The 72,089-nt window shown below is 37.4% G+C and overlaps 5 protein-coding genes across 7 annotated transcripts in view; 3 read left to right on the top strand and 2 right to left on the bottom strand.

Annotated features, from left to right (window-relative positions):
* LOC103039109 (TANK-binding kinase 1-binding protein 1) overlaps positions 1-13,388 on the top strand; it is a 24,517-nt gene extending 11,129 nt beyond the window's left edge. Inside the window, exons 2-10 of the mRNA XM_007230780.4 lie at positions 3,131-3,395; positions 3,837-3,965; positions 4,569-4,673; positions 6,210-6,405; positions 6,923-7,122; positions 7,614-7,675; positions 8,627-8,748; positions 9,256-9,854; positions 11,137-13,388. Of these exons, the coding sequence (XP_007230842.3) occupies positions 3,141-3,395; positions 3,837-3,965; positions 4,569-4,673; positions 6,210-6,405; positions 6,923-7,122; positions 7,614-7,675; positions 8,627-8,748; positions 9,256-9,854; positions 11,137-11,265 (1,797 nt within the window). The 5' untranslated portion in view covers positions 3,131-3,140 and the 3' untranslated portion in view covers positions 11,266-13,388. The remainder of the gene's footprint in view (positions 1-3,130; positions 3,396-3,836; positions 3,966-4,568; positions 4,674-6,209; positions 6,406-6,922; positions 7,123-7,613; positions 7,676-8,626; positions 8,749-9,255; positions 9,855-11,136) is intronic.
* Positions 13,389-16,949: 3,561 nt separating this feature from the next.
* Positions 16,950-25,683, bottom strand: ankle1 (ankyrin repeat and LEM domain containing 1). The gene is made up of 9 exons (XM_007230779.4): positions 25,310-25,683; positions 23,860-24,012; positions 23,606-23,711; positions 23,337-23,460; positions 20,112-22,637; positions 19,545-19,707; positions 19,235-19,397; positions 18,737-18,869; positions 16,950-17,661 (listed from the first exon to the last, which is right to left on the bottom strand). Exons 1-9 carry the CDS (start codon positions 25,519-25,521, stop codon positions 17,489-17,491), a joined length of 3,753 nt encoding a protein of 1,250 aa, XP_007230841.3. The 5' UTR covers positions 25,522-25,683; the 3' UTR covers positions 16,950-17,488.
* An 819-nt stretch (positions 25,684-26,502) lies between these two features.
* Positions 26,503-37,418, top strand: psmd3 (proteasome 26S subunit, non-ATPase 3). Its single transcript, XM_007230776.4, has 12 exons — positions 26,503-26,800; positions 27,813-28,003; positions 28,386-28,523; positions 29,093-29,229; positions 29,530-29,720; positions 32,535-32,638; positions 32,747-32,861; positions 33,467-33,586; positions 33,974-34,077; positions 34,529-34,684; positions 34,790-34,840; positions 36,482-37,418. Exons 1-12 carry the CDS (start codon positions 26,659-26,661, stop codon positions 36,557-36,559), a joined length of 1,527 nt encoding a protein of 508 aa, XP_007230838.3. The 5' UTR covers positions 26,503-26,658; the 3' UTR covers positions 36,560-37,418.
* A 3,739-nt stretch (positions 37,419-41,157) lies between these two features.
* Positions 41,158-48,656, top strand: LOC103038265 (uncharacterized). Of its 2 annotated transcripts, XM_007230778.4 has the most exons (6): positions 41,158-41,425; positions 45,548-45,659; positions 45,856-46,016; positions 46,576-46,686; positions 46,832-46,972; positions 47,347-48,656. In XM_007230778.4, exons 2-6 carry the CDS (start codon positions 45,644-45,646, stop codon positions 47,533-47,535), a joined length of 618 nt encoding a protein of 205 aa, XP_007230840.2. In that variant the 5' UTR covers positions 41,158-41,425; positions 45,548-45,643; the 3' UTR covers positions 47,536-48,656. The 2 variants fall into 2 exon arrangements, with proteins under 2 accessions (XP_007230840.2, XP_007230839.2); XM_007230777.4 differs by lacking the exon at positions 41,158-41,425 and having other exon boundaries at positions 44,982-45,659.
* On the bottom strand, positions 48,578-69,589 carry LOC103037302 (sterile alpha motif domain-containing protein 14). 2 transcript variants are annotated; one of them, XM_007230774.3, is made up of 10 exons: positions 68,867-69,589; positions 60,760-60,816; positions 60,337-60,491; positions 59,349-59,646; positions 58,149-58,248; positions 57,953-58,021; positions 57,227-57,356; positions 56,742-56,855; positions 55,774-55,929; positions 48,578-54,234 (listed from the first exon to the last, which is right to left on the bottom strand). In XM_007230774.3, the coding sequence occupies exons 2-10, from the start codon at positions 60,788-60,790 to the stop codon at positions 54,079-54,081; spliced, it is 1,209 nt and encodes a 402-aa protein (XP_007230836.1). In that variant the 5' UTR covers positions 60,791-60,816; positions 68,867-69,589; the 3' UTR covers positions 48,578-54,078. The 2 variants fall into 2 exon arrangements, with proteins under 2 accessions (XP_007230836.1, XP_007230837.1); XM_007230775.4 differs by lacking the exon at positions 68,867-69,589 and adding an exon at positions 68,600-68,811.
* Between the last annotated feature and the right edge of the window lie 2,500 nt (positions 69,590-72,089).

Raw genomic sequence — 72,089 nt, 5'->3', positions numbered from 1 at the left:
ACACTTGACAGATGGGTCAGACACTTAATTATAAAAATAATTAAAGTCATGGGGTGAGTAGATAAACAGAAATAACAGGACCAAAAACAGAAAATTGTAAGCAGACTTGTAAACACAAACCGAGCAGACAGTCTAAAACCAGTAGATCCCAAAAATAGACAGGTGAACAAATCCAAAAGGACCAGAAGCAGACGAGAAAACCAGGACAAACTGGGATCGATAACCAGACAAGACAGAAACAAACGGGAGAAATGCTTGGTATATCTTAACAAGTTATGTTATACCTCACAAAGTGCATGACATACTGACAGGCTTATATACACATAGAAACAGGTGAGATAACTACTCATGATTCCATGCTGAATCATATTAAGCATATGAGCTTTGGACGGTTTCTGGTTGGTAATGTGTCCTGGTTGGTAGAGTGGACATATTTGAGAGTTTTTCAATGCAGAATTGTGGCAATTGTAGTGAAACAGGACAAAGGAGGTGAAAGAAGAGCATACAAGCGTGACAAATACACTCTTCTTGTAATGAAACAATCAGTTGGTTACCATCATACCTCTATGACATGTGTTCATGCTAGTATTCATTGTGCAGGTACGAGTGTAGCAGTGTTGCCAGTGGTTTTACAATATTTTTTAACGCCAGAAAAGATATCTCCTGTTGATGTCTTCTGTGGTCAGAAACTAAACGTTGGTGAAAAACTAGAGGATAATCAATGCAAGCTGTGCATCAACAGATGGGCTACAGTCTCTAACTGCACACTAGCCAGGTGGAGCTACGAGGGAGGGGTTTCTGATAAAGTGGCTGGGCAATGGGTCTGTGTGGGTGTGGAGTTGTGATGGTGCTTTGACTGTTCTGGTTGCTGAGCCGTTTTGTTTGAAAAGCTCTGCTGTCCAGAATGTTGGACTGCTGGAATTTAGAAGATCTGTGAATGATTCCGTTTCATTTGAGATGGATTTTACTGTTTTGTAAGATACATGTTATCTGACACTAAAGCTGAAAAGTGACATGGATTTATCAGAAACTATGGTACATAACAAATATCAGTTATCCAATTTCATTACTCTGATTAAAAAAAAAACATCAATATGCACTTATTGATTAAAATGCCATTCAAGGACACCACACACTTGGCCAACATATGAGCGACCCAATGTGTGTTATATGATGCTAGTAAACAGAGGTGCTTAGAACCCCTATGTACCACCTAGCGTGGCAAAAGTTGACAGAACCCAAAAACACTTTTCCCACTGATTACAGTCATAGCAAAAATCTGAAATGCAGTCGCATCCAGCATAGCAACCACCTGAAATATCTTAGAGACTGGCCTGGTGACCATCTGGAAAATCATAACACCTACCTGTGAATGCCTTAGCAACACTACAGAACCTTATTACCTAAATCCTAGCAAACATCTGGGAGCCCTTATAAGTACTCTAGCATCTGAATGCATTCACAAACTCAAAACAGTATTCACAACTCATCCACAGAAGTGATTGTCCACGTCTGTTTTATACAGTGCTGGAAACTGCTCAGAGCCCCTCAGTTCTGCCTAACATTGTATCGTCATCGTCATCGTCATTTACGCCTTTTTGAGCATTCTTGTTTTCTTGAACCTGGAAACGATTACGGAATTATTTAATATATTTGCACTATTGAAGTAAAAGGCATTTAATTCCTAACATTACATTTAGTATTATATGTTTAGTAGTTTTTTTTTTTTTAATCCTTTAACACTTTTTCTTGAGTAAAAAGCTTGAGTTGATACTTCAACTTCTACAGAAATATTTTAAATCCTAGTATCTATACTTCTCCCTAAGTAATAATTGTGAATACTTTTGTTACTTTTGATTATTCGGGGGCAGGAAAATCCTGTGTTTACTACTATAGCATCAAATTCTGAGATCATTTAAAACTAAAAATAATCAAATACAACAAATAGTCGTTAACGGGCTAACCGCTAACAAGCTAGCTGCTAACAACTTAGCCACTTACAAGCTAGCCGCTAAAAGGCTAACCGTTAAACCACCATTTCTGCAACCATAGTCCGGCTTTAATCACAGACTGCTGGAACACAAAGCTCCATCCTGTGGCCATCTCAAAAAATCCAGTGTGAAATGGACATGCTGTGTAGTGAAACATGATAACGAGTACAGACTTCTGTCAAATAGCCCACCTCCATTCACTCCCAGCATTCTGAAATACAGATATTTTTGGCGAAGCTAACAACAAGCTTACAATACTAGCAATAGGGGCATAGCATTGTCCATGCAAAGAAATCACTATTTTTACACCGCTAACCAGCTCAAAGTCACCAGATATTTTCAGCAACAGATGGAATTCATGCATTTCCACAGAATTAATTGTACAATCTGTTACCCTATCCTACTTGTTCGTTTGTGCCTGTCAGTTAAATTATCGTGACTTAATTTCAAGATGGCGCCGCCCGGAGAACTACATCATTAAGGCAAGGCAAGATTATTTTTACAGGCAATTTAACAAGGTAATTTTATACAGAAATATTTACGCATCAAAGCATAAGTTTAGAAGAAAGTTTTTATTAGAATTAAAAGATTGATTAAAAGAACTGCAAAAAATGTATACAAAATATGACATTTAAAACTGAATTAAAATGAATAACACTGAAATGTAAGAAATACATAAGACATAATACAGAAAAAAGTTTAAAAGAAAGTTACAAGACATTATAATTAAAATAATAAAAAGTAATAAAAACTAAGAAAAAAAAACAAGAAATAAAGTTCTAAGTAAGTCAAACTGTGGAAAGCACAAGTAAGTTCTCAGCTTGTTCTTATAAGAGGTTACAGCCTGAACACATTTCAGCTTCTGGAAGTTTATTTCAACTGATTGTAGAATAATAAACTACCTGCGCACTCAGTGCCTTGTTTTAAAAATATTTCTGTGTATGGGCAATGCTATGCCCCTATCGCTAGCATTTTAAACCTGTTGGGATCTCTGCCAAGAATCGCTGTATTTCGGAATGCTGGGAGTGAATAGAGGTGGGCTATTCGGCAAAAGTTTGTACTCATTAACATGTTTCCCTACACTCCTTCTTTACTGATGTTTTGACCGGAGCTGTTTGTGTGTATGTGTGTGTCTGTAGCTTTCTCCTGATGATGGAGTCGATTCTGAGGGGTGAGCTGGATTTCACAGCAGGTTTCAGAGAGGAGCTGAGGGCAGAGCTGAGGGCAGACCTGCAAGAAGACAACTGTGGGATTAGATGGCCGTCCTGCCCTCTTTCTGTGGACATGCATCCAGCATCACATTTCGCCCTGGCTGCCGCATACCACGACATCAAGATGCGTCTAGCCAGTCTGGAGCATGAGAACAGCAGCATCAAGAGGAAACTGAAGAACTATGAGATTAAAGTGAGAAGGAGAAAAACTTTAACATCTCTATACAAACCACCGAACACCTAACAGACACCTTGGAACATTCTAGCAATTTCTTTAAATTACAAAGCAAACACACCATTCAACACCAAAAAAAACAGAGCTACCACATAGCAGCATCTTAGCAATCCAAAACACCATAGAAACTACCTAGGGAAACCTTTGCAACACTGTAGCTAAACCCATACAATCAGAAGAACAGCATATTTAACTTAGAAACACTACTCCAACAACCATGGCAACTGCTCACTTGGAACTGCATAGAAGCTGTAGCAACCACCATGGAGTAGATTATTCTGTGGTTGTAATACTGCTAGAGGGTCAGGGTAAATTTTTCTCTATTTAGACTTTTATCAATCCCAGATTTTAACAATCATAAATATTCAGTGTTGTGTTTTTTGTGTGCGTTTACCTCAGTTTCCGATGATCAGTGAGTTTGCAGAGGAGCGAAGTCTGTGCTGCTCATGTGAACCCAAAGAGACCAAAGTGATCCACACAGAGGCCAGCAGCAGCCTGCAGCAACGCATCAGTACACTCACACAAGAGGTACGACAGGAACTAGTGTGAGTCTATGTGTGAATATGTACAGTACAGTTCGGTACAACAGATACAGACATTTGCGTTTCCGCACTTAGCACCTCTGGGTAAAGGTCGGGAAAAGTTGTGGGTTACTTTCCATATGAGAAAGGGCCTTGTGTGTGTGTAATAAATAAAAAATAGGGTGTATTCACCCCTTGTGAAAAGGAAGTATACTTAAGAGCATTAAAAGTATGTTCAAATTGAGTAAAGAATACTAAATGCACATTTTCAATTTAATGTACTTTATAAAAATACACATTAAATACACTTTCATAAAATGTATTCTGATTCTGACCAGAGAAACAAACTACAGGTATGGAAACACCCCTAAAAGGTTGCATTGTAGGGTTAGTTCAGTATTATGTTTGATTTCTGTATATGAAGAAATGGATACCAATTTCAAAGAAGTGGAATCTTTGAATACTTTTTTGTTCATCTCAAATAATCCAAGCAAAATGCATGTAAAAGCTATTATCTGGTATTAACAGTAACCAAATGCATAGCCTGTTTTCTCCTGTTCAGCGTGATGGTTATTGAATATGAAATGCGTGAAATGATGATCTCTCCCAGTTGCAGAAGAGTAAAGCCCATGAGGAGCATCTGGAGGAGGTGATTAAAGCGTATGAGAAGATCCATCTGGAGAAAAGTAATGTGCAAAAGGAGCTGGACAACATGGTGAGAAGCAGCAGTGGACAGATCAGCCACTTTAGTCATTTATTAATAATCCTCTGAAATCATGCGTCATTCTGTAGTTGGTGTCTTGCCCATATCAGAAGCTCTTGGTCTGAGCTGGATTTCTCTCTGACAGAAATGAAAGGGGTTTTTAAAATCTTACTCTCTACCTTGTGGGAAACGCATGTTTCAAACTTTTTATGCTTGTTTCTGTGCTTTGAAATAAGAACTAATTGATGAGGTGGGAGACATTTTTTTCTTTAGCAAAAGTCAGGTTTACACTCCACAATGTATGTAAGTTCTGACACATTTAAAAATGTTGATGTGGGAAAACACTAAAGTTATTTTTCTCTAAAAACATTTTCACAGATAAGAACCATGTTGAGTTCTGTTGGTTTGACTACAATTTATCATGTAACACAGATAAATTTGCTTCAGCCAAGGCTGTCAATCATCTCCATAACTGGCTACTTACTGTCCTGCCTACTTCTCACTAAGCCACGCCTTTTTAATCTGCATTTTTTATGTGTTGAGAAAACAGGATCCTAGCAGATGCTGTGGGTGTATAAGCTGTTTAATGTCAAGTCTGTTCAAAGAATTTCTTGCCTTTCTGTCAGAGAAAGACAAAGGCATGGCTTCATGCATAATATGAGTGGCAACATGACAGCAGGCTACAAATTCTCAGAAAAAAAAATCCCAAACCATCAGTTCAAATTCGGATCACAGGCATCAGCAGCGGGAGTCTGAGAGAGCACAATTGGCATTGCTCTCTAAGAGGTGGGCTGAGGGCACTCTCTCTTCTCTCCCCATGAATCCCTAGTGTGATGCTGGCCGGCACAGTCGTCTGTTAGCTGATGTATCACAGCTGGTGTGCTGTGCTTTTCTTAGGGCATACTGACTACAAAGTGATGCTGTTCCCAGTTGGGGAAAAAAAACGGTGGCTAAGATCATATCGGAGTAGGCATATGACAGGAGGAGTTGTAATAAATGGGTGGGGTAAGTGGCCTTCCAAATTGGAGAAACACTGGATAAAATTAGAAATAATTTATATAAACAAAAATCTCATATCAATCGTTGCATGCCATTATGCTGTGGTATCTACCACCAAATCCTGTATGTTGCAACGTGGATCAGATTTGGTCTGCATTCCACACAGATGCTTTGATCAATTTGGAGGTCAAATCAAAATCTTTTTTTTTTTTTTGTTAATTTCATTCCTGCACAGTTTTTGCAGTGTGTCAGAGAGCATTATCCTGCTGAAAGAGGCCACAGCTGTTAGCGGCATGCTGTTGCAATAAAGTAATGTACTTGGTCTGCAACAGGGTTAGGTAGGCTTTATGTGTCAGAGCATACATGCATCAATGCCAGGACCCAAGGTTTCCCAGGAGAACAATGCCGAAGAAAATAATATAGTGGAGAAAGCAACCTGCAGGATTCAGAACTGTTGCAATAGACTGACCACAACTAAAGTAGAACAAGATTAGAGAATCATCTTGGGGGATCTGATTTTAGTCTGTATGTGTGTGTGTGTGTGTGTAGACGACCCTGGCAGAGCAGCATGTGAAGAGAATCCATGGTTTAGAGTCGGCTCTGAGACAGAGAGAAACGCTCCTGCAGAGGAAAAGCTCCAGACTGGGCAGCGGGAGAGAAAAAACACACCCACACTCACATCCACATCCACGCAGCAAAGACACACACCTCCTCCATCTCCACAACAGCCTGGACGTTCCTTGTGGTAAAACTGCACCTGCGTAATAATCACTATTAAAATACATAACTTATGTAGTGCTTTTTATGCATAAAGCTTAAAGAAAGTGAGTAACACATGTTGACAAGTAAAGACATCCATACACACCATAATTTTTCTGGTCTCAGATGGAATTTAACCCATCTGTGCAGTGAACACACACATACACACTAGTAAAAATACTTAGAAGATACAAACAGTGATTTTGTAAGAGCACATGTAAGAGACAGCCATCACCGTGGTGCCCACTCAAGGGCCCAACATTGGTGGCCCAACAAACCCAGGTATCAAACCCACAACCTTGTCATTGATGGTCTGGTGTTCTAACCACTGAGCCACCACTGTAATTCTCATGAATTTAGGAAAGCAAAGTGTATTTCAATTTTCATTTCTTTTTTACATTTAAATGTTTGTTTTATTTTGTTACTAATTATGGTTGCTTCTAATTTCAGATCCATGTATGATTTTGATTTTGATTCTAAAGCCTTTTTCTCCCGTGTTTCAGCATTGGACTGTCCTGGTCCGACCCTGCAGAGTTCCCGCAGCCTGGATACACTTACTGACCTGAAGGTGCAGCGCCTCGAGGCAGAGCTGGAGGGGGCATGGCATGAGGCACAGGGGGCGTGGCAGAGAGAGGCAGAGCTAAAGACAAAGCTTCAGCGGCTACAGGACGAAATCAGTCACTTGCAGGAGAACCAAAGACAGGTACTCATACTTATTCATGTATACATATTTGTGACAGTATTTGTGACAGTGCCTGTTTTGGGATATAGCCAAAAAGGACACACTTTTTCTCTACCTGTTGTGATGTCAGCGCTCATAATTATTCTAATTAGTGATAATTTCACCTTTAAGCCTTAGGAGTTCGGTGTCTTTGATAGTAGTTTGGACAAAACTTTTTTAGTATGAAGGTGAATGTGAAAGATTTATCTCAAAGTAATTGGTATTGCTACAGAAGTTTTTATGTAACCCACTAAATCCTGACTGAATAATGTAGGTTGTCCCACTGGTGGCTATATTTCAGTAAAACTCAAGAAATTAGAGCTTTTTATTCCGCTGCCTTATCCTATTTAGGAACCAAAAACACCTGAGCACTGCAGGTGCCTGAATAATGGACTCAAGTAGAATTTGGAATAACTGTCCTACAGTAAATTATTTTACACTCTATTGATTAAGAATCTTTTTCTATATTGCAGGAATTGGACACCCCCTGTGATCACTGTAATATGGAATGGATCCAGAAAGCAGGAGATGAACAGTGAGTGAAAGATCGGAAATTAAAATATAATTCTCCTTTAATTGAGCCTAATTCAGCACGCTTGCACAACCGATTCAGCTTATCTGTTAATTGCTAGGAAAACATTTTACCGTATTTTTTGCACTATAAGACACACTATCAATAAACGTATATTTTCTGGCCTATTGTCTTACATAAGGCACATCAGATTATAAATCGCATTTTGTGAGACACTAGTAACTAGTAGTAGGAAAAGGGGTGTTACCATGTTTTTCTTCTAAATTCAGCAGTTCTCACCGCTGGGTGGCAAGACCTGTAAAGCTAAGCTAGGTTAAGTAAACAAAACTGTAATACTTAAAAAAAAAAAAACTTTCACATGAGTCAGATAAGTCAAACGAGTGCTGGATGTTAATATACACAGATTTCTCCTATGAAAACTGTTTATTTGAATGAGTAAAGTGCTTCGGTTTATCTACACTAAGCTTATAATTATAGTTTTTCAACAGCACTACAATGAGGAAGCCATGGTGCTATCGGTGCTAGCGGTTTGTCCCACATAGCTTGTTTTAACACGGTAAACGTGCAGACTACAGGCCGATAATAATCATATCTGAATGGCCAAAGAGCTAGTGCTCAGCGTGGTTAGCTGATAATGCTGCTCCAGCAGTGCTAGCAGGGGTTATCAGCAGGCTTCAGGCCGATAATATTCAATACAATGCTAATTCTGTTGGAGAACTAATCTGAAACACCTGTATAATGCTGCACGTTAGCGGAGTGGCTTTACTGTTTTTTTACAACCTGACTTGTAGAAATCATACATAAGGCACACGGGATTATAAGGCGCACTGACGATTTTGGGGGAAATTAAAGGATTTTAAGTGAGCTTTACAGCGTGAAAAATATGGTAATTTGTAAGGGTTGTGTTACATGCTTGTCTTTCGTCTGGTATAAGAGCTGTGTTTTCTCTCTCAGGGTTAATCTGGCTTTAGCCTATACAGAGCTGATGGAGGAACTGAGCAGAATTCGTAGCTTGACTGCTGAACAGAGTGAGATCCTGAGACAGAAACGAAAACATCCTGAGCAGAAAAGCCCCGGTAATCCTGTTCTGTTTAACTTTCTTACCTTAAACCATTTAACCACCTGAACAAGCAAAAATAATTAAATATTTTAATATATTTTTAAGTTTGGGGCAATAATATATACAACTTATAGAATTCCATCTATCACAGCGTATAAAACTATAATATACAAAAAAATTAATGCATACCTATCACAATTCCACCAAAAACAATTCAGATGTGTGGAGTAATTTACTGATGAGAACTGAAAAGGCATATTACTGAAAGATTCAGTGACCTCTAGTGGATATTTTTGGCCTAACATACCTTTTTCCTTAAAACTGAATTTGATGTGGGTCAGCAGAAGCAGATATAAGACACTCTGCTCCAACGATAAACTATATGTCTGAAGGTTTGTGGACACCCCTTAATTTTAGTTATTTTTAGCCACTTTCAGGTGCATTCACTGTTATCAATAGTGATCAAATGCACACACAGTCAGCTTGTACAAACACTGACGAATAGTTTTTGTTTTGTCCACAGTACTAAGGCATTCTGCAACACCCCAGCACCACTCTCCCTCCTCCCCCCTCTCCGCTTCATCCGGTCCAGCCTCTTTCTCAGCCCGCACATCCACCAACCATCTCCGGGCGTGCTTCCAGGGCCGCAGGAGCTTCTCTGAAATCACTGACCCCTCCACGCCCCACCAGGGCTCTCTCCGTACCCTGTGTTACCCAGCATCCACTCTGCCCAAGCACCGGCCAGCAGGCGACGGCTACCTGAGGCAGCAGAAAGGGGCACTGTCCATTGGGCCCCGCCCAGCATCTGCCCACAGCGCAACGCGAAGCATCCCCTGTGCCTCACCTGTGCGGAATGTGCATCACCTGTGCGTTCAGGAGCAGCTGCCTGACCCCGCCCCACTGGTCACACCCCCGCAGTCTTCAGAGGACGAGGAAGAGGAGTGGCCGAGTACAAGCTCCGCCCACAGTCCCGTCCACAGCCCCACCCACAGCCCGCCCAGGACGCTGGGGGTGATGCCCCCTCACCCACCTTTTCCTGCCCCTGATACTCCGAGCACACTGTCCTGCCCCTTACAGGGCTACCTGAGCGCAGAGCACGCTCAATCCTGGCCGTCAATCAAAGTAAGAAATTATATATGTTAGATGTTTTGTGCGTGTGGTAAATGTTGTAAAGTTCAAAAAGGTAAATTACTTCTCAACTCAAATAAAGCCAGTCATTTAAGAATGTTTGGTTCCTTAGTATTAAAACTGAAGCCATTAGTAACAGAAAGTAAGTGTAAGTAATAGAAGCTCATACAAGCTTCCCTAACACACAGGCTCAAGTGTTTAAACACACCTGAAACAATTGCACACACTCAGGTTCGTTTCTAGGTCATGTTTGATTGTAGCGAAAAAAGTGTTCCTTATTTTTTTAATGGGGATTTAGTCTCCATCAATCAGTAGATTGGTATCAGAACTGAATGATATGCTGGAGTGATAGGCTTCATTTCATGCTAAAATGTCAGGGTTTCTTTTTTTGATATGTGCATGTACTCTATGTGTGTATACATATGTGTAATTCAGCTTATTGTATGTGGTGATGTTTGTTTATATAATTTTTTTTTCTCAATAAAAAATGAAGCATAGAAGCTCATACCCTACTAATTAGCATGGTGTTAACTGTATGCCTAAAATCATTATACAATGACTTAAGAGTGTGATGTAGTGTGTAATTAAGGCTATGTTCACACAGCAGGTAAAAATCCAATTCTTTTACGTTATATGTGACACTAGTTTCATTTGTGTGACTGTACTAATCGTAAAAATGCATTGAATCTGACATTTTTAATAGTTATTTGAGCTAGTTCAGTATGTGGTATTAAAATCTGATACATATCTGACTTGTGACAATGTGACTCTCTCTGAATGGAATTCCTGCAACTTTTGCGTCAAAGAGAAAAAAAAACACGAGTAGATAAGAAAGCGGACAGCAGCAGTGAATTTGGGACTTCAGTGGCAGAAAAACAAGATAACAGAACTTATTTAGACAGATCTCTTCGTTCCAATAATATTAGAAGGCTTGTATCAAAGAGGTAGAGATCGTGTGAACAGCCTAAAGTAAACACCAGATTTGGTCAGAAAATTGTATTTAAGCCACTTTTACTTGCTGTGTGAAGGAAGCCTTAGATGCAAAAACAGTCTACTTTGACCTGATCATGGTTGTGATGTCACCTGTCTGCTATGATACAACAGGAAAAACACTATACATCTACAAAACTATGAGCAGTTGTCTTTCAGAAAGATTTTAAACAATTCACAAAATAATATTTATTATTCATATTTGTTCATTACTTTGCATCTGAAGTTTTTTTGCATCTGCATCTGAAAAAAGTGTTATTAATCTTATACCTTTTTCTTGTTTCAGCTGTGGATGGAATCAGAGGAGAATGATTCTCGAAGCTGCCCACTCTGCCAGCTGACATTTCCCACTGGCTATCCTGAAGATGCTCTAATCAAACACATTGACTCTCACCTAGAAAACAGCAAAATCTGAACAACTAGCCACTTAAAGCAAAGCCGCACAATAAAACCGTTCCTACAGGTGACAGACAGCAATCTGAACAGTACAAGCTGAACCACAGTGGTCAAATCTGACCAGACGTAATACTGCCACTGTGCAGATTGTGTGATCTACAAAACTCTCACATGCACTACAGTTCAAATCTCTGGAACCAGTATTGTCAATTATATGAAACCCATTTAGTTTGTCAAAATATTCTAATCTGCTTGTCCTGATCAACATCTTAATATCTATCAGATCATCTGTAGAACCAGAGGAATTTTTTAGAAGAGCCAGGTGTAGAAAATCATGACCGTAGATGATTTTAACATGACAAGGAAACTGCTGAACATCTAAAATTAAGTTCTGATGACATTAATATTCAGAATGATGTTGGAGTATATGGTTTTATAGAAAATAGTGTTGGAATCCCAACTAATTACTAATACTTTTTTTTAAATATGATGTATGTAGTATAGATATCAAATACTCCGATATCCACAATACATACTCTGAACCAGAGGTTTTTTTTTTTTATGTGGTTACCATATACTATTCCTACAATGGGCTCATATGGAGACACGGCCTGTACCATCTAGTGGTCACATGGCATTAAACTCAGTCGATTAAAAATGGTATGGGTAATTATTTAGCAAAAACAACTTCCTGTTAAAAGACAAATTTTAGTCTTTATACTTATGTCCTACTAATCCTAAAGAACTAAGAAAATGTATACATGCACAACAAGCTAAAGCCTGGGTCTTGGGAGGTCCTCTTCTGAAGCCAGTTTCTAACATTAGCGTTATACTTATAGTTGAATTAGCTACATAAGTAGCAGTGCATTGTTTGCTACATAATTAAGAAAAAAATCCTAATGAACAAGATATGCCAGATAATTACATGCCTAACAGTTTCGTCTCTAGTAGAAAGCCACTTCAGTTTTTAATGTGGTTTATCCAGACCTTTTGTTTATATATTTTTCCTTCTTTCTATTCTTTCATTCTTTAGAAATAGAGCAATACCTACCGTTAATCTTAAACACAGCTCACTATCTTTCAGCTGTGTGTGTGTGTCAGCCTGATTGTAATGATGGAACAGGGTTATTACAGTCCGGTGCTGTGACAGTCAAAATGCTGTCAAAATGTCTACATGTAAGTATTTCAGGCAATCTAGATTTTTTTTCACCTACTTCAATTTTACAAATGAACAAATGTCCCTCTAGAACAATATGTGCTTAAAATGTGCCACAAACAATACTGTAAAATTTGTACATATTTTATTTTACATATACTGTATATGTTAATTTACTAATATGACAAGTGGCACCAAACATTTAAACTGTAGTTCCAATAATATTAATTTGAAGATCATAGAATCTGCAGAAACTGTGAAATCCATGTTCATTATACACAAAGCATAAAAACTGTAGAAAATCCATCTTAGTCTTAATTCTAATAATTATTTACCATAAAAGACTCAGACTTCTAAGAAATGAAATAGATGACAGTTTACAGTAACTTCATCAGTCCAGTGCAGTGAAAATGACCACTCGATTCTTCCAGCTCTACTACCACACAAATCTTCGAGTCCTGCCACCATTCAGACATTTTTAACAAGCCGTTTTTGTTCATTATGAAGCTCCTCTCTGCAGACCCACAATAACGGTGAGGATTACTCCAGACTTGTGTGAATAGCTATTGTTCTGTGCTGTATATTGCTTTAGTTGTTAGGCAGGACCCTTTAGTAAGAGCAACAGTAGCTTAGGTAAACTTTCCATAGATCTCCATAGTCTTCCGAACCTGTTTGGATTTGTTTAATGTTTGTACAGTTTGTCCTTTTATGTCTTAAAGGGCATTCAGACATTCTGGATGAGTTTTCTGTGCATGTAGAACTTTAGAATTTATTCTGTTCCTCACTATTTTGGAAAATATAAATTGTAGAGAATGTTTGCTTTTAAAGAAAAAAAAAGCAAAAGCTTAGAAAGGTTTTTTGCTAGATGAACGAAGCCATACTTTTAGCACTGTAATATGAAAATGTGAGGGCTGGTGTCAGTCCAAACTCTTCATGCTCTGCACTTTGCTTTTGTCCCTGCTGTTATTTATTAAAAATCCAAACTTAAATAAGTAGTTTGGCAAATATATATATATATATATATATATATATATATATATATATATATATAAATATATATATATATATATATATATGGTTGACAATTGTCACTCATTATGTGTGATGTCTGATGCGTGTGTTTGTAGTTTATAAGAGAAGGTGCTAGGCTTATATAGCAAACAATTACTGGACTAAAACCCTATCCGGGATTTTACACTTCTACTCAATGATAAAACTCTTGTATCTGGACTGCATTTAAAAAACAGGAGGATCAGTGAATCTTTAGGCTTTCTTGGTCACATGAAATCGCGTTCAGTAGCTCCTCCATTTCCACTCGCTGTTGTGTTTACGTGGATCTTTGTGGAAATGCACGCCCAAAGTATAATTACAGTATGTGGCAGTGGACAAATAGCTATTTTATTAAACACAATACGAAATCCAGGGATGTGCGTCCAAACGGCACTAAAATTACAGAAGGACCACGGAGTTCAGCGAAAAAGAGTAGGTAATTCTGCCTGTAATTTTCTCAGTGGACCCCCATAAAAGAGAAAATTAGCCCAGGCCCCCCTGACTCACTAATCCTGTCTGGATAGGGCTTTATTCAGTGTTCTGTTTGCCAATTTCTTCACTTCTACAGTTCAGATTTCTCATTAAATCAGTCATAAACACAGTAATGTACGACTTGTATCTGTGGACATGTTTCCTTGCTGCATAATGAGTTATCAACTGCTATCATTAGTTATGCTAACCTGAACATTGCTAACATTGAGAGCTTTATCTGAATGTTTAACTGGATTCAGTCAGCTGGGGTGTGACAATATCAGGAAAATAGATTGCAGGATTAGACTGACCTCATCTCTAGAAACACACACCAAACTCTCTATACATCTCTCTCAAACTACCTATAAACACAAATATGAACTTCTCCACAGAGCTGAACCAAATCTTTTCCTCAGCTCTTACCCAGTTTGAAAGATTACACAGCTTTTTGACAAGATGTTTGAAGCAACTAAATGAGATCATGGTAGTGCATTGATGGAGATGAGTTTGGTGACAGCCTAAGACCAGTGTTTGTTAGAAACATTAGCCTAGTGTATTTTATTGTACACTAAAGAAGCACACATCAGATACCCAACATGTTTCGGCTGATTGACTGCATCCAGGGTCTGTAAATTTTTTTTTAATCAGGTAGGTTTTTTAGCTCTATGAAAATGCAATGAATCCTCAGGGTAAACTGATCTAAAGAGGGGATTTAATTGCATTTTTGGAACGTTAGAATTGAGTATATTATTAGTTCATAACAATAATAAAATTAAATACATTTTCAAACTCTATATTGAGATATTGTGATTTTTTTTTTATACTTACCTAAAGACAGAGAAAGTCATGGGGATTTTAACGAAGGTATTAAATGTGTCCCCTTTAAATTGTTTCATTGGAATTAGAAACAAATAATTTAAAACTTAAACATAAATACATATATTGTAATATAAATGGGCTTAATCTGAATTGCCTAATACTACATTAATTAGTATACAATACTAAAATATTAAATGTTAAGCTTAAGTATATCATTTTCTTTCTTTATAAATATTTTTATTCTATTTCAAAAAAATAATATTGCCCATTACGGTCAACATCCTGCTAAAAAAAACCCAGCTCAAGACCAGCTGGTTTATCCAGAAAAAAAATACCCTGTGCAGGTCTAGAGCTAGCTAACAAGCTAGCAAACCAACATGGGGTATGTGTTTGCAGGGCAGTTTTTTTAGGGTCCTTGTTTCATATGAACTTCTGATGAATTCTGATGAGTCTTGAGGAGTTAACCTTGTTATGTCTGTCTGCAGCACTTGTTAGCACAGGAAATTCTAATTTAGTGGGCTAGAAACGTTCATTACTTGCTTGTTAGCTCTTTTAGCTTTGTAGCTTTAGTCCAAAACTAAAAAAGTTCAGACACCACATGTACCCTCCTTCAGCAAACTCATCACACAGCAACAACTACTTTATTTTATGCATTCTGGCATCAAACATACTGTTTAGTGATCTTACAGCCAGGCCCACTGCAACAGGACAGCCAAACAAAGCAATTGCCTGGGGCCCTAAACTGGCCTATGGCCCGAGACAACGACTGGTTATGAATTAAATGCAACGACAAAATGCATAAAAGTATAACCACATTATCAGAATCCCCATCAAGGGGGCCACTCCCAATAGCTACTGACAGTAGCACACAACCAGACTGGAACATGTTCAGCAGTATTCATGTACACCAGCTGTTTACTGTATTTAACACTGGACTAAATGGCATTAGTCTCACTTTTAAATCAAGGGTGATGGTATGTGGTGGGGTCCATTTTGCTTGGGGCCCCCACATGCCTTGAAACATAAGATCAGCACAGTGATCAATTTCCTGAATGTTGGATGCTTGTGTTCCTTCACAGATCCAGTCTGATGCTCAGCAAACAGAGATCCATTTGTGGAGCTATTTATAGCTAAGGAGTTGTAATGTTATGAACTAGAGACATTCCCAATAGTAAGATTCTGATTTATAAGACTATTTTTAACCATATATAATTATCTCTTTAACTCAGATAACAGCAGATAATACAGTCATGGCTAATTGAATACTAATTGGCTACTATATATATACCAGAGCACTTAATTGCATACTGTTTATTAGGGGTAGGACAATATATTGATGTATCGATAATTGGCGTCAAATATTAATATATTTTTTTATTGAAACAAAGGGGCTCTAAACTCAACAACATTTTTTTAATGGTCTTGACCCCACAGGATCAACACTGTGCAGGTATTGTTAGGGTGGTGGGTTATTCTCAGCGCAGCAGTGGGGTGACACAGACACAGCAGTGCTGCTGGAGTTTTTAAACACACTGTTCTCTCAAAGTCATGAAAGAATGAATGCATGTTTGTCAATGGTTTTAAAATGAGAGATTTATCCTCTTTAATTTAGCCACGGCAAAATAACACCACACAGACAATCACTTTATCTCCCAATGTTTATGAATATAATCAATGAAAAAACAGGCTATTTTCACATGAATAGATTATGTAAAGCGCTAAAATCCTGAACATAAAAGCAGAAAAAAGGTGCTGTGATGCATATTTTATTTGACATTCATAAAAAAATAGTTACTGTTTAACTAACAGGGCTCAGATAAGACTTCTACTGATTTCTAACGTCTGATTATTGTAGGAAAGTGAAATTCTGCATAATAACAATACAACAGCAGGACTATCTGTGAATTACTGAACTAACTGCATTGTGAGTTGAAAATACAGGACTGCAGCAGCAGGACAGAGAAATACTGACATAAAACATCAGATACCTCAAAGAAATTCATAAAAAACAAGGCATTTTTTTCCAGTTACCATTCCTTTTTTAGGAAAGCTAAGACTTCATTTTAATATTTTACTTTTTTTTTCCATACACAATATTTTCCATAATAACAGTAGCACAAGTACAAATAAATCACAAAATGTGACTCACCGATTATTTTAAAGATAACTGATGCTGACAGCAGTGCACTGTTTAACATTTTAAAACATTATCTGCTATCTAAAGTAAAAATTGTATGTGGATTTAGAAATGGGTATACAAGTCATTTTCTATTCAAAATTGGCTCCTGTAAAATTTTGCTAAAACAAGCAATTTAAGGGGAGTTCCCTGGACAGGATTAGGCCTAGTCGTAGTCTATGTTTTCCTTTCAATGGAAATCCTGCAGTCATAATACCGTGTAGTCCAAGACTAAGCTTGATCCCTGTGCAGAAATCTACCCAATAATGTATTATATGTACCACAGAAACAAATGTAAATGATAATGCTATTGCTAATGCTACCCCATATTTACCTACACTGTATAAGCATGTAAGGAATGGACTCGTAAACCCTATTTGGACTGGATCAGTTTAGGGGGTCCTGGGAATTTTCTCTTTTATGGATGATTTTACTCCCATCCGGAACGACCATGTTCATGTTTTTCTCAATTTCCAGAGAAATACAGCTTAGACCTGAAGTTCCTTATTTAGGGCCAGACACAGACCCACATCCTCAGAGATCTATGCCTCAATTTAAACCCAGAGATCATCACTGTCCTAGTCTGATGTCTGCTGGCCTCAGCTGCCTCTCCCCCTCAGCTAGAAATATCTGCATAGCTCGGTAGAGCAGATGGACCCCCAGCTCACGCTTCCTCTTTGCAGTCCAGGTGGACACCACCCCATAATAGTCACCTCGTTTTTTATTGGTCAACATCTTCAGGCCTGTACAGAGAGAAGAATAATTACCATAATTAATGAGAAGTACATATTATATTTTATATTTGCATCTCAATATATTTTGGGAAAAATATATTGGCAATTCTGTTGTTATAGTTGACATGCACAGAAATATAAGGTGGTTTATTAAATGTAATTAAAAATGTTATGCTTACTGATTTAACAACTGAACTGTATAAAATTTTATATTATTTAGATTAGCTGTTCTACATTAAAAGTTTTCTTTATAGTTTTGTGTAAATCCTCTTCTTCAATACACCAATTATCAGCTCTAAAGCTTGATCACTGTTATAATTTATCAGAAATAGCAATCATTGTCAATATCAATATTTTTCCAACTTTAAAGCTAATTTCTAACTTTCAAAGCACTTATCAAATGTCTGATTGTTCAAAAGTTTGTCAAATCATTAGTATAAAGGGCAAATCATTTTAGCTAACACTACAGCCAAGTTCATCATGCAGAAATAAAACAATTGTCTTTTTTTATAACATGGCTCACAAAAAGTAAATGATGATGATGATAAACCCTTAAAACCATAATACAGATCTGGGAAAAAAATAAGAGCCCACTTAAAAATGATGAGTTTCTTTGATTTTACCAAATTGAAAACCTCTGGAATATAATCAAGAGGAAGATGGATGATCACAAGCCAGCAAACCAAACTGAATTGCTTAAATGTTTGCACTATGAGTGGCATAAAGTTCCAAAAGCAGTGTGTAAGACTGGTGGAGGAGAACATGCCAATGCATGAAAACTGTGATTAAAAACCAGGGTTATTCCACCAAATATTGATTTCTGAACTCCTTAAACTTTATGAATATTGTATGAATATGAACTTGTTTTCTTTGCATTATTTGAGGTCTGACAGCTCGGCATCATTTTGTATTTGGGAGAAATGTTTTCTGTAGTTTATAAAATAAAACAAGAGTGTTCATTTTACTTAAACATATACCTAGAAATAGCAAACTCAGAGGAACTGAAGTAGTCTCTTATTTTTTCCAGAGCTGTATGCGGCCAAATTACAGGCTGATTCCATTAAAACAATTTGATTTTCCATACCGATAGCATCCACCATGCAGGCCTCACGTGTGTATGCCTCTACCGGGATGACATTCTGGAAGCAGTGCAGAGAAATCACACCTTGGCCAGAATTCCACACCTGCAGGATGTGCTGCACCTTCGAGCAAAGTTTCTGAAGGAGAACAAAAGATATTTAGGTTAGAAGTCCACTGTACTCTGTCTTTAATAACATAAAAAAATAATAATGTCCTAGGCATTAGTTTTGGCACCTGGAACCTGAGTCTAGAAAAGTGTTTAGATTATCCAGTCCTTCTTAATTTATTGTAGCAAAATGTGGATTTATAAAGTGATCCATATCCATAAGATCTGCACAGTCATTCCCAATAAAAAAAGGCAATTGGTAACATAAACGTACACATAAACATAAAAACTTATTTGGAGTAGCATTTACATATATCAGATTGTATTAAAACGTAAAAAACAACAACAACAACAACAAACAAAAAATACAAAATGAAAAATCTAATTTTCTCAAACCTTGGAGGTTTTATCTCCTCTGAAATATTCCAGTGCTTCATAAAGGTGGCTGTATGGTCTAGAACGTTTCCCTTTTCCAACGTAGAAGATCGCACTGACAAAAGTCTGAAAACGTTCCTGAGGGGTCATGGAGTGACTCCGGTATGGAAGGTTCTTCGTCACTCTGGATAAGTAACCAGATTACATATGATTATTCCTATCCTATCGCATAATTATAAGATATGATCATATGGACAGTTATTTTACTATTTTACAATAATTAAACAATTATATAATTAGACATCTTGTTGGAATTTTTTTTTTTTTTTACCTGGGATCCAGTAGCAGGTAGTTAAAGCTGGACTTTATAATGCCCTCGCGCCATTTCTTATTTTGATCTGGCTGATCAAACTGCTCACAAAGTGCAAACTCATCTGCCTTGCAGTCGGGCAGATGGAACGAAGAGAGAACCTTATTCAGCTCTGGGGTGTAAGCTGTAGGTAAGCAGAAAACAGCAAATAAGCATTTTTTCTTAAAAAAAAATAATAATAAAATATTGTGTCTGTCTCCTTTTCTCATTTTTTTCTTAATTATGTAAATAGTTTACACTTAATTAATTGTATTATAATTATAATTATAATTTCATTTTAAGGTACTCAAATCAAATTTTCCAAGCAAATCTATTTGTAGTAAAAGCTTTTATAAAGCTCATGCTGTTCGTTTAAAATTCTACTGAAATAGTAGGAATTTGTAACTTTAGTGATTTAGAGCTTTTTGTTTTCGTATTTTAAAGAGGAGTTCACTTTATTTAGCATTTAATCCCCTTAGGTTAAGTAAGTTTTAATTGTTATTGTTATATAAAAATAAACTGAAGTCAGTAGTTGGAATTGGTACACACCAGTGAACGCAGATGAACTGTCCTCAGCTTTCTGCTGGGTGGCTGATGTATTCTGAAGCGCTCGTAATCTCTGGATGTACAGCGGTCGTGTTTGTGCGTTAATTGGGCCGGGACGTTCTCCGAGCTCCACCAGTCTGCGCCTGAGCTCACGGTCCGTCAGCCCTTTGGTATCGAGAGCGTCCTCTCTGCTGGGGCGCCGGTTTTCTTTTTCCTTTTCTGGACTTCCTCCCTCGGCCTGCAGAGTGCGCCAGTCATACAGCACTGTGTCCTCACTGGTGGACGTGAGAACGCTGGAACTCATGGAGCTGTTGGATGTTGGAGGAACGTGTGTTTCTATCAGTTCATGGCCTTCTTCAGTGTCTGTATAAAGGTATTCCACTGGCTCATCCATGTCGGTGATTATTGGACGTCCTCCAGGCGTGTACGAGAGGTTGGCCAGCGTTTGGGGTCTGGATTGGCAGTTGAGTCTGCTCATACTGTACCTAGGTGTGCAACCGGAAGAGGAACCCTCAGCTCTGCTTTTTTGGGGCCTGGAAGAATCAAGACTAGAGCTAGAACCTGATTCTAGACTTGCCTGAGATGGAGAAGACTCTTCTTGAGAGCTAATTTCACAATAATGTTCATTTGAAGCATATGAGCTTCTGTAAGGTGTTTGCATTGGCTTTGCAGCACATTTACGTCTTTCGCTTGAGGTGGACGCGTCTGACGTTAAAAATTCCCTTTCATCCTCAAACACAGGAGGTGAGCTGGAATGTTGCTCCAGCTTAACACTACCTGTTTGAGGTTCAGACTGGCTGCAGACTCTGCTCTTAGTGTTTCTGGGTGTGCAACTGGAAGTACCACCATTATAAACTCGGCCTCTCTGAGGCCTGGAGCAATCCAAACTAGTGACAGTCTGAGACTGAGAAGATTCATCTCCATACGCTCTACAATTTTCTCTTAAAGCATAAGAGCTCTTGTAGGAAGTCTGCGCTGTTTGAACTGGAGCATTGTTTTGTCTTTCGCTTGAGGTGGAAACGTCTGATGTTAAAAATTCTCTCTCTGCGTCAAGCATAATTTCTGCATGCTGACGGACTGGAGACTTACTACTGTAGCTACTACTTATAACATCATCCTGACAACTGACACTATCTCCTTCAGAACCATCCTCAGCATCGCTCCTTGGGATTATGACCGTGTCAGCCAAGCTTTCAGAGATAATAAGTGTGTCTGCTTGGCTCGGGTTCTCGTCAAAGCTTTGGACTGAAGACACCTTCAGGTTTCTCATGCTGACATTAATGTCATCTAACCCATTTTCCTCAAAACAATGTCCTCCAGACTGGGTTTCTTCTGAGTTGTGGGGATATTTGTGTTGCGGAGTGTTGCGGCGCACCCTTGTTGGTGTGGGCAGGGTGTGTTCAAAAAGAGAAGAAGTGGAGAACACAGATGGAGAGATGTTGCTGCATCTCTGTGAGCAGCGGCTGAGTCGCGAGCGCGTCCTGCCGGTTACGAAAGGGCTTGGAGTGTTCATCTGTTCTTCAGTCTCCAGAATGCTGCTATGGGGTTGAGATTTATCCCCTGTCTGTGTTTTTGTGCTTTGGTCTGCGATCAAGTTGATACTTCCCTTGTCAGACTCTTCTGTGCTCAATCCAGAAGAATGAGACTCTCCATGAGACTCTTTAGCAGCATCTCCATGTTCATCCCCCAAAATTTCCTCTTTCTCCAAAGGTGAGAAGTGTCTATTATGCTCAGACCCTTCTATTGCAGTCTTATACTGATCACTATCACAGCTGCTGTACTTACTAGATCCACTACTGCTAAAAACAGGAGCCTGATTGTTACTTTTTACCTCATTGACACTATTAGAAAACACATCATCATTATTATTATCATCATCATGTTCATCACCACTTAGTTCCTCAAGCAGTCCTGGTCCCATTATTGTCTTTTCAAAGTCTTCCTCTCGCATACTTCCCCCACGACAAAACACAAACACATTGTCTGGGGAGGTCACGTCAATGCCTTGGTTTTGCAACACTGTGGTCATTCGTCCTGAATCCAAAAAGTCTGAATACTGGGAGAAATCTACAGTCGTGTCCCCAAAATTCTCACATGTTCTTCCATCTGGGCTCCGGAAACTCTGTGCTGGAAAATACTCATTAGAATCCCTGAATGTGACACTCTTCCGGCTTGGTTGAAGAAACTGCGCAGAACGCTCTGAATTCAAACAGAAATCTTCATTCTTGGGCAGGGCTTCCCACTCTGGACTTTTAAAGTCAATAACAGACAGACGGGTGCTGGACAGAACTGGCAGTGTATCTCCAAAAGCTTCTGTTCTGTCAAACACCTCACTCTCACGTCTGTTCAGTCCAGAAACATCAGAAAGCCAGGAATCATGAGCTCCTCTGTCTCTGAAGGGCTGCCCACTTATCCCAGACATCCTGAAAAAGCTGGACTGCCTGGTGCTGCTCAGTGGTCCCTCACCAAAATTGCTCAGCATTGAGAGGTCAATGCTGCTGTCCCTCAAAGAGTGGCCAGAGTAGATCGCTGGTAACAAAAAAAAAAGAAGAAGAAGAAGAAAAGATTTATTTTAATTTAAGTTCTATTGCAGGCATTTAAATGCAGTTTTCCATATTACATTTTTCTACCAATCTTAATACACTACTCATTTGCTAATTTGTTTGTGGACACCATATATAATAAATGTATTCAGCCTCTTTGTGTTGCTCTTATTGCAACTGACACTGATGTGCAAATTCACACACACACACACACACAGCTTGGGGAGTTGGGACATTCTAACATCAACGCTCTTTTCAATGAATGCAATCAAATTTTAGAGCTACATAATACAGATACAGCAATATATGGCTTTAAATGCAAAGCACATTATGGACCTTGTAAGTCATTTACTCACATTTATCAAGCTACCGCATTAGGGTGTACTATTGGTACTTATATATTTTAGTGTTTTTGTTTCATTTGCATTTACATTTATGTCATTTTGACTGCCGCTCTAATCAAGAGTGATGTATGTCTGCATCATGATACACAGGCTAGTAATGTTGCATTAGAATTGTGGCACAAAGACTCTTATTGCAGCAGAATTGTTCTGAAAATAAGTCAATGTGGACTTAGGGAGGGAGGGCAGTGTTGTTTCCCACAATGATGCAGCAACAACTGTGCAATAAACGTTTTTGTCATTACAGAAGCACATATATAACTCTTACAGTTATAATTACTTACAGTATTGGAATTTGGGCATGTCTTCATATTCCACTTGTGGTGCCTGAGACTCAAACTCCTGCAGCAAGCTGGCACATTTACTGTTCTCCTCCTGTTCAGCCAGATCTGCTGGCTTATTTCCATCCTGAAAGCAAAATAATGACGAGTTCAGCTTTATTTACTGCTTTTATTTATAAGAGTCACCTCATTTTGTGCATACACAAAATAATCAGCATGAATTGTCTTTTGGAAATGTGATAAATATACTGAATGTTTTTCTATACTCTTACATGGTCTTTAAGGCTGGGGTTCCCACCATTTTTCAGGAGTAATTTGAGATTCTGATAGCAACCCCATGATGCGGCAATATGTAACGGAGTCAGATCCTCACTAGACCTAGAACAAGGCAGAAAACATTATTCAAATACTTTAAAATCTATACTGAATCTATTGTTTTTCATTCTAAAACAAATACATCCAAAACAAGCTTGGAGAAAAATATCTGACACACACATACAGCCTGGATCTACTGTACTTTACGAACCTGAGGTTTGGGTCAGCACCGTGTTGCAGGATGAGTTTAAGGCAGCGAAGTCCTTTCTCTGACTCTTTACCTGCAGCCAAATGAACAGCAGCTAAACCCTCAGGAAGCATAAGGTTAGGGTTGACCCCCTGCAGCAACAAAGACTCGACTGTCCTGTTACAAAAAATATAAACACAGCACAAGTGTTAAACACAGAAAAGACACATACAGTATACACTGGAACATTACACAAAAATCATCTTTAAATAGGGGATACCAATAAAGTGACCACTGAGTGAAAGCTTGAGGTAGATATTTCTAATAAAGAGATTGACGAGTGTTTATTACTGTTGTACCAATGTGTTACTGCATTATGTGATTTTTAAACTTTTATTTTTATCTCTGAAACTTTAGATAATACAGTTACTCAACCAGTAAATGCAGTTATTTTAGGCATATTATTTCTTATTTATATTCTCAAAATATCAGAATTTATAAGCATCTATAGACTACCGGTACCTAAGTCAGAGTTGGTATTGGTATAATTACTAAGTACTAGCCATTATATACCTATATATATGCACGTTTATTCAGTATTCTTCTGGTCATATGTATGTGTTTATTCAGTAATGTTATTATCTGCTAATGTCTGCACCTCTTGCACATTGGCTTTTTATCTGTTAGGTTCTAATGCATATTTTGTAGAGAATTTCTATTTATTGTTTAATCAAATTAATCAAATTGTTGTTTTAATGTGATTTTCAAAATTGGATAATCAAGACTGAACATCTTTACATATAAAAGCTGCCAGAGGGAATCTCAGGAGATAGACATTTGCTTCAGAAACATGTAAAGAACTATTTTATGTGACAGTAATTTTCATATTTTACATTAATTACAATTGAAGTAGTTTAATACAAAAGCTGCGTGTAAAGATTGAGGGGGTTGTTTACTATTCGTTAAATTAAATGTAAAGAAAACACTAGCTTGTGCATCACTGTAAATGATCAGTTTCTTTACAAATATGCGCTATATATGATAGGGTACATAGTGATATTGGTATATAGAATATATTACATTGTATTCTTGCACTCTTTGCATTAAGTGAGATAGTTGTATCTATAACTGACAGTATTATTTATAGTGAATATATAATTATTTATAGTTATTGTTAATACTTTTAAAAGTTTATAAATGCCTTATTACAATAAGTGAGCTATATTTATCGTTTTTTTTATATAGTTACATAGTAATTGTGCTGTGGCTTTCCTACTGACATTTAAAAATCTGCTATAGGTATAAAAAGGGAAAAGTGTATCCCCAGGTTTATAAATTAAAGTGTGTGAACACAGTATCAACATACACAGATAAGGTTCAGTAGAAAATAGAATCGGTGGTAATGAGCAGTATCCTCGGTCAGTCGACAGGGCTGGCCGAGTGAATTTTGCTGATCTATCGACTTTAACGTTACCTGAGATCCGTGTCGTTCACTGCAGTGTACAGTAGAGAGGCGGGATCTGAATCCCTGCTCTTCAGAGGCATGGTGTCTGTGTTTCTCGGTTTCTGAGATCCTGAGAGATAAACTTTTAGCGGATTTTCCGCATGAAGCTCATTAGCTTTAGCTACATAAACCGCACAAAACGCGGCTGCTTTCAGATCAGGACCTGCGAGGCTTTCCTGCATTTAAACGGTCAATAATGCAGTAATGTAGTCAATTATCTCATCGTTTATTTGATGGAAAGTAAAGCAGAGTTCGCTGATAACTCAGTTTCTCTCCTTTCTCTGATTAAATTTCCCTCCGTTGATGTTTGTGTTGTTTCTTTGGAGAGTGGCTGTCAGACCCCACAGCGGCTCCTGTTGGACGGAGGACAAACGATTTTATCCACCCTTTTTATATATAAATATTAATATATATATATATATATATATATATATATATATATATATATATATATATATATATATATATATATATATATATATATATATATATATATATATTAATATTAATATATAACATATTAATATAATATGTTATATCTACATGACAACTTCTAATTTAAGCACATTATTCATTTAATATTATTTAGATAAATAATAGCAATACATTACCTCTTGATCTTGTTCTTTTAATCCTTCTACCGTGAACTACATTTATTTTTATTTTGTAACAAAAACCACAACGCTACCCTGATAACAAAGAACATCGGGTTTTCTTTTTTTTTGGTGCATTACATATTTTAAGGTTGATGATGGAAAAACAACTTTAAACAAAATTTATTTAACATTTTCTTATAGGCATCGGTTATTGTTGAAATTTTGACATTGGATCAACGATTATTTAAAGGTTTTGAATGGTACTTTTAAATGAAAGGTGCTTCCCACAGTTAATAATTTAAATATAATATTAATACTTTAATTAATCGATTAAATGACAGTGCATGACATAATTATAGAATTCCAACATCATAAAAATATTTAATATAAGTAAAGTATGTATACATATACAAAACATACATATAAAACAGCTATTATTATTATTATTATTATTATTATTATTATTATTATTATTATTACAACAGCGTTTTTTCAGTCGGTGATCTGTTTCTCGATAATCTGTTAACCTGCGCTGTTCCGCTTCTCCGTGATCGATTTTTATTCCTGCCCGTATCCCACACTGCTTTGCTCTTCAAGACTGTCCAGTCATTCTGCATTAGCTTTAGCGTTAGCTTCTCTCAGGAGCCGCGGCTTTATTTCGGTCTGAGTTTAGCTCTGTTTTTTACTCCAGGAGTTTGATTAAACTCCACAGGTCGGTTCAGGATGAAGGAGCTCACCGCCAAGAAGCGCGAGAGGAGCAAGGAGAGCCGCGCGGAGAAGCAGAAGGACCCAGGGCCCGAGACCCCCGAGCCCGAGCAGCCGGAGGAGGAGAGCACCGGGAAACAGGACCAGACCACCCTGGAGGGTCAGAAACACAACAAAACACTAATAATACTAAAATATTCACATCTTAACACACCTTACACTGACTCTGCAGGATTAGGAGACCAGGAAACAGGACCAGACCACCCTGGAGGGTCAGAAATACAATAATTAATATTTACTAATATACTTACACCTTAACACACCTAACACTGACACTGCAGGACCAGAAACACAATGAAATACTATTAATATTAATATATACACACCTAACACTGACACTCTAGGATTATTAGACCAGGAAACAGGACCAGACCACCTTGGAGGGTCAGAAATACAATAATACTTATATTTACTAATATACTCATACCTTAACACACCTAACACTGACACAGCAGGACCAGAAACACAATAAAACACAAATAATGTTAATATATACACACCTTAACACACCTAACACAGACACTGCAGGATTATGAGACACACTCTTATTAACACAATCACACACTAACAATAACACTAACCAACCAATTACACTACTAGCTACTGCAGGAGAGTGGGAGACAGGACCAGACCACACTTGAGGGTCAGAAACACTAACAATAATATATGTACACATACATTTGTTACTGCCAAGTCATTCTACTGGAATTTTTTTTTCTCCCTCCACTGAATGTTGCACTGCAATCTAAGGTTTCACATAATCTAAACAGTGTTAACACTGTTATAATCTTAACAGTAATAGTTTATTGACACTGCTATAATCTCATGGGTAAACAGATATTTAAATTTGTAAAAAAAAAAAAAAAAAAAAACACACACAATTACAATGCTGAAATCTGAACACAGTACTGGTTACACTTATTTGGTTGTAGTCTGAACATTAGACTCACTTCTACACAGTTATCATTTGTAAACACACAGGTCATAAACACAATGGTCATTTTTATAGTAAACAGGAAGTTGCTGGGGATAAGTTCATTTTGAAACAAATGCAAGTTTTAATTAAGTAAATAAACAAAGCTAATCCAGTTAAACTTTTTTTTTTATTGCAGATATCCGTGAGCATGTGAAACAGATAGAGAAAGCTGTGTCCGGTAAGGAGCCACGGTTTGTCCTGCGTGCGCTGCGGGCTTTACCTTCAACCAGCCGACGTCTCAACCCCAACGTATTGCACAAAGCCATTTCCGGCTTTTACACATCCAACGCTGCAAGCAAGGAGTTCCTGCTTGGCTTTCTGGAGGAGGTACAACATAGTTCACTGCTTCACCAGGAAAATCAATGACTGAATTAAAGTAGATAGTTTAACCAAAACATGCTTTTTGTTTAGCTAAATGTAGTTAACCAACTAAGCCATGTTTAGTCTCTGATGTTTATTTCTTTCACTGAATGTTCTGATTTTTCTAAAGAATGGAAAAGAGCTACGAAGACCTGCAACAGTAGCTTGAATTTCAGTTTTTTTTTTTTTTAAGACAGCAGATCATGCAGTGTCTTAGCTGATAAACAAGATTTGGGATAGATAAATGTTTCACCAAACCTTTGCTTAATATTTTAAGTCTATATAACACATTTTCCCTCTTTTGGTAAATTTTGTTTTTAGCATATTTCTGTTTCTCATTTTCTCTCAGCCGATGGACACTGAGGGAGATGTGCAGTTTAGGCCTCGTACTGGTAAAGCAGCAGCCACTCCCTTGATTCCTGAAGTGGAGGCCTACCTTCAACTTCTGCTAGTGGTCTACCTCACCAACAACAAGCGCTACAACGAGGTAGGTTTGAAGTGAACAACAGGACCAACTCTGATTGAACAACAGGACCAACTCTGTCACATGAAGCTTCACCAAATCTTTCACAGCTCCACTTGAACACAGCATGCTTGATGGGGATAACTTTTTTATATTACAACTGATGCTTTTGCAAAGACAAAGAAATCAAAAGAAAACCATATGTCCCTTTGTGAGCAACAGTGGCAAAGAAAAAATATTTAGGTAAATAGCTAAAACAGCCATGGAAGCAATTCATGTATATGTCAATATAATCAATTGTAATGGATGGGCAATTAATCTGAGGCAGGTGATATAAACTGAAATGTTAGGTGACTGGTCTGTGGTGGGTGATGGGGAAGCCTGACTTCCAGTAATTCCATAAGTGTTGTGAACAGACAATTGGGCCGTTATTAAGTCTAAAGAAGGTTTTGCTGGAAGTTTGACAGTTGTCAATTGGTAGACCTCACAGAAGCATCTAATATTTATGGGGGTATTAAATATACTTGTGTGTTTTTTTTTTTTTTTTTCTTTCTTTTAACTTAAACTTATTTTTTCCCCACTGTGCCTTTTAGGCTCAGAAGGTTTCGGACAACCTCCTGCAAAAGATCAGCTCTCAGAACCGCAGGGCTCTAGACCTGGTGGCAGCAAAGTGCTACTACTACCACTGCCGCGTCTACGAGTTCCTTAACCAGTTGGATGCAGTGCGCAGGTGGGCACCACTGATGGAAAAACAAATTTACTATGATTACTTATTGAATTGCTCCACTTTGGCCATTCAAATGGGCATGCACGCAGTGGAGGGGGTTCATCTATGATTTAAAAAAAATGTTAGTCCAGCATATTGTAAAATGTTATTGTTGCATTAATGCTTACCTGTGTGATCAGATTTCCTCTATTATAAAGAGTTGTTATTGGTTAAGACAAATCTTCTGAGCAGGGCTGTATTGGCACTAGTGTTTTAAGTGAGAACGAGACATTAAAAATTATCCTTTCTTTTTTATCATTGCAGTTTTCTACACACACGCCTGAGGACCGCCACGTTACGTCACGATTCAGACGGCCAAGCCACCCTGCTGAACCTGCTGCTGCGCAACTACCTGCAGTACAACCTGTACGACCAGGCAGAGAAATTGGTGTCCAAATCTGTCTTTCCTGAGCTGGCCAACAACAACGAGTGGGCTCGATACCTCTACTACACAGGTCAGTCAACAGTGTAATACTGTAATAGACCAAAGGAGGCATATGGGGCAATATGGCTTCTGTTGATTTTTTTATTTTTTTTTTACAGCTATAACATTTTTAATTGAAAATTAACACATTCTTACTCAAATATTTGTTTTGGGCTAAAAAGGTATGCTACATTTCAGTGTTTGTGATGTTTTTGATATATATATATATATATATATATATATATATATATATATATATATGTATATACATATATGTATATACATATACGTATATACGTATATGTATATACGTATATGTATATACATATACGTATATACATATACGTATATACATATACGTATATACGTATATGTATATACGTATATGTATATACATATACGTATATACATATACGTATATACGTATATGTATATACATATATGTATATACATATATATATATATGTATATACATATATATGTATATATGTATATACATATATATATGTATATATATATATGTATATATGTATATACATATATATGTATATACGTATATGTATATACGTATATGTATATACGTATATGTATATACGTATATGTATATACGTATATATATATACGTATATATATATATATATATATATATATATATATATATATATATATATATATATATATATATATATATAGGTATATATATATATAGGTATGTATATGTATATATGTGTATATATATATATATATATATATATATATATATATACAGTGAGTCCAAGAAGTATTTGATCCCTTGCTGATTTTCTTTGTTTGCCCACTAATAAAGACACTATCCTTCTACACTTTTAATGGTAGATATATTCTAACATGGAGAGACAGAATATCAAGACAAAAATCCAGAATATAAATTTAAAGAATATATTTTAATTAATTTGTATTTCAATGAGGAAAATAAGTATTTGATCCCTCTTGCCAAACACACTCAATACTTAGTGGCAAAGCCTTTGTTTGCAAGCACAGCGGTGAGACGTTTGTTGTAGTTAACCACAAGTTTAGCACACACACCAGGGGGAATTTTGGCCCACTCTTCTTTGCAGATCCTCTCTAAATCATGAAGGTTGGTGGGCTGTTGCTTGGCAACTCTGACCTTCAGCTCCCTCCATAGATTTTCGATCGGATTGAGGTCTGGCGACTGGCTGGGCCACTCCATGACCTTAATGTGATTTTTCTTGAGCCAATCCTTTGTTGCCTTTGCTGTATGTTTAGGGTCGTTATCATGTTGGAAGACCCAACCACGGCCCATTTTCAGATCCCTGAGGGGAGGAGGTTGTCCCTCAGGATTTTGCGGTACATGGCTCCATCCATCTTCCCAGTGATGCGGTGAAGTAGCCCTGTACCCTTGGCAGAGAAACACCCCCAAAACATTATGCTTCCACCTCCATGCTTGACGGTGGGCACAGTGTTCTTGGGGTCATAGGCAGCATTTTTCTTCCTCCACACATGGCGGGTGGAGTTGAGGCCAAAAAGTTCAATTTTGGTCTCGTCTGACCACAAAACCTTCTCCCAATAACTTGGTTCATCTTTCAAATGATCATTGGCATACTTGAGGCGCGCCTCCACATGTACTCTCTTCAGCAGGGGTACCTTTCGGGCACTGCAGGATGTGAATCCATTGTTGCGCAAAGTGTTGCCAATTGTTTCCTTGCAAACTGTGGTCCCAGCTGCCTTCAGGTCATTTGCTAACTCCTGCCGAGTGGTTGCAGGACGATTTCTGACCGTTCTCAGCATCATTGCCACCCCACAAGGCGAAATCTTCTTTGGAGCACCGGGCCGAGGTCTGTTGATTGTCATGTTATACTCTTTAAACTTTCTGATAATTGCACCAATAGTTGTTACTTTCACATCCAACACCTTACTAATCTTTTTGTAGCCCATTCCAGCTTTGTGAAGGTCAACAATTCTGACTCTGAGGTCCTGTGACAGCTCTTTGATTTTACCCATGTTGGAGACTTGAAATCTGTGTGATCTGTCTGATTCTGTGGACAGGTGTTTTTCACACAAGTGATTAGTGAGAACAGGTGGCTTCAGGTCAGGTAACAAGTTGATTGGGAGTGTCTAACTGGTCTGTAAAAGCCAGAACTGCTAATGAATACTAAGGGATCAAATACTTATTTCACTCCATGAAATACAAATCAATTAATATATATTCCTTAGATTTATTTTCTGGATTTTCTTTTTAATATTCTGTCTCTCCATGTAAGAATACATCTACCATTAAAAGTATAGAATGATCATGTCTTTATTAGTGGGCCAACGAAGAAAATCAGCAAGGGATCAAATACTTCTTGGACTCACTGTATATCAAAAACATCACAAACACTGAAATGTGTATATATATATATATATATATATATATATATATATATATATATATATATATATATATATATATATATATGAGATCTGGGAATACCGGTGAAAAAATATAATTAGTGAATCGTGGGGTTGTAAATAGGCTTGTAAAGCAGTGGAGGTGCATTTTTGTCCCAGCAAACTTTACACCTTCACTAAATGAGTGTCATTATTGCTACATTTAATATTTTTAATTTAAAATAATATTTTAGGTGTACAGCCTTTGCACATGTAGAAAAGCTCAATGTGTGCATGTCTTCCTTCTTAGCTTGCAAAAATGTAGTGCAGTCCTAAATATGAAGTTCTGGACTGTTATGTTTTCACAACTGAAGACATAGACTAGCAATGGTACGCTTTAATTAATGCTATTTTACACATTTTTTGTGTTTTAAATGTGCACAGTGTGAGTAAAATGTAAATGTTGTGTCTGCAGGACGTATTAAGGCCATCCAGCTGGAGTACTCAGAAGCCCGGAGGACTCTGACTAATGCACTACGCAAAGCCCCTCAGCACACCGCTGTGGGCTTCAAACAAACTGTGAGTACTTCACGGGTTCTGTTCTTTATTTTTTTGTGTGTTCCAGTCTAGAATTCATTCAGATGAGAAAATAAACCATATTTTTCTCTTTCTTTCTCTCTTTCATAGGTGCATAAGCTGCTGATTGTAGTTGAGTTGTTGCTTGGGGAGATTCCTGACAGGCTGCAGTTCCGCCAGCCTTCTTTAAAGAGATCTCTCATGCCCTACTTTCTCCTTACTCAAGGTACTACTCTTCTCAGACTTCTACTACTAATTTCATTATGTGCAGCTCAGTTAATTACAGGAAAGTGATAAGGTTACATAACAGCAATAAATGAAATAAATACAATTTAAAAGCTTCAATCTTAGTTAATAGTGAAAGATATAACTACAGTTTACACTGTATATTATTAATATTCTTTTCATACTACTGGATTCAATCAGCAAGTATTGTGGTGCCTCCTAGAGGACAATATCCAAAGGTGTCCAGAAAAGTATCTTCTATTGAAAATAGTTGTTACTGCAGAAACATAGAGTGACATAGAAGTTCCTTTCTAGAACTATAGTGAAGTTTCTTAGTCTAACATCATCTATTAGCTGAGCGACTGGAGTGTGTTAGACCTTGTCTGACTTTAATTTTGGTGTAGAATGAAATTTAGGTATAATTATTATACATAGTAATACAGTAGAAATGTATTATACTTTTAGCCTGTTACTGTTCTCTGAAATGTTACCATCTGTCTATAGTATTACAGTATCAGGCACATAATAATATGCACATACATGCACTCAGAACTTGGAGCAAATATTTGCAGATAATTTAATTCTGTTTCTGTGTTTCGTGTTCAGCGGTGAGGACTGGGAATTTGGCCAAGTTTAACCAGGCCTTGGATCAGTTCGGTGAGAAGTTTCAGACTGATGGCACCTACACACTCATCATCCGCCTGCGACACAATGTCATCAAAACAGGTAAACCCACCAGCTGCTATAAATACATTTATTAATATTCAGTGCCATGCAAAATATTTCAGCCCTATAATGCTAAAAGTTAAATAGTCAGCTCTTTCAAACATTAACTTCTTTTTGCTCAAAAGTGTGTCGGGGTGTTTTTTTTTTCTCTCTCTAAAGATCAGAATGATTAAAAAGTTTTGAAGTGCTTCCTGGGATATCACTTAGATATTATTTTGTAGCTTTTTTCAGTGTAGGCATCTGATCTTTTGGTTCGTCTATTTCTTGTTAATGTTATTTAACAAAGTTATCTATATTTACGGGAATGGAGCATGGAAATAATTGATATACTGTGTAAATCATCAAATATGTGTGACTTCTCAATTAATATTGATGTTCATTTCGCAGGTGTAAGAATGATTAGCTTGTCTTATTCCCGTATCTCGCTGGCTGACATCGCTCAGAAACTACAGCTGGACAGTCCTGAAGATGCCGAGTTTATTGTGGCCAAGGTAATAATAATGTTGGTAGCAACAGTAAATAATGGTAGTTTTGGTAGTATGTTTATTCTCTACAAAGTACACAGAAATATCCAAGCTACAACATAAATATTATCCTTACCTCAAATAGTGTACAACTCAATACAATTATACATGCTTAAAGTTTGAGGTTATTTAATGCAGTTGTCTAGTACCAATATTTAAGAAAATTAAATTCTTATTTAAGACTAATTCACTTTATAGTGAAGTTTATTAGTTACATAGTACAAGTTAAAATATGTTTGCAATACAAATAATACATGTATTTTCCACAGCTTGTCAAAATTCTTATGCAATAAAATGAAAGCAAACATAATCGGCCAACAAATCACCTTCTATCACTTTACTTATGGTGGATCCATCCACTATATAATCCCATAAGTCCTGCAGTAAGTGCATGAATTGTAAATGTGTGAATCTTCAGGCAATCCGCGATGGAGTTATTGAGGCCAGCATAAACCATGAGAAGGGTTACGTTCAGTCAAAGGAGACCATGGACATATACGGCACACGCGAGCCACAGCTTGCTTTCCATCAGCGCATCTCCTTCTGTCTGGACATTCACAACATGTCTGTTAAGGTACGTTAATGAAGAGAGATTTTTATCAACTTTCAGATATTTACAAATGTGGATGATTATAAGCATTCTGTCATGTTCATGTTTCTCTTTCCATGAAAATTTCAGGCCATGAGATTTCCACCTAAAGCCTACAATAAAGACCTGGAGTCCGCCGAGGTAAGTGATCATACCTTCAGTTAACACAATTTTATAACTTTAAAGGGTTTTCTGCTGTTCTAAACATTGTTATATGATCAAATCATTATTTATTTAACTTTTAATTGAATAAGTCTAACCTTCTGTTATTACAGAAGTGTAATCACTTGGTTTTAGGGATGGTAGCTGGTCTGTAGCTTATTTTCATGTGTTACTTAAAAACAGATAATTTACAATCAGGAGGTCTTTCACACATCACTCTTAAAGGCACAGTAACTAGATTTTATTAGCTTTAAATTGTTGTGTTCTCGGACGGAAAACATAAAAAAAAATGATTTCTAAGTAAAATAGTTCGTAAAACAACAGGCCTTATAAGTGTCACTTGGCAATGTAGAAAGTGTAATACTTAATATATAAAATAATATATTAATTAAATTATAATGTGTTCAAACTTAATATATTTGCAGCTGTCGGATCAGACACTTGCAAATAACATTACTTGCCGTAACAGTTTTATTGCAGTTGCTATTAAGAGTTCCTATTATTTTAATATAGTTAAATGATCCTGCTAAATACAGCTCTGGAAAAAATTAAGAGACCAGATTCTCTGATTTTACTATTTATAGATAAAAGTTTAAGTAGAATGAACATTGTTTTATTCTATAAACTGCGGAGTTTAAGAGTTCAGAAATTAATCTTTAGTGGAAGAACCCTGTTTTTAACCATAGTTTTCATAAAACTTGGCATGTTCTCCTCCACCAGTCTTACACACTGCATTTGGATAGCTTTATGCCACTCCTGGTGCAAAAATTTAAGCAGTTCAGCTTGATTTGATGGCTTATGATCATCCATCTTCCTCTTGATTATATTCCAGAGGTTTTCAATTTGGTAAAATCAAAGAAACTCATCATTTTTAAGTGCTCTCTTATTTTTTCCAGAGCTGTATTATTAAGGTTTGTTGTAGATTGATGTGTCACTCAAGTTCCCTTTATTACTGGAGGGGTAAAAAAGGGGTTAGGAGGAAGAAGTGAAAGTGCACCCTAGCGTAAAAATTTGCCGTGATCCTGCTCAGGAAGTGACAAGTAACTATCTGGTGAGATGAATCCGGTCTGCTGGTTTAGGGAAAATACCGTATGAACTGGATTAGTTTGGATTGATTTTATTACGTCAGACAGCGGCGCTTCTGTAATGCTAGGACTTCCACAGCTGATTCACTCTCTTCCATAGCACTTTATTCCAGACCTGCTCAGATCCCTGAGTCAGCATTCTGACTGTCCCCACTGCCACAGAAAGGGAAATGAGTGAGTTCTGTTGCTGAGTCACATACACACCGCAAAGCCTAATTACCACTTGGTGTGTTTGTATGTGCAGAGGCTGACAGGAAGTTCAGCAGGGAAGAAATAAACTTACCTCTTTATCCTCTTTCTTATTCTTCTTAGTAATTTTACTATTAATCTCTAAATAAAGGAACAGTATTAAATTACTAAAACAGAAAATGGTGTTCTTACCTCCTCTTCTTAAGAGACCTAACGAAAATAAATCAATTAATTTATTATCGTTGTTGCTGTTTTTAATATGTGATGATTTTATCATTTATTGTTGTGTAATCAATCTGAATCTCAATAATTAAAACTGCATATATTGTTTTTTGTCTCTCCACAGGAGCGAAGGGAAAGGGAGCAGCAGGACCTTGAGTTTGCTAAAGAAATGGCAGAAGATGACGATGACAGTTTCCCGTGATCTGACGGGCCAGAAGAAACCTGATCGCTGTGTTTTTCCTCTTTCTTCTTTATCTAGCCTTTCTGTTCTGCTCCAGTCCTCTCTAAAGAAATGTTCATCCCCAGCCCTGCAGCAAGCCCATACAGCTCCATTTATCTGCTCACAGCCAGGCCCAAACTAGCCTGAATCTCACCTGCTTTCACTTTGTTTTGCAATGCAGACCTGGCCCAATACCGGTTAGACCACATAAGAAGCACCAGTTTGGTTGATACATTAAGAACAGAGAGAAAGACACTGTTTACTTTACTATTACATTGTTGAAGCCCCCAAAATTCTTCATTACTGTTGTTGTGTTTTGCATATTGATATTCTGTTGATCCATTTATGAGCCTTTTCTGGTCTGCTGTATCATTAGCTACAGCCTCTGAGTCTTCATACGAGATCTGTGTAAAAAATACAAATCAAAGCCGGAAGAAACCTCAGATTCAGGATGGATTGTGCCAGGCTGTGGTTGTTGGTGTAAAATCCTTAGAGATGAGATCATTTTCACTTTTGTAATCTCTGCAGTAATCTTGTGTTTCTGCAGGTGTGACTGTCTCTGTGGTTGGAATAATAACGCAAATGTAAAGGTTGATGAGAACTGACCTGTTCTGCTTCTGTTAACAATTTTGTCCACCAAACAGTAGTAGTAGTCTAATTATGAGTCACTCTCAAATGATTTAACAATTTCCCAACCTGGAATTTTGCAGATTTATGTAACCTGGCTGACGGCTGAGACTCTGTACAGTAAGAGGACTCTTCCTCTTGCTCTAGTAAAGGCCATGTGTGGTTTGTTTCGCAAGAGTGAATACAGTGTACAATTAAAGTTTTTCTATGAATAGTGCTTGTACTGTGTGTTTGCTTCAGTTAAATCCTTAGTTATGAACTTGCTGCATTAAAGTGCAATAACTGCTTGCTAAATCTGGAGCTGTGTATTTCTATAATAATTTGACTCATGGTTGATAAATCAGTTTATTATACTAAATAACATTTCTAAGTTCTATTTTTTTATTGTACAGTAAAAAGATAGTAGTCTCAGTATCATATATATATATATATATATATATATATATATATATATATATATATATATATATATATATATATATATATATTTATATATATATATATATATATTTATATTAGTATTAGCCTGTCAGAATAACTGCATGTAAAAATGTTATAGAACATTTTTAAATGAATTAAAAGTAGACAAATTGCTCTCTATACTTTCTGTGCACGCTGTCAGAGTGTCTTACGGCATTTAGCATAATGTGTTTGCCGATTACTGTAAAATAAACTGTACTGGTTTAGTTCCACTTTAAGCACAGATCAGTGTGTTTTTGCCCCTGCCTTTGCAGTTGCCTCCAGCTGCTGTATTGGCATGCTGTATTGACGTCAATGCTTTGTTCAAAAGCTTTGAGAAGTCTTGCTGAGCCAGGGCCCTTGCAGGCTGACTTTACACACAATCCAATTTCTTTGTTTGCTCCAGATTTGTGTTTATCCCAGTTTGGAACTGCATCAGTCAGATCAGTCTGAGCTACTGTGGCTTTAAAAGTTCTTGGGTGCAGGAGGTCCTGTGTGAGCTCATCCTTTGCTCAATGATTCTAAAGCTGGTCTTGGATGTTTAGTGCTTTTTTTGTCCAGTTTCTTTTAAAATAATAGTTTGGTCAGGAATCTTATTATATAGATACAGCTTAGGAGACCACTTCAGTTTCTGAATTAGTTTCTCAGTTTTTGCTATTAATAGGTATATATTTGAGTAAAATTAACCTTCTATAAACATTCTATAAACTACAGACAACATTTCTCTCAAATACAAATATTATCATTTAGAGTATTTATTTGCAGAAAATGAGAAATGGCTGAAATAACAAAAAAGATGCAGAGCTTTCCGACCTCAAATAATGTAAAGAAAACAAGTTTAGGTTCATAAAGTTTTAAGAGTTTAGAAATCAATATTTGGTGGAATATTTTTGGTTTTCATGCATTTTGGCATGTTCTCTGCCACCGCTTTTGGATAACTTTATGCCACTCCTGGAGCAAAAATTCAAGCAGTTCAGCTTGGTATAATGGCTTGTGACCATCCAGCTTGCTCTTGATTATATTTCAGAGGTTTTCAATTTGGTAAAATCAAGGAAACTCATTTCAGGTTTGCAACGCATTCCAAAAACAGTAAAGCATTTCCCATTTTAATATGTTGATATTCCTTTTTCCAATGTATCATGCAAACATATACTAATGTGTACAAAGGTCACTTTATTTTCTGTTTCAATATTTTCCACACATTCTCTATTGGAGACAGGTCAGGACTGCAGATAGTCCAATCCAGTACCAGTACCCTCTTTGTCTGCAGCTATGGCTTTGTAATGTGTGCAGCAGGCGATTCTGCATTATCTTGATGAAAATGCAGGCTTGCCCCTGGAAAAGGTGTGATCTTAAAGGAAGCTGGAGGATGTTGTTCTGCATTAAAGCTGCAACACAGAAATGTACTGACACAACCCCATATCAAAAGAGACCCTGACTTTTGGACTTTTGGTTTAGCATTTCATTGTTTAGCATTTTTAATTAATGTTTTATATTGACCTTTCAATTTCAAAACCATCCCTAAACAGTAAAATAAACATTAGAATAATTCTTCTAAACCATATAAAATTAGTAAAAATTTGCTTTTACTGTGCCTCGTCGGCTCTAACGCTGCTATGCTCTAATGTCTGAGTTGCTGTGTTTTCCAGTGCAGTGGGCAGGGCTAAGGTTTCATTAGCTGGTAAACTTCTTTTATTGGGTGGTTCAGGGGCCTCAATTACTATTATATGCAACACAATTAAAAAAAAAAAAAAAAAAAAAAGAAAATGTGTGATGTCCATTGTAATGGATTAAGGGTTTGAAAGCGTTAACAAATTAAAAGTTTATTTGTCTATAATTACATAATAGTTAAAGAAAACTTTTTCTGAGTTTAGGTTAACATTTTTTTCCCTACATCTCGAATATAGTCAATCTAATAAGACACAATTCATATCTCAGGTGTGCTTCTTCAGGCTCACGCTGCAGCGTTAAGGCTAATGTAGCTGACACGTAAATCACTACACCAGTTAGCAAAAGCAGGTAAAACTGCAGAACTAAAACTATTAGTTGCATCTTGAATCCTAAATTAAGCTTGTATTTCACAACTTTTCTTCCTGGTTCTGTAGGCACCCTGCCCTGCACATTTTAGTGTTTTGCTTTAACACACCCTCTGCTTCTCTGAAAGGGCTTGGTAAATAAGAGATTAGCTGAATCAAGTGTATTCGGGGAAAAGTAAGCAATGCAGAGCAGGGCTGCCCCAGGACCAGGACTGAGAAATACTGACCTATAAGCTCATGATTTAGTTTAGTGTTTTAAGGATGTTTATTGCGTAAAGCTTTATGGTTTAGAGTGTGCACATAGCAGGTCTAGTCCCTAAGGTGACATCATTTAAAAAAAAAAAATGAAAAAAATGTGTGGTCATGACTTAATAAAGTGTGGGCCGAGATCCTATTTCGTGGCCATGGCTTATTAGGTGTGGAAGAGAGATAGTTAAGTCATGGCCATGTAAGTTGTACACACGCCATACGAGTCATTCCCACGATTTAATTATCTAGTTCATTAACTTCCTAGGTTTAAGTTATACTTAAATAAAAAAACTGACCAGAAATCCCTTTTTTCCTGGATGTGTCCCCTTTTCTAGATCTACAAACATGTCTAGTGGTCTGTCAAGTTGTGCTACCCAATTATATGTGGTGCAGCGACACTGCACATGTGCTGCCCCACTAATGTTCTGTTTTTATGTGTTTTTTTATTAAATAAATAGCAGCTATATGCAAAAACCTTGTAACACCAAAATTGCACCCTTGCAGTTAATGTCAGTCGAATAAAGGTCAATATAAAAGTATTTTTCGAGCATTTCTATTGGTTGGTTTATTTATCATTTATCACTGGCAGTGTATGTTATAATGTAGTATTTAGCATGTGATTACTGCCATTAGTGGCAAGCGACTTAAGATAAATGAATTGCTATTTTAATGCTAAGAGCATGGTAAAGAAAAACAAAGAAGAGATTTAAAAGTGAAAAACAAAATTTAATAAAACGAAATTTAAGGTCCACCCCATAACCCCAAACAAAAGTATATTCACCTTTTGTAAAATAATCTGTAAGTAAAATGTGTTTGGTCACAAAACACCAAAAAATAGTACTAATCTCTGCTAAAACCATAATGTCCGGTGCAAATAGCACACACTGCTACGTACACCCGGGTGCAAATAGCATGTGCCTTATTTTTATCACACGCTTTTCGTTATTATACACGCTCGCCAGGCATGATTAAAACACTATTAAACATAATGAACACCATAAAAGTTGAAGTAAAAAAATCGATACTAAAAGGTGAAAATGAATAATAAAACTAATGATACGAAAAAAGCAGTACGTTACTTCAGCGTGTTCTGCACACGACCGCACTGTTCACCCAATCACAGGGCAGAACCCCGCCGCAGGTAAACACCGCTCTTCTCCAGGCTCTCTCTCAGACCGCCGCTCCGCTTCCAGTGTGTACAATTTATTTACAGGACTGTTTCTGATATAACGCTGCTGTTCCGCAGTGTGTGTGTGCGCGCGCCTCGCGGTGTCGGACTGAACTCAGCAGAACTGAAGGAAACTTTACAGAAACCAAAGAAACACTAAACCTCGAAGCTGCTGGAGTCTCGGCGGGGCCGCGCGCGTTAATAATTATGATATTATTTCTTTGCGGGAAACTGATGAACTTCAGGCCTGTGAAGATGAGCGCATTGTTGACTGTTGCCATGGCCACCGCGCGAGCTCCGGCTTGTCCTGTAAGTGCAGCTCGCGCTGCTGTGGTTGTGGTTCCGCATGTTTAAGTGTAATGGTGGAAACTGACGTGGCTCAGCGTGATATAGATAAAGTTTTAGGAGCCCTGTGCACCGTTCATACTAACAGAGGTGACCAGAACATGTACAGCTCCGGAAACAATTAAGAGACCACTTAAAAATGATGAATTTCTTTGATTTTACCTCAAGAGAATATAATCAAGAGGAAGGTGGATGACCACAAGTCATCAAACCAAACTCAACTGCTTGAATTTTTGCACCAGGAGTGGCATAAATTTATCCAAAAGCAGTGTGTAAGACTAGTGGAGGAGAACATGCCAAAATGCAGGAAAACCAATAATATTTCACCAAATATTGATTTCTGAAGTCCTAAAACTTTATGAATATCATCTTGTTTTCTTTTGCATTATTTGAGCTTTAAAAGCTCTGCATCTAACAATATTTTTATTTGGAATTTGGGAGAAATGTTGTCTGTATTTTATATAATAAAACAACAGTCTTTATTTTACACAAGTGGTCTTTTAATTTTCTCCAGAGCTGTATATATTTAATTTAATTTAATTATATATTTTATAGAAAATGTGTATTCTGTACTTTTGACCTTATTTCTGTTTATAGGGCCTATGTGCTAGAAATATACATAAAGCTTTATCTATAGTGACAAATTTATGCAGGTCGTATTATTATTCAAACCTGATCCAATAAAAGCTGTTTTTTGTACAGAACCACACAGTAAAATTAGCAGTGCTTGATCAACACCTAAAGAGTTAACTTTAACACTCCTTCGGAGCATATATGGTCCCACTCTACAGAGAGTAAAATGACACTGATAGCAGTGTTAAATGTTCAGTGTTAATATGGCACAGTGCAGTGTACCATTTTACTCATGCTAGTGTTGTTCATTAGTGTTATAGCAACACCTAAAGATTTCATTTTACACCGTTCAGAGTATATATGGTCCCACACAACAAGAAGTAAATATTACAGTATTAAAGTGTTAAACTTAGTATTAATGACATTGAATAGTAAAAAAAGACTTTGTTATTCAGGTTTTGCATCACGTTTGCTAGCTAACTAATACACAGTAAAACAATACAAAATATATTTAATCAAATTCAAGAGTTTGAGGGCACACCTGATGCTACGCTGAATCACGAAAATGGCAGAGATAACTCGTACACTTCCTTTCCTGCGGCAGTCCTGATGAGAGGCCGTTTTTTATCATAACATTTTTGATGGTCTTTGCAATCTAATATATACATATATATATATATATATATATATATATATATATATAAATATATATGTTTAACACTTTTTGTATTAAATAATTATATGTTCTATATATTTTTTTTATAGTTTGGACTGCTTCGGTTTTAATCTACAGAGCAGATTTTAAAATAATAAAATACAAAGAATTTAAGCTGTGTCCAAAATTTTGACTGGTACTATAAATAAATAAGTTTATACAAGTATATTTTTTGAAAGTTTTGAAAGAACCATTTCATCGGGTTTCTAATGATGATTAAGTTTTCATACTATGTTAAGACACTTATGAATCTCTTCTCACTTTTACATACAGTGAGTCCAAGAAGTATTTGATCCCTTGCTGATTTTCTTTGTTTGCCCACTAATAAAGACACTATCCTTCTGCACTTTTAATGGTAGATATATTCTAACATGGAGAGACAGAATATCAAGACAAAAATCCAGAATATAATTTTAAAGAATATATTTTAATTAATTTGTATTTCAATGAGGAAAATAAGTATTTGATCCCTCTTGCCAAACACACTCAATACTTAGTGGCAAAGCCTTTGTTTGCAAGCACAGCGGTGAGACGTTTGTTGTAGTTAACCACAAGTTTAGCACACACACCAGGGGGAATTTTGGCCCACTCTTCTTTGCAGATCCTCTCTAAATCATGAAGGTTGGTGGGCTGTCGCTTGGCAACTCTGACCTTCAGCTCCCTCCATAGATTTTCGATCGGATTGAGGTCTGGCGACTGGCTGGGCCACTCCATGACCTTAATGTGATTTTTCTTGAGCCAATCCTTTGCTGTATGTTTAGGGTCGTTATCATGTTGGAAGACCCAACCACGGCCCATTTTCAGATCCCTGGCAGAGGGGAGGAGGTTGTCCCTCAGGATTGTGCGGTACATGGCTCCATCCATCTTCCCAGTGATGCGGTGAAGTAGCCCTGTACCCTTGGCAGAGAAACACCCCCAAAACATTATGCTTCCACCTCCATGCTTGACGGTGGGCACAGTGTTCTTGGGGTCATAGGCAGCATTTTTCTTCCTCCACACATGGCGGGTGGAGTTGAGGCCAAAAAGTTCAATTTTGGTCTCGTCTGACCACAAAACCTTCTCCCAATAACTTGGTTCATCTTTCAAATGATCATTGGCATACTTGAGGCGCACCTCCACATGTGCTCTCTTCAGCAGGGGTACCTTTCGGGCACTGCAGGATGTGAATCCATTGTTGCGCAAAGTGTTGCCAATTGTTTCCTTGCAAACTGTGGTCCCAGCTGCCTTCAGGTCATTTGCTAACTCCTGCCGAGTGGTTGCAGGACGATTTCTGACCGTTCTCAGCATCATTGCCACCCCACGAGGCGAAATCTTCTTTGGAGCACCGGGCCGAGGTCTGTTGATTGTCATGTTATACTCTTTAAACTTTCTGATAATTGCACCAATAGTTGTTATTTTCACATCAAACACCTTACTAATCTTTTTGTAGCCCATTCCAGCTTTGTGAAGGTCAACAATTCTGACTCTGAGGTCCTGTGACAGCTCTTTGGTTTTACCCATGTTGGAGACTTGAAATCTGTGTGATCTGTCTGATTCTGTGGACAGGTGTTTTTCACACAAGTGATTAATGAGAACAGGTGGCTTCAGGTCAGGTAACAAGTTGATTGGGAGTGTCTAACTGGTCTGTAAAAGCCGGAACTGCTAATGAATACTAAGGGATCAAATACTTATTTCACTCCATGAAATACAAATCAATTAATATATATTCCTTAGATTTATTTTCTGGATTTTCTTTTTAATATTTTGTCTCTCCATGTAAGAATACATCTACCATTAAAAGTATAGAATGATCATGTCTTTATTAGTGGGCCAACGAAGAAAATCAACAAGGGATCAAATACTTCTTGGACTCACTGTACATACATACATGTTTTATCAAAAATAAAAAGTCAAACTGTTCAATCTGAAGAACAATTTAATAAGGCAAAAAATACTTCTGAACCAGTCTTAATCCTTGCAAAAATTTGGTCCAGTGTCACTATATATATATATCCATATATTACCAAATATATATGAAGTGGAAACACTTACCTTTTTTATTTAAACAAATTTGTTGCCATAATTTGCCATTTCTTGTGCAAACTGCATTTGTTTATGTATTTATTTTTGCAATGTTAAATTAAGTAATTAAATAGCAGTATAGTATAGCTTTGTAACTTACAAACTATTCAGTAATTTGACCAGAGGTGCCCAAATGTGTGTGAACAGTGTATTCAGGACTATTGCCACTTGTAGAATTTTCTAGTATATTCTGTGTTAAATTAGGTGAGTGAAGTGTAAAAGGGGAGGTTTCTTTATTTTTAAAAGGAAATCCCGGATTGAGAAAGATGGCAGGCTGGGCTTGTCTACTGACGCTTTCTAAGAAGGAAGTAGATCTAATAATGACGTCCTTGTGTGTGTGTGTGAGTGTGTGTGTATGTGTCTTTCTTCCTTACATGATGAAACCCTTAATGGAGCCTGGCATGTGCTGGAGGCTAAAACTTAATAAAGAAAATTAAATAAAGCATCTATGAAGTATGAGATCTTAAACAAGAGGGCAAGTTAAAAAAGTGCCCACATCTTACTTGTAATGTGTGTGTGTGTGTCTGTGCTTTTATGTAATGGAATCTCTACATGAGCCCCCTTTTTTTGTGGGTCACAAAAAGGGGGGCCCTTAATTGAAGTATGAGCCCCTTTGATTGAAGTATAACCCTATTTAAACGTGTTTTGTGCATCATGTAAATAATCCCTTCACCACTCATCCTGCCCTGTTGCAACACTCAGTATTTCCCTGATTTCCTATTACCTCACCTCATCAGGGCATTAAATAGAGCCTCTGCACACCAAACCATCAGCACCAAAGCAAACTCAGAACAGAGCACAGGAAGGCCTCAGTAACACACTACAGAAGGACTATGGGCTCTCTCATCAGTAAGTGACGCTTTATTTCGTTACTTTTCTCCTCCTGAAGCAGCTGATATTCAGTGTTAGTTAGGCTAACTGGACTTTTAGACATAATACTAATGGTTATAATAGAGCTATGTTAGAGTTTTCTGTGGAACATCATATTGGGCTTCATTGTTGGCTGGATGTGTTTTTGAATGTGTCTCTTCTTCTCTTTCCACAGTTCTATCTCTTCTCTGTTCTCTCCTGGCCATGACCATCTCAGCTCCGGTCCATCTCACCCTGCAGACCGAATTTCCTCAACATGTGGAGCTCGCCAAGAGCTTAACCAAGAAGCTGCTCAGTGAAATTCCCACAGTGCATCAGTCCTGCATTGCCAATGAGGTAAAACATGTTTCCACATAAACAAGATTTACTCTGTCAAAAGGTAAAAAATCTGCATATGATTTATATATCAATTTACCAAATTGAAAACCTCTGGAATATCATCAAGAGGAAGATGGATGATCACAAGCCATCAAATCAAGCTGAACTGCTCGAATTTTTTACACCAGGAGTGGCATAAAGTTATCCAAAAGCAGTGTGTAAAACTGGTGGAGGAGAACATATCAAGATGCATGAAAACTGTGATTAAAAACCAAATTTTTATTTCTGAACTCTTAAAACTTTATAATTGTGAACTTGTTTTCTTTGCATTATTTGAGGTCTGAAACATATACCTATAAATAGCAAAATCAGAGAAGCTGATTCAGAAACTACATTGGTATATATATTTGCCGATTTTTGACCTTTTGACATTGTAAATCTAGCAGTTGTTCTTTACCATGTGTTTACATTTTAAGATAAATTAAATTACCAATGGATATTTATTATATATATGACAAAATAAGCCTACAGTTTAGGTTCTGTGATGTATTCATAGCCTGATTGTTGGTGTTTATAGGGTCTCAGTCTGGAGTCCACTGCCGAAGTAAAGAATCTGGAGTATTTAACAGCAGTGTTGGCCATTCCTGCATCCCCCAGACTCTCCCCCATCTCAGACACATACACACTGGTAAGATCCCTCACTGTTCTCAGAGTAAAACCAACCAATTCTGTTCATTTCAGCTTTTCCTATTGGTATAGTGCTTTTCTATGGACTCAGACATAAACTCTACATAGCGGTTTGTCAATAGAAGGGTCTGTTTCTGCTATTTTAGGAGATGAGTCTGAACCACATCACTGAAGGCCTGCAGCTGCATCAGCACCTCATTCAAGAAGTGAAAGAAAAGCTGAAGTGCGCAGAAAAACTGACCACTCTCCAGGCAGACCTCAGAGACCTGTCTGCCCAGGTCAACAAGGTGGGTTTTAATTTTCAGACGAAGACTCTTGACAACAAATGATCTACCATGTATCTACTATGAATTATTTAGTATATATTACTAATAGGATTTTTTTTACTAGCCACTGCAAATTATTCAGTATTTAATGTCAATTATTGAGTACCTGTTACATATTATTTATGATTTACTATGTATCATTTAGTCTTCACTCTATGCATATAATAACTATATTTACTTTTAATAAAATATTTATTACTTGCTATGTATCTACTAGATTAGTGTCAACTACGAAACTGTTCAATGTTTAAATGAATTAGAGATGAGATTAATCAGCTATGTATGGAGTGTAAGGGGTTAACTCTATGTAATAAAAGTTGTTTGTTTGTATTCAGGTACAGCAGCAGGCCCATATCACACCATCTGAGCCACAAATCCAGTCCTCTAGCCTCTCCTCTCGTCTGACCGGTGACTATGAGGTCCAGGTGGCCACTCACCTTGTGCTGCAGCAGCTCCAGAGCTTTGGTCAGGATGTTTTCCGCAGCTTGCGCCACATCCATACACTCTCTTCAATTAGCCAATAAGCTTCTCACACACTCACACCTGCCTAGAGAATTTTATGCAACAATAAGTTATTATTTATTTATTTATATTTATTATGTAATATTTATTTTTAACATTTTTATTTGTTTTTTGAACCTGTAAGAACAGATATGCATCTTCTCTAAACCCCGCCCTATTGTTACCTCTGACAAACTTGTGTCCATCAGGTCAACTATGGCATGTGAGGAGAGTTCATTAGGCTGAGCAGTTGGTCAGTCCGGTCTATTTAAAAACACAGAGAAATCACACAATAGAAACTGATTTGTAGTTTGATTAGCAAGTGATATTTCAAAAACTGACAAACACACTGTTTATGTTTTGCACTGTGATGCTTTTCCTATCCACATCTGTTTTTATGTCTTTTTATTAAAATTAGTCTAATTACTATAGTGGTAGACCAACAGATGGTTTGCACATATCTGTGGCTGCATAATAAAAATGCAACCAAAAAAGCTACATTTTAACCACATGTGAACTGTAATACTGTAATATTGCCAGCTGTGGTTGATCATATATAGGCAAATAAGCATCAATGTGCAAGTGCACAGTGAGTAAGGATACCAGTGTCCATAGCAAAGTCTGACCAGCTTTAGCTTAGATCTGTACATACATTCCACCTCATAAAATGACACTTTAAAGCAAATGCTTTGCAAAAATGTGGCGAGATCTGACTCTGAGATCTGTTTTACGTTCATGCACAGCTTTGTCGTATATTATAAAGACCTGAAAGCTTGTCAGAGGTCACTGGGCCTAGTTACAGTTGCTAATCAACAACTGAATAATATGCAAATATTTCATAATGATCGAATACTGCATAGTAGTTACTGAGTAACAAGTCTTATGAATAATAACTAAATATTAATCCAGGGGTTCAAAGGATTAATTACTGCCTTTTTATAGGTTTGTTTTTATACTAGCATTTAAACCAGTTTGATTATTTAAGTAAGCACAACAAAGCATTCATGTATACAGATGTGTACATATGCAGTGTAGGTGTACTTTATTTAATGCACAAAGAAACTATTTATTTATTTGTCTGTTTATTTATTTTATATTTATTTATTCATTTATTCACTGTCATTCATTCAGCAGCAAAAGGTTTGGAGACCACTTGTATGCATTAAGAGGTCACAAGCGAATGTTCACTGTTTACAAGCTGTACGTGATGAGCAACATGTAGAACTGGATCATGAAACCAAAACTCAGAACTGTGTGCATTCTTTTATTTGTCAGAGCAGAAATTAATGTTAACTGTGTTTTCATAGTGTAATTGCACATAAGAACATTGAGGAAGTGAATGTAGTATTTTGTATTTTGGCCTTTGTGTGAGGCTGATAGGTGGCTGCTCATCAGTTGGCCTGGAGTTTTATTCAGGCTGTTGTCACATGTTTATACAGGAATAATGTCACATGTTGTTTATAAGCACAAACGTGGTAAACGTGATTAATTAAAAAACTACCTTCACTTAAACATCCTCAATGTTTGATTGAAGGTTGGAAAGTAATCAAAGATTTGTATGCAGTGAATTTGTACTTTTTTAAATTGTGTAGGGTGCAAAACAATGCATTAATCTGCTCTGTTATTTGCCTCCAGTAAGATTTTTTTAATTGTGTGATTTTAATTTACATTCTAATTGTATCTTTTTCTTTTCTTTTTTTACTTGCTCATCAATTGTAATATTTGTGTGTTTATGAACTTAAACAGTATTTCATTTTTACAAAACCATGTTTAACAGGTCTCTTTCTGTTATGTGAATAAACTAAAAAGTTCTGATCAATTTTTATTGTACTGTGTCTCATTTAAGAAGATAAATGTGTGGGCCTTATTTGGGCTGCACAATATATTGTTTTGGCATCGATATTGCACTGTACATGTGTGCTATATTCACATTGCAGAAAGTGCAGTGTTCTGTGCAATGTCTATATATATATATTTTTTTATGTTCTGTTATATGTTCTGATTTTTAATACAAAGAAAAATTCACACTGTTCTCATTTTACATAAAGATAATCGGATAATCGATAGTATTTACCTAATATAATTTATTTTACTCTAAAAATTGATGCACAGATTGGATTATTAATAACATGATGTGTTGGAATCATTGACTTCTTGTGAAATGTGTTAAAATTCCTGTTTTCTTTAAATATTGCAATTTATAACATATATCACAGAACAACAAAATATCCCACTGTTTTTTTTTTCAATATTGTGCAGCCCTAGTCTAAACTGTAATCATCTGAATGCGTAGAGATAAATAAATAAATTGGTTCTCAGAAAATCTAAGAAACAAAATTTACATATACATACTGTACGGTCTGGCAAGTGAAGTCTATTAAAAAAAAATATTAAAGACAAAATGTAATAAATAAATAAAATAAATAAATAAATAAAGATAACGTAAAGTCAAGGCCTTTGAAGTGAATGTGAAGACTTTGGAGATTTCAACAGCACAATGGTCGCTCTTAAATAATTGGGTGCACATAACTCTGAACCTTTTCTCTACCAGTTAAAATGATAGGAGTAAGATATGTTAATAAGCACTGCTCTGATTGGCTAACCTGTATGGCGCCATGGGCTGACCTACACTGCAGTAGGTGTGGGTTGAAGGAGTGGAGCTAAACTGACTTATGAATCTTTGTTCTTTGGTGTGACCTCACAATCATGATCAACTAAAACAAGCGTTTTTTGCAGCTTACTTTCTGTATACAGATTATATACGGACCATTAAATAAATGATATATTTTGATACATTGTTTTTTAGTAGTCCATTGCACTCCAATAATGTAATCTGTATCGCACGTTGTGTGCGTGGTAAGTCACTGTATAAAATGATTAAAAGATTGTTGCATAAGTTTTGATACCAAACAGGTCTGTGTTGACAGACTGCATTCAGGATAGGAAATTCTGTAAATTTGATTTTATGACAAACTACTCCTTTATCACTGAAGTTATTCTCATCTTTCGCTTGTTTCTCTCCTCCTGAAAATAAGCTCTCGGGTGCTGAAGCGAAGCTACCGTCACAGCGAGACGAGACACACACATCTAACTGAGCTCTACTGCACGAGTGTGTGAAGGCCTTACTGTGTTACAACACGCTACAACTCTGCTAAGCTGTTTCTGACATTGCAAGGACGGGTAAGTGTAATATACAGTTACATAACACAGAGTAGTATAAATATACGCAATAAGAAGTGAACAACATGACAAAGAAGAATCACATTATTACCATTACAGAAACAGATTGGCAATACACTCATCATCAAAGAAATTGTTGCACAAAGAAGGAAGTGTCAGATTGCAATGCTATTTGGGAAGAAGATAAAGATAACCGGAAACAACCAGTTATAAATAACGTAGACTCATATGGGAAACTTGTTCATATTTACCGATATTGAGAAATATTGATACACATACGGAAATAGTGGAATCAGTCCCAGCATCGAGTTGTAGAGGTTCCTCATGGTGTCCTGCAATAATCCATCCCATGCAGCCTGAATATCACTTCAGATTTTTTAGTAGGGGTGGAGTGTTGATAGTGCATCAAATAGCTTCCAATATATTTTTATTCAGGGGATAGATCTGTCAATGTGGCTGACCATAGCATAGCATCTGTGTCTTCAAGGTAAACTCTCGAGATGGCAGCAGTATGTGGACAAGCATTGTCCTGATGAAATAGCACACCATGGGTTCCATAAAGGAATTACCACTGAGTGCAGGACCTCGTTGACAATACGTTAGGCTGTCAAAGTGCCTGTAATGAAGACAAAAGGTGTTCTGGCAAAATTGAAACCATTTGCCTGACAATATGTCCAGGAGGCCTGGAGTCATGGTGTTGGATTCAATTTCATTCGACGCCAGATCACCTTTTGTCTTCATTACAGGCACACTGAAAGCCCACTTTAAGTTATTAAGGTCATGCACCCAGTGGCCCAACCTTTTCTGAACATACACTCCGGTGCACTATTTTAACAGGACAATGCTTGTCCAAATACTGCTGTCATCTCAAGAACTTGCCTTGAGGACAGAGATGCTATGGCATGGCCAGCCACATCACCAGACCTATTCCCCAACTGAAAATATGAGAGATGCTATTTGACTCGCTATCAACACTCCACACCTACTGCTAAATCTGCAGAAATATGAATAGCCCACCTCCGCTCTCCCGCAGCTTTCTGAGATCCAGTATTTTGTGCACTTTGCCCAAACAGGCTTTTACAATGGATGATACGGGGCATGCCTTGCGCCTGAAGATAAATTGCTTTTTCCACTGTTATTCAGGCTCAAAGTAGCTCCACACTTCATTGGAAGATCCCGAGAGAGCCCTGACATTTAAAACTGCACAAGAAGTTTATTAAAAGCCACTGTTCCCATAGTGTAGGTAAATCTCTGGGTGCCACCATCTTAAATTTAAGTCACAATAAGTTAAAATAAGTAAAACTTTCTGAGCAATGTTTATGTAATTTGTTGTTGGCTATTTGCATTCTAATATCGACAGAAACCAGATCATTTCAGTAACAGCTGGAAGTCATGCATTTCCAAGGAATTAGTTTTGCAATCTGCTAAACTATCCTACCTATTTGTTTATGTTTGACGCTTGACTTATTGTGACTTAAATTTAAGATGGCAGCACCCAAAGATTTTTCTAAACTATGGGATGTAAACAGTGGCTTTTAATAAACTTCTTTTATTTTTTAAGTTCTAAATGCCTCGTTTTAAATGTCAGGGCTCTCCAGATTCTACCATTGAAGTGTGGAGTTAATTGGAACCTGAATAACAATTAAAAAGCGATTTATCTTCAGGCGCAAGGCATGCTACGTATCATCCATTGTAAAAGCCATTGTAAAAGCCAAAATACTGGAATTTAGAAAGCTGTGGGAGGGCGGAGGGAGCTATTAACAAAGGTAAGTAATTTTTTTATAAGGTTTTAATACACCCCAAGTCCATTTCACACCGGAGATCACCTTTAACACAAAGTCCTGATACTTCACTTTAAACATGTTTTAATCCAAGGTAAAACAAAAGGATAGAATTAAATTGATTTAAATATCTGATTCCTGATCCAATAAATCATGCTTAGATTGGCAAGGGCATACTTTCTGTATTTACTGGCAAAATATGTTAACATTGCTAAAATATGTAACAAAGGTAAGTACATTTTTAATACAGGTTTTAATACACCCCAAGTCCATTTCACCTTTAACACATTTAATACACACCGCTTATGAAGGTATAGTTTAATACATATGACCAAGAGGTGCCCATATCAGTCTATATGTTTAAATATTTATTATTCATAGAAACCCTTATTTTTCTTCTGAATTGCATTGAAATTTAACACTTCTTTCTAGGTGCAACTATTTTTTGGTGACGACTGTAAATCAAACTTGTACACTTTTCTTCCCTTTTGTTTCAAATGTAGTCGATCACCCAAGGCATGTTTGATGTCAGATTTTGTTGCCAGATTTTAGCCATAGTTTCTTTCCTGCATTTGGTCTCCCATCCATATAATCATAATATTTTGTTTTTGTTTATTTGGTTGTGCTGGAAACTGAGGAATTTTGAAATTGCTCTCAGGGAAGGAGATTTTTGAGATCTCAGATATCAGTATTTCTGAAAACACTGACAGTTTTTATTTTATTACTTAGTGATAGGAAGTTTTGAAAATATGTATATAAAATCGACATATTTTTTCTCACACAAAAATCCTAATCTTTTTTATTTTTTTTACAAAATTACAAACTTTGCATGCATTTGGCCAATTATTAACATGTATGATATCAGTGTGGACATGTGCAGGGCCAGAATATGGGAAGTATGACACAACAAAGACAAAGTGAGCAACCACTGAAAAAATGTAATGTGCTCACTCTGACTCACGTACTTCCTGTTGTAAATGTTAATGTGTAACAAACATTATGTATAGTTCGTTTGGCATTTAAGAAAGACCATTTCATAGCATGTTTAAAACTGTGTAATACAGTACAGTACAGACTAACCTCTTTGAAGATAACTTTGAAAATTGTAAACACTACAATGTAATGCTGGATTTCATGTAAGATCAGTGTATTTAGTTTGTACACACTCTAAACTGCTGTGGAAAACTGATTTATAGTATATAGTAAAGTGCTTGGTTTTGGGAAAAAGGTCCTGATACTTCACTTTAAACATTTTTGAATCCAAGGAAAAACAAAAGGTTAGAACTGAATTGACTTTAAATATCTGATACCTGATCCAATAAAATCATGCTTAGATCGGCAAGGGCATACTTTCTGTTTTCACTGGCAAAATATGTTAGCATGGCTAAAATATGTTAGCATGGCTAAAATATGTTAGCATGGCTAAAAACAATAGCAGCCTGCAATGTGTCCATTTCCTGATTTTCCAATTTAACCACACCAAACGTGTCTTGATGGATCTACTACTTTTTGGGTGAGGGGGAAAACTGTATAAACCTGATTTTTAACCAAACCTTTTCTTTAACTGTTGTTAAAGTTATGAATATTTCATCTTGTAGTGGTCAGTTAATTCTTCCTCTGTTCTTGGTCTTTCTTCCTCTGCTTCTCTCTCTGTTTCTCCAGTTTGTCCAGAGCCTTGCGCTCCTTTTCTGCTGCACTGTTGATGTCTTTGATCCTGCGCTTCAGTACACTGCGGTCCGAAGAGCTCAACACACCCAGACTCTGCACAGAGGAGAAAAGTCATTCATTAATACTCTTAAAACAGTGCTTGATTACATTTTGCAATACAAGTCTTTTTTTTTTACTGTTAATAAAAAAGTTTACGTTTAATTTTACTAGCTAATTTAACTTTTATGACATTACAGAATTTAAAGGAAAAAAACAACAACTAAATTTCCATGATAAGGGCAGCCAAACAGGGCACTTTTTCAACAATGGGGGCATCTAAATTTATGATAAAAATGTACCATAAAAACTGCATTGCTAACAAATCTTTATTTTTTCAAATTATTTTTGTCATATTATAATAACCTGAGTATATACCTGTTACCTAGCTAGTTAACCTATTGGCTACACTTGTTAGCTCACCAAATTAGCTAATTTAGCTAGTTAATCTAGCTAAGTTAGCTTTCATGTATTGATGTATTGAGTGTTGTGATACTGAGGTAAAAGTAGTTCCAGTTACTCAGCTCAGTGGAGAAGGGTCTGTTGTGTTTTTCAAGAAAGTGTCTTAAAGTTCAAGTTTAATTTGAGTAATTTGAGCAATATTAGCAATTACTAGCATGTCTAAACTAAAGTTGTAAACTAAAGAAGCCGACATCCTATACCAAACATGTCTGATTGACTGCCTCTGGGTCTCAGTGGCCACTGCGGTTAAATGCTGTTGGCAAGAGTATATTATGTTCACAAAACCTAACTAAAATCTTTTTCACTAGACAAAGTAAACAAAAGATACATTTTGGGACAGCTGCACATTCATTGTTATGAAATCAGTTTTTGGATTGTCTCTTTTACCCAAGGAACTCTTTCTACTAGACTGAGAAACATTGCTGTGTAGATTTGATTGCAATTAGGCTCAAGAGCATAAGTGATTAATACTACACCTCATCCTGAACTCCAGTATAGATGAAACACCAGCATTCTAGTATTTAAAAAAAGCATTGTATTTAATCTTACTTATTCATACTTCCATTCCCCCTATATTAAACATTAACTATAAAAACCACTAGGGAGCAGCACAACACATACAAAACACAAACACAGTATTTGTGCTGATGTCTGTCTGTATTTTAGCTCAAAGCAGGGAATTTTGAGGTAAAATGCATTAACCCAAAAGTGAGACTAAATACAGCTCTTAAAAATAGAGAGACCACTTCAGTTTCTGCATCAGTTTCTCTGATTTTGATATTTACAGGTATATATAAATAGTATAATCCTGGTTTTTAATCCCAGTTTTCATGCATCTTGGCATGCTCTTCTCCACCAGTCTTACACACTGCTTTTAGATAACTTTATGCCATTTCTGGTGCAAAAATTCAAGCAGTTCAGCTTGGTTTGATGGCTTGTGATTATCCATCTTCCTCTTGATTATATTCCAGAGGTTTTCAATTTAGTACAATTAAAAAATTATCATTTTTAAGTGGTCTCTTATTTTTTCCAGATCTATATATTCACTGCAAGGCATTGTTCAATTTTATCACTCTGAAGAAATTTAGACTCCACAAAAAAAACACATACACACACATATACACATCCTCTCACCTTCAGCTTGTTTCCATCCAGCTGCAGCAGCAGTTCTCCATCTATGTCTTTATTTCTGAACTCGGGGGCGTACTGCTCCATGTTTAAACTCCTCAGCCAGTCACACACCTGCTGCGTGCTCCACGAGGACACAAGGCACTGCTGTTCATCTAATGGCTTCAGAGACACACAAGAGAGGATACAGAACGAGAAGAAAGAGTGAGTAACTGTAATCACTGCTCCCTCACATTTACACTGTGCTGGCAGATTTTAAATAAATAATTCTATATTCAAAAACTACTCTTCTTGCCAAGTAAATCTCTAAATTAACAACTCCAAATATCTCCATGCTCAGAGGACAGGCTCAAGGGAAAAACTCCAAAGTTGATTCAGTTACACTGGCTTTTTTGATACCAAAAAGTATCATTTGTATAAAGTTACTTAACATGCAAGATTATATATGCAAATTTAAAAGTACTGAATACAGTGACGTGAAAAAGTATTTGCCCCTTTACAGATATCTTTGGTTTTTGCATTCTTATCATATTTACATTTTATTAAGGAAATTGAGGTTTTTGAGGAAATATTAAGGAAAAGAACAAAACAATCTAGCCCACAAATACACTGTGATTAATCACACTTTTTGAAAATCACTTAAATAGAATCTGTCTAACTATATAAAGCAGCTAAAAATCCCCAAAACAACACATTATGCCATGATCTAAAGAAATTTAAGAATAGATCAGAAAATGAAGTACTTGACATGTCAGTCTGAAAAAAAGGTTACAAAGTTATTTCTAATTATTTGTAAGTTATTATTTACAAATGGAGAAAACTTGAAACACTTGAGAACCTTTCCAGACATTTTCAGTCAAAAACAGTAAACAGAGTTTTACCTCTGTTCTTGTATCTAATAACACCACCTGTCTATGTGCCAACAAAGTGCCAGACCTGCAGAGGGCACTTCCCTGGAAATCATGAGGACTGACCTCGTCTGAAGACTGAGACAGCGTGTGGTAGGGGTGTGACGACCGTGAGTCAGAAGGAGAGCTAGCAGTAGGCAGGGGGCTTTTAGGAGAGAAGTCATCACTGAATGTCGATTCCTGCAGAAAAGGAGGAAACACATGATTTCAAAGACACATTCATGTAAAGTGAGCTGAGAAATAACAGAGGTTTATTTTTTTAAGTCACTATTCGGACATAAAGAGATGTCTTTATAAATAATGGGAAGAAAAAAATAATAATGCTGTTGTTATGCTCGTTAGGGTTATGTGAAGTTGTATTTCAAAAGCATCCTCTATGTTACTTCTGAGTATTGTGTCAGACCTGTTAGAAGCTTAGTTACATGATAAAGAACAATCAAATGTAAATATGCAAAATTTATTTTTTGTGTAGGAAGGACACTTTTTATGGATGAATAGGCAGTTAAATTGCAGTGTAAAACTTCTCATGAGCAAATCATAACTACAGGTACCTGTGAGTCTGACTTGCTGGGGCTGCCAGAGCGAGCTGCAGTCTTGGGTGACGTGGAGGCAGAGCTGCGATGGCTGTCGGAGAACCAGTGGAAAGGCACAAAGGGACGGGATGGGTTCTCACTCGGCTCTCTGCAAACATGGGTAATAAACAATAAACATTACAGTCTATTCATTTATACTACTAATAATAATACAGATCTCACAAAAGTGAAAACAATGTTCTGTCTCTTCAATACTCTGTTTCAGCAGTGATCAGTGAATTTTTTCCTTAAGCACTTTGTAATATCATGATTTAGATCTTTAACAGGCTTTAGAATTATTAACATTTCAAAATATACCATTCATTTCACAGTCTATACAGTCTACATATATACTGACTGTATGGACAATGGATTTACATATATCTGCCTACATAGTTCCATAAGAGTCTATTCACATTAAAGGTATAAGAGGAGTTTCAACTTTTTATTCACTAAATAAATACAAGCAATCAGACTAGAGGTCATTTGCATACATTAAAAAGGTGCAGTCTTAAAGGTACAAAAACAGAAACAGACAGATTAACTGTAAGAGATGAAAAGAGGTGACCTGGATTATAAAAGGAACTGGGCTCTTTAGGATAGTATCGCAGAAACAATACAGAATAAGAGGGCAATAACATGCGGGAAAATGTAGAATAGTCTTTTAATGAATACGGTTCTCATTAAAGAAATACAAGGGCATACCGATTGCCCATAGACAGTCTGTTAGATTTATCTCTCCTCACTCTGACATAGGAACGACGCAGCGTCACCCTGATAGAGAGAAAGAAAGGGAGAGGGGCAGAGATAGAGAGAAAGAGAGTTTAAGAGCAAGAAAGACAAGAGGTTTCAGACAAGAAGTTTGAGCTCAGAGTAATAGGGAAATAATACACTCACTAACCCTAGATCCAGGAATCTCCTCTTAGTCTTTTTATCCAGAACCACAGAAGGGCTCCCGGGCTCAGCTGGACTGCTGTCTTCACAGTCATCTGTTACCAGCACTGTCCAGAGCAAACCTTACACTCAGTTACATCCAACACAAACTCGACAAACTAGCAGCAAGAAATTCAAGGTTGAACATGGAGACTGACCATAATAAAGCAAGGTATAATCAATCAGTTGAAATAAGGTTGGTGTCTGAAGTTTGCTTGGTCCAGCAAACTAAAGAGCTGCCACTATGATCAGGAGATCCTTGTTTCAAATTTTGTTCACGTAGTTTGCTATCGGCTGCTGGAGCCCTGAGAGAGCACAATTGGCTTTGCTCTCTCTGGGTGGGTACATGGCACTCTCTCTCCCCACATCACTCCAAAGGGGGTGATGTCGATCAGCACAAGGCGTTTGTGAGCCAAGTGGCTGCTCTTTTCTCAGAGTGCGCTGTAATGCTATTCGGTAATGCCGCATCAGCAGCAGTTCAAAAAGAAGCGGTGGCTGACTTCACATGTATCGGAGGAGGCATGTGCTAGTCTTCACCCTCCTGGTGTGTTGGGGCATCACTAGTAATAGGGAGAGTTCTAATGAGTGGGTCGCGTAATTGGCCGTGTAAATTGGAAGAAAATTAGATAAAAAATTAGCCTTTTAAATTGCAACCAATGCAAAAAATTAAGAATATCTAAGGGGTGTGTGATGGCAAATGTGCAGGGCAGAGTGCCTCCTGGACCAGGACTGAGAAATACTGACTAGAACGCACTATGAGTTGGTTTCCAGGCAGGGATTCTCCATCGAAAAAGATATGTAACCCTAATCAAATCCTATATCATGCTGCATGCCATCAGCATCCGGAGTCAGAGACAGCACAATCTGCCCTACTGTCTCTGGGTGAGTAGATGGTGCCTTTTCCCCACATCACTCCAAGGTTGATGTTGGTCAGGTGTTTGTTAGCTCATGTATCAGAGCTGGATTGTTGCGCTTTCCTCTGAGTGTGTTGACTATCCAGTGATGCTGCATTAGCATGTGCTAGTATTCACTTTTTTAGTGCTGGGCATTACTTGTAATGAGAATAGTTCATATGAACAGGGTTTGGGTAATTGGATATGAAGTCTAGCACAAGGCTTAATTCCTGTCCGGAAAACCAAAGCTACAAGTTAGAGGTCAGAGACGGTACCTTCACTTTCAGGGCGTCGAGTCCTGCGGAAGTAGACAGGTGAGGTTTCTGGACAGGATCTACAGGGTGAGCTGGCGGGGCGTGGCACTAATGCCTCGTGGGAGGTGGCATTGGTGAGCTGTCTGTATCGGCCTTTAGGAGCCGGAGAGCTGGAGTTGGGCTCGTCAGGAGAGCGGCGCAGCGGCGAGTCGAAGGAGAAAGGAGACGGATGAAAAGGGGAGGAGAGGAGGAGCTCCGGAGAGAGAGAGGAGACGTGGATACCCGGCTGAGGAACAGAGTGCAGGGGACTGTCTAAAGACTTCAAACACACAAACACATATAATGCATAATTTACAAACTGATTAGTTTGTAACACAAATTTAAACGTGGAAATTTAAAGCAGTTAGACTAAATATTTATTAGTTTTGGTCTTCCTGTTGTTGATAACTGGTTGCTATGTGGTTGCTGTTGTTGATAACTGGTTGCTATGTGGTTGCTAAGCTGCTAAGCAGTGGCTGTGTTATTTTACATGGTTGCTTTGGTGTTCCAGTGGATTGTTAGAATGCTGGTGTTTGCTTTGGCTTTGTACACGAATGCAGAGCACCATGCAAACATTTGAGCATTTGAACATTAGTAGCTAACATTATCTGTAAAAAAGGTCTAATGACTTTTTTTTTCAAATTTTAAAGCTTAATGTATGATGTCCACTACAGTAAACACTACAGTGTTACACGGAAGAATAAATTGAAAGAGATACAAGCAAATTTTCTAAACAAACATCAACGACTGTCAGAAACATTCTGAAGCTAAAAATACGATCCTACAGCAGAATAATGATTCTAAATACACCTCAACATCCACAACAGACTACCTACATAATTGACCTGTTTAACTGAATCTGTTCTTCCCTCTAGCAGTGAAATGTTCCCAGTTCCACTGGTCCATTACTAGCTGTGATATATAAAGTCCCAAAAGACTCATCTGATGAATGAATCTGAATGAGACTGACCCTCCTGTCCAGGCCATCGTCCCCCTCAGTGGAGCTGATGCTGTCTCTGAGGCGTGAGCGGGACGGCCGGTTTCGGCTCCTCCTCACCTGGACACGGCACTTCTGCACACTGCTATCCAGCAGCTCGGTCTCTGGGATCGCATCACTCAGGTCAGCTGATTACAGCAAAAACATAAAACACACAGTTCTAAAAATGTTAAATTCCTTAAAATGTCTGTAGAATGAATCGTGGGCTAAACTGATGCAGAGTGAATGGGTGGGGCTGTGTGCTGAAGGTAGAATGAGCAGGCCTAACCTGCTGGAAGATATGTGGGTGTGGCTAAACTGCTGTAGGCTGAATAGGATAGGGAATATATATATATATAATGTAGAGATACTTTTAGACATTTGATTATAGAGTAAAACACACAAGCAATGACTCACCAAACACATTTTCTGTCTCATCCAGCTGCATGACAGACACAGGGAGCTCTGAGACTACTGCAGAAAGAAAGAGCAAAAATACATCACCTAAAATTTGCACAGACAGACAGACAGACACACACACACACACACTTACAGCAAGTCTAATATGATTTGTTAATTTGCTATATTGTGATTATCAAACCATAGCTTTATAAAAAATAAAAAAAATAACATAACGAAGGCCTACATCACAGACCTTTTTCTTGAGCCCGACCTAACAGGACCCAAGTAGTGGAAAATTTATAATTTCTTCTACAACAAATAGGCTTTGGCCAATTAAGATGCTAGCATTACGGCACACAGTAGCAGCTAGCCCGTTAATTGGCCAAATAAGTCTGCTGTAGCAAAATATACATTTACAGTTTTTCTTTGCTTTTTAGTAAAATTTTATTTTAACAGCTACTCTCTACAATTAAAGGAAAAACCTGAACAAGAAGTTAGACTGTGTTAATTGTGAGTTTTAAGCTGTTAAGCTTTATTCACCCCAATTCACTGTGGACTCACTCAAAGGCTCCTTGTACCCTTTTGCTGTCTTTTTCTGATAACCTGGTGGAAACAGGAAGTGGGCACGTTTTCCATAACCCATCTCTGCTAAGCGCCAAAACGTTTCAATAAAAGAAACACTGTAACAAGTGAATTAAACACATTGCTAATGTCAGTTAAAAACTTAAAGTACCGGTACAACTTTAAATGTTAGTGTTTTTTAAATAGGATAGGCAAGTGCATTAACATTACCTTTGTACTAATATATTCCTAGTATCATACAGCAGGGCTAGCAATAATTAGCAATTTAGCACTGCATAAATAGATATATTTTCCTGTTTTGACAAGGTTTTGACATTTGACCAGAGCTTATATATTATATATTATACGGTACTATAAACTATGACTATGCTTTGTTTTGCTTGGATTGTATATTTTAGCCGACATGTATGAAGTACTAGAGACCCAGACTTGAGTAAAAGTAGTGCTCTATTGAAAAAGTGACTTAAGTAGAAACTGTAGTGTTCTCTAAGCTCCACACTTAAGTGGAAGTAATAAAGTTCAACTACTACTCAAGGTAGAACAGGAGCATGCATGGTCTTCTTATAAGATCAGCTTGATTTCTTGATTCACTCAGTGATGAGCAGCTTTATCAAGCCTGGTGACGGTGCGGAGCATCTACTGCTCTGGCACTAGTGATAATGTGGGTTAGGAATGATTCATAAGATTTTTATAATTGTAACAAGTAATGATGCAGCACATAAAACCATTTATTGGAGTAAAAATATAACTTCTCGGAAATATGCAGTAAAAAAAGTAAAAGTGGAAGTAGGAGGAAAAGTAATACTCCAGTAGATACAGATACAGCATTTGAGTACGTAATTATAGTAATAAAGTAGTTCTACTTCATTACTATACATCTATGATTTTTACTGCCATTCCCACCGTTCACTTTCTTGGCGAGGCATTGTCCCGCTAAACGTCCATCAAGTGCCAGCATTGACAGCCTGCTATAAATACAAATAAAACTAAAAAATTAGGACACTGTCAGACACTAAACATGTCTTGGCTGATTGGCTTAAATTTAGGCAGAGAAGCAGGTACTGTTCCTTTAAAAACAGATAAGGAAGCTTGTCCAGCAGAGGGAACCCCCTGCAGAGTCACAGAGGAGTGTCAGAGCTTTCAGATTCACAGCCTGGCTGACAGCTCAGTGTCCAAACAGGCACCTCAGTAAAGTGGGGAGAGGATACTGCACTGAAGCAGCACTGAAGCAGCAGAACACACTCATGCTGACAAGTGTGAGAATCATGCCTGCACAGAAAAGTCTGTGTTCTGCATGCTAGAGCTATTCAAACACTGAATGGCACTAAAGCAAAACATTATACGGCTATTAAACATCCATTCACATTGCTGATATTAATATAATTTAAATAAAGGTGATATAACTATTATTACTAGTACTCAAAATAACAATAAAAACAGCATATTTGATTTTTTTTATTCATTGTGACTATCAAATATGAGCTCAGATGTCTATAACCTCTTAAGTAGGAATTTCCAAGATAGACTTGAAAACACACTCTTTTTTCAGGCTGACATGAGCTGCAATGCCACAATAATAATAATACTAAACATGTAGCTTCATCTGGGCAGAGTAACATAGCCAGGACATAATCCTATCGGGCAAATTTTAGTTTGAACAGCAGACAGCATGAAAGAATGTCAAAGATCAGTGTTTCCCTCATTAAATGGTAGCCCATCAGTGGAGACCCTTATTCACCCTCCACTACAACATACATTATAGGTAAATATCACTAAACCAGTAGAACTGTCAAACATAAAATAAACAAATATGACAAATAAAAAAACAAAGAAACCAAATAAAGACCCAGACAAATACACAGTGTCACCACAATCATTTTGTTGTTGTAGTTGCTACAGTTTCGCTATTTTATTACACTAAAAATCACTGAAATAAAAAAAAAATCTAAATTGCAATGTTCTCTCAAAGTGGGTACAAACAGTAAGTGGCACTTCCCTTTCTCATGTTTGTATGCAGTCCACTGTCTCAGTGTTTTTTTTGCTAAGAGACATGAGGAGATGCATTTAACTGGTTTACTTAATTTCTAACTCACTCCCATTCAACATGCATCACACTGTAATCTGATGCAACATTTTGCTGTAAAGGTTTATGCATGACAGTAACCATCACCAGCATCAATCTTCAACCATTTAAGAACAAAATTGCCCAAATTAATTCCAATCATGCTCTCAGTCCTATGGGAAGGGAAGTGGGATGTTATGCTACCAGCCTCCTGTGGCTTTCTCCCAGTAACACTTATGTTATCTGCCACCAGAGCCACCAATAAAAGCACTTTCCCTCCTTATTAAAGCAGAGATTTCCGCTGGGAATTGGTGGGTCAGTGATATGAGTGCATAAGCTCCAGCTTCCCAGAGACGAATCAGCTTGTTTTCCTGAAGCATCAGCACATCTGCTGAACCCTCTACACCTCTAAAGCAAAGCTCATGCGTTATTCTTGGCTCTTCTTGCACGTTAGCCCGACACCGTTTACACCTCTCTGAAGAATATTTCCTTTAATCCAAAATTTATTCACACAGTCCATTTAGACTAGTGACTAACCATATGATACTGTATTATATGCACTATATTGCCAAACGTACATAAGATAAATTAACATATTATATTTTATAGTAACTACAGACTTCATTAAAAAAAACTTTTGTTCTTAAAGACAAACAATACTTTCAGGGAGGTTTCTCCTTGGAAAAAAGTAAGAAATTAAGAAAAAAAAATACATACAAGTATCCTAGAATCTAATAAAAATAACATCCAGCCTGTGTGAATGTTTCCTATAATATACTTAGTAATTTTTAGTTTAATATAGATACGCCAAATTATCAAAATGTACTGCAAAGCTGGTTTTAGGGCCTACACGTTTAGCTGTCCTTACCAGTAGGAAATACAAATGGAGGGCATGAAAAAATATAATTGCAACTAATCAAACAAATAATTGGCAGAATAGCCGACTACAAAAATAGTCATTAGTTGCAGCCCTAGTAATGATGAGTTCCTTTCACTAGAACTAATGGACCGAACTCAACTCTTGAAAAAACACCATACCCACACCATTATCCCTCTTTTTACAATGCAGTCAGAGAGGCACCTTTTTCCATGCGACCGCCAAACTTAGACTTGTCATCGGAACGAGTCTAGAGTCCAGTGGTGGCGAGCTTTACACCACACATTACAATTTGCATCGCTTTTGGTGATTCATTCATAGGATATGATTCATTCATATTCTTGCAGCTGCTCAAATTTGGAAACCCATTCCACAAGGCTCTCTTCCTGAGCTAATTTAAAGGCTACATGAAGTTTGGAGGTCTCTTGTGATTGACTGTTGAAAGTTATGAACGTTATGATACTCGGCTCAGCATCTGCAGACCCCACTCTGTTATTTTATGTGGTGTACAACTTCATAAATTAGTTGCTGTCATTCGCAATTGTTTCCACTTTGTTATAATATCACTGACAGCTGGCTGTGGAATATTTAGTAGTGAGGAAATTTTTAAAGTGGACTTTAAAACATGTTACCATGCTGGAATTTACTAAGCCCCTGAAAGAACAACCATTTTTTCCACTTATGTTCGTAGAAGCAGTCTACATGGATAGGTGCTTGGTTTTATACCCCTGTGGCCATGGAAGTAAAAGAAACACCTGAATTCAATGTTTTGAATGGGTGAGCATTAATACAGCTGGGTACACTTTCCTGACTGGGATTAAGGGAAAAGCATTATTCAGACTGAATTGGGGGCTGAAATAGGCGGCTCTGCCACAACCAACTCAATTAAGAATCAGCCAATCACGTTCTGTTTACAGTGGATGAGACTGGAAAAACTTTCGCTCTAGTCCTTTTGGAGGTTCTAAATATGTTCCTGGCTGTAAATGTAAGCTAGTCTTATAGTCCAGCAGCTAATGCTATGCTAACTGGTTACAGGTGCTAAGCAGTGCTATGACATTTGGGTGAATCTGTGTGTCAGGTGTGTGTGGTGTTGGAAGAGAAATAGCATTGACATCAGAGCTGACAATGAGTAATTAGACAATTAAATATTTAGCACCCTGTCTAGAAAACCTACAGTTACTAGTCTGTTAAATAAAAACAAACTATTAAACCAGCCTGCCTGATAGGATACATTTGTGCCAGTATCGCTTATTAATAGGTGCGAGAGAAAGGCCTGTCTTATGGATGTATCAGTTTACTGTGATGCATCAATCACTTGCAAATAAATGACTAAGAATTACTATGAAAATTAATAAATTCATGAATTAAAATATTAGATTATGTTTAAAACCTTTAATTAAAACATGTTACAAGAAGTGTTTTAGCTGACTAGTTTTTAAATGGTGCATAACACAGAGCAGAACAAAACATAAGTATTTATATTATTAAATACAAAATAACCAACTTTATGTCCAAGGTAGAATCTGAGACATTTTTGGGACCTATGGCCACACAAATGCCTTTATAATCTAAAATGTATTTTTACAAGTATTTATTTGGAACCTAGTTCCTCATCTACAATTAGCCTTTATTTTACTGACAATTGAAAAATAATTTTCTTTCAAACGATGATGATGATGATGATGATGATGATGATGGAAACAATTATGTCCTTAATGTCCAAATGTAGTTAATCAAATAATATCTATGTTTCTAATGTATCCATTATAAAGGCTATTATAAGAGTAAATGTAAGTATAAGATGTTATAAGCTTAGGCAAACACATTTACAAAATATGAAAAAATGATATGATCAATGATAACTTATTTTGATCACATTTGAAATATTGCCAAACATAAAACAAGGCATTCATTTTCTTAAACTAGTGCCATAATTACTGAAGATGGCACTGGGGGTTTAATAGGGTTTAATATTATCATGATTCATTGCCCACAATAACGATGATTTCACAATACTGTGATTTGCGATATATCATATGACAATTCTCTATAGTATGTCACTGCATCTGTGTTACTGAAGAGGAAAAAATACTTCTAACTAAGCAAAAAACAGGAATAATTGATTTATTGATGTAAATCTTATAGAAATTGACAATCAATATTCTTCACTGCAGGTTTGCCCTATTCAAAAATGTTTGCACATGCAAATTATATATATTGCAATATTAATATTTAGTCTCAGTTCTTTGACAACAATGAAAAATAAATTACTTAATTAGTTTTGCAGTGAAAAAACACGACAATTAATTAAAAAATATTTAGGGGTAAATAACATCTTAATACATAATAATCTTATTTTTTGGTAGCAACAAATATTAGTATAAAAAATAGATAAGTTTGGGCTGGTATTCAGGCAGCTTGTGCTTGTTATAGGAACTAAGTCCCGACTCTTCTTCAGGTAGAGTCAGGATGGACAGATAACAGAGGTAAAGGTAGGAGATGGGGTGGTGGAGGGTTGTGAAGACTCATCATGACACGAAATAGGATGTTAGATTGGAAGTAGGAGGTGCTTCAGGAAAGTTCCCTCCTCCCAAAACTTGGACTAAGGATGGTTATAGTAACATAAATTCTGACTCTTTAAACCTTGTGCCAACAGTCAACGACAAGCTCATGTAAACAGCAGCTAAAGACCTGGCAATGAAGCCAATTGTTTCTAAAAAGCAGGGAATGCTATAAAAAGACATCAAAGCTCCTCCAGCTCACAGTTTCCAGTGTTCGAACTAAGACATTGTAAAGTGGTGGCACTCTGTTCCACTTTGCAGTATTGCTCACACAAACACAATTTGCAAGGACGAGTCATCAGAAAGAAACTTTACCTGCAAGCTCATCACAAAAGCCAGAATCTGGAAGCAAAACACTATCTATACTAACCAGAGGCATTCTGGAAAATAACCACTTGCCAGCTGTTAAGCATGATGGTGGATTTGTTATCCTCAAAAACACTGGATTCCACTAAAGAAATATCAGCATACTAGCATACAGCATACTAGAAACAAAGGTGACTGGTTGTGAAGAACTTCAGCCTGAAAAGGGATTGGCTAATAAAGTGTAAACAGAAGCTTATTCATATTACCAGAACACCGGCTAGGTGAGGCAATCTCTCAGAATTAGAGCAATACGTTTGTTTGTGAAAGAAACTACAGAGAGCTAATTACTTTGAAGGAGCTAGAGAGTTCATTTTTGGAGGTTGTAATGAAGATGCACCAGTCTAGTCAAACCCCATTCACACTATCATTCACACTATATAGAAATACCCTATACTCTTCCACACATATGTATAGAATATCATACCTGTATATTTGTATATCGTCGCTGTCCAATAAAGAACACATATTTGATTTTTAGTTTACCACATAGGTGGAACACATATAAACACACTGTCCCTTACACTGTGACAAAAAATTCTTGATGAATAGACCAATACAAATTATTATAAATAACCTAAAATAACTGTTTTTACATTGACTTTCATTGAAGTTAACAAGTATTTATCTCTGGACGGCAACAATATGTGCAGATACACACTGTACTGTACAAATGTATGTAAGCAAGTACATTATCATTGTCATTTGCATCTTTCACTTTTGCACTGCACATTATTTATTATTTATTGTTGACTGCTTCTTCTAAACTGTTTTGACTGCTTGAAGTGGTTAAACAAGTCCCCTTTTTCCCTTTAGAATTTTTACAACAATATACCAATTAATTTTTTGTGTGTCTGTCTGTTTGTCTGTATCAATATATTTGCACACAACTGGTGTGTATGAGAAGGTGGCTAGAAACCAATACTGAATTAAAATCAATATAACAGAATAAAGAACTTCTGGAATTGGTGTGTCTTATATGTATGGTGATATTAAACAAAAATGTGGCTTTTTGCCCAAAAACGGTTCTTCAATCAAACTGAACAACCCAAATCATATCTGCAAGAAAAATGAGGTTGGAAAATCTGGTAAAAACTTATCCCAAAACACATAAGCTACAGAGCTAGAGTCTTCACTGCACCTTAATCCTAACTGTGAATAAAAGACAGACCATATAATTAATACATATAAGCTGTAGATAAGGCATATAATAAATATGAAAATGGAAGAAAATCTGATGGACAAAGAGAGACCATCCGAGTGTGTAAGGTGGGTGGTGTAGGTTAGCTTTAGCCTAAGCTAATCTAGACTAAATGACCCACAGCCACACACACACACCTTTCCTTTAACTGTTCCAGACAACATAATGCAGAGAGAGCATGGAAGACAGACAGGGCTGATCATTCTTACCTTCCTAAGCTTTATTAAAGCAGCACAGTAATGAAGATCATGCTGTTATTAAAACCCTGCAGTAAATAAAAAAAAACAGCAGGGCTGTGGAAACACGGAGCAGTAAACAGGAGGATGAGTCTGGGCAGAAGGACACAGAGGAGAGACAGAGGAGCTGATTCAGAGATGCTCATAAAGCCACACAAAACCAGCATAACCACACCTGACAGCCTGAGCATCAAAAACACACACGAGCTACAGAGATAAATAACACAAACAGTGTCCCACCTTTAGCGCATATCCGGTCAGTTCAGCTGCCCATCGCCCAGCCTTCAGCTCTTCTCTCTCTCTCTCCTCTTTCTCTCTCTCTCTCTCTCACACACACACACACACACACTCTCACTCTCCTCTTTCTCTCCTTCTCTCTCTCTCACACACACACACACAATATTTCTCTCTTCTCTTACACGGATTATTTCTTTCTTTTTCTCTCTCCCCTCTCACTCTTTCTCGCTCTCCTCTCACGTGTTTTCTTCTAGAAACACACACAAACACACAATCTCTCCCTCTCTCTCCTCTATCACACACAGATGTTCTCTCTCTTCAGCTATCCTCTCTCTTTCTCCCTCTCTAACCCTGTCTCACACAGACACACACTCTCTCTTTCTTCAGCTTTCCTCTTTCCCTCTCTGTCTCATATATTCCCTCTCTCACAGACACTCTCTTCAGCTCTCCTCTCTCACTCTAATACAAACACACTCCCACTTCAGCCCCCCCCTCACTTTCCTAGAAACATACATACACACTCTTCCTCTCTGCCTCCCTTTCCCCTCTCACACACACTCCCTCTCTCCCTCTAACTCTCTCTCACACACATACACTCTCTCTCTGTCTCTCATACATTCCCTCCCTCACAGACTCTCTCTCTCTCTCCCCTGGATACACACACACACATTCACACACTCTCTCCCTCCCTTTTTCCCTCTCTCACACTCTCTCTCTCGCTCTCTCTCTCTCACACACACATACAGGTGCTGGTCAACGAATTAGAATAATTTGAAATAGTGCAATCATGAAATTCTTTGAATGCATTTTTTGTGCAGAAAGCAAATCAGGTGTTCACCGCACCTGTCCTACTCGTTAGACTAATCACAGAACTCGTTACCTGGAAAAAATTTTGCTCAGCTGAGCTTTCCAAAAGGCCCATTTAGGCCATTTAACTGCGACACTGTTGTTTTATTGAATTAGAATAATGGAGAAACCGTTTCATTGAATTAGAATAATTTTTATTATAATTACAATCATCACTTTCTCAGTATTTTGTGGCTGCCCCCTTGGTTTGTATGACTGCCTGAAGTCTCCGCGGCATCGATTTGACCAGCTTGTCGCAAGTTTCCGCACTCACAGCTTCCCAGGTAGTGGCGATGTTCTGCTTCAGTTGGTCCAGCGTAGTAGGCTTTCTGTCGCGAATTTTCCGCTTGACGATGGCCCAAAGGTTTTCAATGACACTGAGGTCAGGCGAGTTGGCCGAGGACCTTGGTCACCGAAGGAGATGCAGAAGCGTGATTCGTCACTGAAGACCACTTTCTGCCAGTCTTCAGCAGTCCACTCGCCGTGTTCTTTGGCCCACTTCAGCCGTTTCTCCATTTGTTTCTTGTTCAGCATCGGTTTTACTGCTGGAACGCGAGATTTGAAGCCGAGTTCACGCAGACGACGGTAAGTGGTTGATCTGGAGACGTCAGCGCCGGTCTGCTTGTTCCACAAGTCGGTGAGCTCGGAAGTGGACTTGAACCGGTTGCTGACTGCGATCTTTCTCAGCTGCTTGTTGTTGCGAGCAGAAGTTTTTCAGACGCCGGAACAGTTGGTGCGCTTGCTGCAGTTTTTCTTGAGAGCTTTGCAGATGGAAGACTGGCTGATGCCGAGCTGCTCATCAATTTTAGTTTGGGTCAAGCCTTGTTGGCGAAGGGCTTGAATTTGAGCCACTATTCCGGTTGAGAGGTCGCGCTGCTTACCCATGATTGATTTTACAATTTAGAAATTCTACTCAACCCTGACTTTATACTGCACAGTGAACACTCTTCACAGAAAACAAAAATTCGAGCATTTATTCTAATTCAATGAAACAATTTCTCCATTATTCTAATTCAATAAAACAACAGTGTCACAGTTAAATGGCCTAAATGGGCCTTTTGGAAAGCTCAGCTGAGCAAATTTTTTTCCAGGTAACGAGTTCTGTGATTAGTCTAACGAGTAGGACAGGTGCGGTGAACACCTGATTTGCTTTCTGCACAAAAAATGCATTCAAAGAATTTCATGACTGCACTATTTCAAATTATTCTAATTCGTTGACCAGCACCTGTATATACACACACACTGCTTCTGTGCACAGGAAGAGTGCAATGTCAGATTAGCATCAGAGGTAACCGATCAGGCAAGGACAGAGAGAGAGAGAGAGAGAGACAAGGGACAGGGCGGGGAAAGGGTAATTGGGAGGGAGGAATAGAAGAGAAATAGAGAAGAAAAAGAGAGAAACATCTGTATGTTTGCTTAATCATGTGTACAATTCATATAAAGATATGGACTCATAGAGATATGGACTCCTTTGTTCTTAGTTCAGTCTTACACTCTCTTATTCTTTCTCTCTATTGGGTATTTACTAGGCCCTGCAGGAATCGGGGATTAATTATGAATACCCGAATCCTGCAGTACCTAATGAATAAGGTATTTATTGGGTCCTGTAGGGATCAGCTATGCCCTGCATGTATCAGATGTTCACTACGCCCTTCCGGAATCAGGTATTCACTGGTTTCTGTAGGAATTGGATATTTAATGAACACTCCAGGGACCAGGCATTCACTAATGCCTGTAAGAAGCAGGAATTTACTAGGCCCTGCAGAAATCAAGTATTCATTTGGCCCCACAGTAATCAAGCATTATTTTGGCCCTGCAGAATTTAGGTATTTACTAGGCCCTGCAGGAATCAAGTATTTATTAGGTTCTGCAGGAATCAGGTGTTTAATTGGCAGGTGCACTTTGACTTGACATTCCAATGCCTGCACAAATCTTGCCAGATATCTTCACAATTCTTGCACACATTGATTTGGACAGTTTTTTGACCGCTGTCCAATATAATTTCTTAAGGAATCTCACAGCAAAATAATCAAGTGAAAATCCAGCAAAATTAATGTCACAGCCACTCATTGCTGGAAGCCGCACATAGCATAACTGGCTCTGTTGGGTAATGGAAGTTAAAGAGAGCTTCATTGTTCGTTTTTGTGATCTATTGTATTTACACAGAGGGGTAAGTGACATAATGAGGGTCTGCTGGCCATACAACTGAGTTGGGAAGATGATGCTCTCTCTTCACATCACTCTGAGCATACTGACAACCAGCATGCAGGGTCTGACGTAACATGCGTCAGAGAAGGCATGTGCTAACCTTCATGCTCGTAATGGTGGGGGCAATATTAGTTATAGGGAGAGTCATAATGAGTGGGTGGCGTAACTGGCC

Source organism: Astyanax mexicanus, chromosome 3 (assembly GCF_023375975.1).
Source record: "Astyanax mexicanus isolate ESR-SI-001 chromosome 3, AstMex3_surface, whole genome shotgun sequence".
Lineage (NCBI taxonomy): Eukaryota > Metazoa > Chordata > Actinopteri > Characiformes > Acestrorhamphidae > Astyanax > Astyanax mexicanus.
The sequence above is the reverse complement of the archived record's forward strand: the minus strand, read 5'-3'. Positions and strand labels throughout refer to the sequence as shown.

Coding starts and splice junctions, on each gene's coding strand:
- LOC103038265 (XM_007230778.4), top strand. Junction 46,017..46,575: donor AGTCCTGCATTGCCAATGAG/GTAAAACATGTT, acceptor TGGTGTTTATAG/GGTCTCAGTCTGGAGTCCAC. Junction 46,687..46,831: donor TCTCAGACACATACACACTG/GTAAGATCCCTC, acceptor CTGCTATTTTAG/GAGATGAGTCTGAACCACAT.
- psmd3 (XM_007230776.4), top strand. CDS start 26,659: ATGAAGGAGCTCACCGCCAAGAAGCGCGAGAGGAGCAAGGAGAGCCGC. Junction 28,004..28,385: donor TGCTTGGCTTTCTGGAGGAG/GTACAACATAGT, acceptor ATTTTCTCTCAG/CCGATGGACACTGAGGGAGA. Junction 34,078..34,528: donor CCGAGTTTATTGTGGCCAAG/GTAATAATAATG, acceptor GTGAATCTTCAG/GCAATCCGCGATGGAGTTAT.
- ankle1 (XM_007230779.4), bottom strand. CDS start 25,521: ATGCAGGAAAGCCTCGCAGGTCCTGATCTGAAAGCAGCCGCGTTTTGT. Junction 23,712..23,859: donor GGTGCTGACCCAAACCTCAG/GTTCGTAAAGTA, acceptor GCCTTGTTCTAG/GTCTAGTGAGGATCTGACTC. Junction 17,662..18,736: donor CTGCATGGTGGATGCTATCG/GTATGGAAAATC, acceptor CTCTCTGTACAG/GCCTGAAGATGTTGACCAAT.
- LOC103037302 (XM_007230774.3), bottom strand. CDS start 60,790: ATGCAGCTGGATGAGACAGAAAATGTGTTTG. Junction 58,249..59,348: donor TCGACGCCCTGAAAGTGAAG/GTACCGTCTCTG, acceptor TGCTCTGGACAG/TGCTGGTAACAGATGACTGT. Junction 58,022..58,148: donor AGGAGATTCCTGGATCTAGG/GTTAGTGAGTGT, acceptor TCTCTCTATCAG/GGTGACGCTGCGTCGTTCCT.